The sequence below is a fragment of the Pseudopodoces humilis genome, chromosome 2 (genome assembly GCF_049639895.1).
Source record: "Pseudopodoces humilis isolate 2021_Gansu_Grassland_sample_001 chromosome 2, ASM4963989v1, whole genome shotgun sequence".
Lineage (NCBI taxonomy): Eukaryota > Metazoa > Chordata > Aves > Passeriformes > Paridae > Pseudopodoces > Pseudopodoces humilis.
In genome coordinates, this window is record NC_142201.1 from 87,235,513 (window position 1) to 87,297,135 (window position 61,623).

Below are 61,623 nucleotides of genomic sequence, written 5' to 3' on the forward strand. Positions count from 1 at the left end.
TCCAAATGGAGTGAAGAGTGACACTGCCTGAGAGAGGAGGAGGAAACGTTACCTCCTGTTAATTTACTGAGCTGTCCCATTGCCAGCCCAGCAGAGAGAGATTAAAGCAGGGAAGCAGACAGAACAGGAGGGGGCAGGGAGTCTCTGGTTACACTCTCCCTCTGTGTCTTTCCCTCACCAGTAACCTTCTCTCTCAGGGTGCTCTGAGGGATTTTAGCTGAAGCCTTGTGCCTGTTTCACTCCATGATTTTGCTGGGGAGGGCAGACAGGAAGACATTGCCCTGAATAACCCCTGCTCCACAGGACATTGTCTCTGGGGATATGACTGGGGATGCCTCTCCAACGAAAGCGTTCCGATACCAAGAAACTCTGGTGAGTAGGATACCTGCAGCAGCACAGAATGTTTCCTACATGAGAGCTGGCTTCCCTCCTCTGCTTAAGGGGCTGAATGCTTTATTTGCCTACAAATATCCTTCCCTGTTTGCATTAGACAAACTCCGTGAGACCTCTGCCCGAGCAAATGCTCCAATAGTGGCTTCCTTCAAGAGAGAACATGGCCATGTTCTTGAATTCCTAATCCCCATGGGTGAAAAATTTACATCACCAGGCAGGTTAAAAAATGCTGGCATGAATCAGAGCTGAGTCTGCAGAGCTACACAGAAATGCAACTGCAGGTTGTGAATGGGTTTCTCTTTCCAAGACAACAACAGATAAGGCACTGAAACCATTCCCTGTCCTTTGTTACAGCTCCCACAGGAAGTGGTTAGGATTCTGCCATAGTGGTGGCTACAGGTGCTGTGAGAACGTGGAGCATGTTGCTCTATGGCATCCTTTGGGAACATCCCAGTGGGATCTTGCACTGTTTTGTTTTATAGGTATTTGGATGCAGACTCTTGAGCCTCCTTCTGCTTTAGCTACTTTAAGGAGTTCCTGCCAACTAGCAGAAATGAGATTCATTGCATGTCTGTGAGTCCTCACACTTTACTGGACAAGTGGAGGTAGCAGTTTGTCCTGTGCCTAAAAAGCCTCTTGCTTTGGTCCCTGAAGTGTGAATTAGCCTCATACAGTCCAGATTGCCTAAGGAACAGCATGAATGAAATCCCAGCCTTTAAAAATGAATAGTGGCCTGTTTGTACCTGAGCATGCAAAATTTTGGTAGCAGTGTTTAGAAAGAAGCAAGACTCTGTTGGGGCTAAGAAAAAATGAAATCTCATTTTCTTAGAGCTACTGCAAAGAAAGATGGGCTTTTTTACATGTTGCTCCCTGGCCTCTTTTGAGCACATCTGAGTAGGGTCTTGGCACTGCTTCGTTTTATAGGTCTTTGGATGCAGGCTGTTGCCACACTTTCTGGTTTCTGTTTCTAGAGCACCTGGTTTAGTAAGGAGAAGGTATGATTGTCTTTGGGAGCAGGAGGCTGAGGTGAAGAACTGGAGAGTGGCTTTCAGTCAAAAATATTCTGGTGCTGAACACTGCTCATGTGTATGAAGAGCACTTTACAGATGAATGAAAACTCCATTATCTTCAGTGTGACCATATAGCCCTTTATGACTGAAATCTTCATTTCAAATCCAGACTTACAGAATTAATATAAGTTTCTTAGTGATCCATGCAGGCACATCACAAGCACACACTCTCGACAGAGGTTTATTAAAAATGCTATTTATCATATATGAAGTATTAACATTGCCAAAGGAGCCAATCAGTACAGTGGAAGAATGAGGATGAATTTCATTTCTTGGCCTGACTATCTGCATTCAAATATAAAAAAGAAGCATCCTCAGTATCAGAATTGAGTAGCATCAACAGTAAAGCATCGAGACTGAGCCTAATATAGGACACAAATGGATTGTCATGACCTGTTTGAACTATAAACAAACAAGTAATGATTGCATGAGGTACTGAACTGTAAGGAAATACTACAAACCCAAATAAAAGCAGTGGTAAGAAAGAGAGCATGAACCAGAACAAGATGCAGTAGTGAGTATACTACTTGGATAAAATGGCTATATTTCTTCTTCAGCTATAACAAACACGTGGATTGCTACAATTTTCAGTTTTAGCTTCTTAGTGTAGAACTAGACTAGTCAGAGAAAATAGACTAATAAGAGTTTTCTTGAATGCTTGTGGGAAGACACAGCTAGCATCAGATTTCTTGAGTTCAAAGAGCATGATTTGTATAACTTGAGCTACGGCAAATCTTTGACAAAATATTTGTCCATTACTAAATAGCTATTTATGAGAGAAAGAAATACAATGTATTGCATTATATTAATTTATTCATAAATTTAACCTGAATATTTGCCACTGAGAGCTCTTCTAGGCTTCTGGGCAGAACAGGATTGTGTAATAAATTTTATCTGTTTGATTCCTTGAGTACCTGCATAGGTAAACACCAAATGACTAGTTCTTTGTTGAATTCAAGTCATCCCCATCCCTGATAAGCTTTATGATAAGGTGGCAGCCATGCTATGACCCATTTCATTAGAGATGACTCAAAAGTTAGGAATTCTTCGAGAATGACCATATATACTTATGTCCTTAGGGATCACAGGCAGAGTAGCAGCTAGTTACTGGAGCAGGTATTTGCTAGCTCTAATCCAGGAATTAGTGCTAAGAAGGCACTGAATCACTAATCTCAACTGAAGATAAATTATTTCTCAAAACAAGCAAAATTAAGAACATTTATAAGGATAATGCAGCAAGTGAAAAAAGGACTGTAATTCTGGATGTTGTTGCCTCAAGTGTTGTTGCCAGACGCTCTCAGGACTTGAGAATCTTAGCAATTTACACCTTAAAATGCTATCTTTAGGAGCAGGCTCCTCTCAAGTATCAGCACTACATCTGTTCACTCCATGTACCCAGTCATGTTAGTTCCTTCTTGTTTAGTGAGCGAACAGAAGCAGAGAGCACTTCTGAACTAATGCTGCACACATCAGTTTTCAGACATAAAGCCACCACTGCTCTCTGGGCATGCTGGTTGGTCACAAAAGACATACAGTAGGTCATTGCTTGGTTCCAAAGACTGTAGGAATGGCTGCTATTTCCTTCTGATTCAGAAAACCTATTGCAGTGTCACAATCCGTGGGCAAAGTCACTTAAGAAGCCTGTGTATCTTGAGATGAAAAGCTGCTGGTTAGCCTTCAAGGTCACAAACCATCTACATGAGACTGCTGATGTGTCAACTGGCCATTTCTTGTCCTTAAGTCCCTTCTATGACTGAAGTATCTGTGTGTGTTTATATACTGTGGCCACTTTATTAATTTTTTCTGCTCCTGGCTCTTCTTTTTTTCTTTCTTTTTTTTTTCCTTTTTTGCCATTTGCAATAATCTCTTTTAGCTATTTGTTTCCCAGGTGTTCATTGCCTGTTTGTCACTTGCTCTTTTACCCTTCCCTTGTTACCCTCACATACCTTCTTCTCACTCTTGTGTTCTGCTGCATCTCCTCGATTTGTTTCTCTGCTGCTCTTGCTCTCAGTATATGAGGCCAAGTGTTAGGTTTCACAGCTGTGTTTTTCTCTGTGCCTTCCTCACATCACTGCCATTGGATTCTGTTCTAAAAATATCCCATGTGACCCTTTCCCTGTGCTGTCCCAAGGCAGAGAGGGGATTCTCCCCAGCTCCCCTCTCCTCTTTTTATTTTTGAAAGTGTTGTCAATCATACAGAAAGGAATGTTAAAAGGCAGAAGAGACCTGGGGAACTGAGGTCATGAGAAAGATCACTTGTGCAGATTTGTATGGCCAATTCCAAAGCTGGAGAGGACAAAAGATGCAGATGAACATGGGGCCAAGTTGTTCATGGCAAGATGTAGGCTTCTGACAATGACAATGGAAAAAATAAAAAGGAATTATTTCTTCAGTCCATCTCTGCATGGGAGAGATGTTCACGGCTACCCTATGTGTTTAAGAGACGGGGATAGGAATTTTTGCTATATTTTGCTGTGATCTTAAGCTCTGCTGTTAGAGCTAGCAGCTTCTCGAGGAAATTTTCTCATTGCCAGTTTGTATTGCTAGCATGCCTGGTCTCCATCGTTCTATTAATAATTGACATTTGCCTGCCAGTATTTTGGTTTTGTCACCATCAAAGCAAAAAACCAAGAATCACAGAAGGATCTAGAATGGAAGAGAACATTGGCAGTATCCAGCCCCCTGCTTGGTTATGAATTTCCCTTGTTCCAAGTCATGGCTGCTGCCTCTTGCATCTTCCTCGTGCCTCTCTGAGGAGAGCCTGGTGCTGTCTTGTCTATACCCTCCCTCTGGGTGTATTTGTGTTTGCTGTTGGCAAATCAGTCTCTTCTCTGGGGTGAATAATCCCTGCTCCTTCAGCTTCTCCAGTCAACCATCCAGGCCGGACTTCCTGAGGTGACACCCACAGCTGCACACCCATTCTGTATATTCCTGACTTAAAGACCTTTCCCATGGAGAAAGTCTGGTTTTACAGCAGCACGTGCAACAGAAATGACACCAAAGGCTTTGCCTTGCCTGGCTGTTGCCCACGTTGTCCTTGTATTGAGCTATGGGAGCAGTTACAACCCCGCAAGAGCAGGCTGCCTGCAGACACCATACCCTGGATACCATCATCCCATCATCTGCTACTTGCAGAAAAGTATTTTTTTTGATCCATTTCCCACATCATTCAGCTATTGGGCCCTGTTGTGAAGGTGTCCATAATTACATTTCCATGAATTGTACAGGCCTCCTGCCCAAAGAAATAAATTCCAAGGGCTGGCAGCATGCCAATCAGTCTAAATGTTACCTCTGATCTTGTGTTATAAAAGGTACAAAAATTTGCTCATGTGTAAATGGCATATGGGGGTATCCCACATTTGTATGAAACCTAATAGGGTAGCTGCATGCTATAAGCTTTTTTTTTATATGGACAAAGAAAATACATTATTGCTTTGACATCTGGTGTGTGCTACTTTGGCAATACAGCAAGTTAAATTTTTTCAGGCAAGTTTGGGGTAGGGGGTATATGTGGAGAAGAACCATATACTAGTTCTTCACGAACCACAATTCCTGACATTAGAAAAAGACAACTTGTTGCTAGTATAATTCTCAACAATGGCAGTAGAGGTGCAACTGGAATACAGAGATTACTGCCCCAGCTGTACAGCAGGTGGCATACAAAGTATGGTAGATGAGAAATAATTCATCAATACATGCTCATGTACAGAAATGTATGGTAAATAAAAATCCTCAGGGTAAAGTCAACTATCTTCAGTTGTGAATCTCCACAAAAACACAGCAGAGAACCTGGACACGCAGAAGAGAAGCTGGCAGTAAACACGACATAAAAATAAGTTATTTTGTTAATGTTTACTTTAGAAAAGTAGGAGGACGTTGCTGTTGTCAGTATTGGTGGAACAGCTTCCACGTACCTGTATGATACAATGATCATTGTTAACTTGTTAATACAGAGGCAGGACAGACAAAAGTTTAATAAAGCTGGACATTAGAACCTGCTTATTTTAAATGTTCATATTTACTATGAAGTGACACAGAACTTCTTGGCAGAACCAGATTTCATTGCTGTTTCTTTGCATGGGAAGACATAATGATTTTGTATTCGTTAATCACACGATTCTCAACACAGAACAAAGAGGCAGCAGAGAGATCCTCCACATGTGACTGCAACAAACACTTTGGTCTTTGGACCTTGGTAAGGACATAGTCAAGGTTAAAGGATTTGCTCAGGTTTTTAAAACTCAGCCATTTATCTCTGCAACAAATTCCTGTCTCTTGGTGAAGAAATTGATTCTTACTTGTTCTTAAGGGAGCCAAGTGGCTGTTGGGATTGACAGTCATCCATTTCCACAACATATTTGTAAAAGGTCATGGATCAGGAATGTTTGCCTATCATCTATCAGCACTGAGAGTGGATTCCAGAAGCACAGAAAAACACAAAGCACCTTCATCTATTGCACAGTGCTATTGCGAGTGTGCCACGTACAGTTTTTCAAAGGAAGTAAAATACCTGTAGCTTTAAAAACCGACAAAATACATGCAGTATGTAGTTTTCTGTTTTGGTGCTGTGAGGAAACATTACTTTGCGCCACCCCAAGTTTGTTTCAGATGGCAGTTTGTCCAACTAGTCTTACCTGTGCATAGTCTAGCATACTCATTCTTTGATTACGTGTAAACTACTACAGTGACTATGGATGTCTATATCCTGAGACTTGGTGTTACCCGTATCTCTATTGGGACACTGAAGAGAAGAGAATTTGCCTGAAGACCAGTCACAGAGGTTGACAAAGTATTTAACTGTGAGGAGGAACAAGCTGCTTTTAGCAGGTGTAAAAAAATAACTATCTATTTTTGAGTATGTGGTCAGCCCAGGACTGACCACAGTCCTGCAAGCAGATTTCAGAATTAGATGATGCTTTCTTCAGACCATTGGAAGTGGTCATGTTCATAGTCCCTGGAAGCAACATGCTGCAGCAGCAAGAGCAGGGCACAAGCAATCCAGGAGGTTTCTGGAGTGCATTGCCAACAAGTTCATAACAAGATAATAAAAGAGACAGCAAGAGGAGGTGCTCTGCTGGACCAGAAGAGAAAGGATGGGTTAGGGATGTGAATATCCAGGACAGCTTCTGGATTTGAGGAGGGAGAAGGGCTGTAAATAAGGTCTCAATCCTTGAGTTCAGGAGAGAAGTCTTTGACTCTTCAGTGATCTTCTTGGAAGAATCACATGGGAAATGGCCCTGCAGGGAAGAGGGGTCCAAGAGAGCTGTTTTTTTTTACAGGGATCATCTCCTCCAAGCTCAGGAATGATCCATCCTTATGAGCAGGCAATCAAGCAAAGGCAGCAGGAGGCCTGCATGAATTAGGAAGGAGGTCCTGACTAAACTCTGGCAGGTGACCTGGTAGGAATCTAGGGACACCAGCCACGTGTTAAAGGATGAGGTTAAGAAAACCAAAACTCATCTGGAGTTGAATCTGGTGAGGGACATGAAGGACAACAAGAAAGGCTTCTACAGGTGTCTCAGCAGCAAAATTAAGGCAATGGAAAACGTGGGCCCTCTTCTAGAGAATCAAGGCAAATTGATTCTAAAGAAGATAATGAAGAACAAGGACCCTCGTTGGAAGAGAATGAAGTCAGAGAACATTTAAACAAACTGGGCATGCACAAATCCATGGAACCTGATGGGATGCACCCACCAGCGTGAGGGAATTGGTCAATCTCCTTGCAAGGCCACTTTCTATTTAATCTTTCAAAGGTCACAGGGATTCAGAGTGGTAACTGAGGACAGGAAGAAAACAAATGCCACTCCTATCTTCAAAAGGAGTAAGAAGTCCAGCAAACCACAGGCTGACCCACTTCAACTCAATCCCCATAAAGGTGGTAGAGCAACTCAATTTGGGAACCATTTCCAGACCCATGAAGGACAGAAAGATGATTGGGAGTGGCCAGTATGGAACTGTGAAGGGAAAATCACACTTAACCAGCACAGTTCAGTGATCAGATGAGACAGCTCAGAGAACAGATGAAGGAAGAGCAGTGGATTATGTTTATCTTTACTTTAGCAATGCTTTTGTCTCCCACCATATCCTCACAGTAAGCTGATTAAGTACAGGCTGGACAAGTGGACCTCGGAGTGGATTGAAAACTGGCTGAACTGCAGGGCGCCAAAGGTTATGATCAGCAGCACCTCCTTCTGTTTAGCTGCGATGAGGCTAAACCTGGACTCGTGTCCAGGTCTGGGCTCCCCAGCTCATAAAACCTGTGAAGCTACTGGAGAGGGTTCTGCAAAAGGCCACAAAGATGATGAAAGGACAGGAGCATCTCACATCTGAGGAAAGGTTGAAATAACTGGGATTGTTATTTCAATCATGATTGTTATTTCAGCAAAGGCTCAGGGGAGGTCTTATTATCTGATGGAAAACTGAAGATGGTGGAGCCATTCTCTTCTCAGTAGAGCCCAGTCACAGGACAAGATGGAATGGGCACAAATTGAAACACAGGAATTTCTGTCTGAACATAAAGAAAGAGGCTTTTGCATCACTGAGCACTGCCACAGGTTTACCCCGAGCGATTGTTGCATCCTCAGAGACATCCAAAAGCTGTCCAGACACAGCCCAAGGCAACCTTCTCCTGCTGACACTGCTTGAACATGGTATTGGACAAGACAGCAGGTGTCCCATCCAAAGCTCAAATATTCTGTAATTCAGTAATTAACTAAAGTACTCAGAGGAACAGCAGTGCAAATTACCTACTAGTCTACAAGATTATTGTCTCCTAAATATGGCACAGAATGTATTTTTAATTCCTTGTCTGTAATGAACTCTCTTATCTACCCTTTTTTTTAAATGACTCACACAAACCTGTCATTTCCTTCTATTACAGAAAAGCAAATTAAAACTCTTTCCCTGCATCTAAATTCCAAGGAGTTGTGACTTCAATAGAAGACCTTACCTCCTGAGATACAGCCAAATTAACTTTCTCAGTTAATTTTCTTCATACTGCTCAATATTTTCCAGACCTCATTGTCCTTTCCAGCCTGGGAGGTTCCAGTCCACTTAAGTGTTCCTCACATGGCAGCTATTCCATAATTTGACCATCCTCGGAAACCTCTCCCAGTTCTACTATATTTTTTTTGAGACTAGGGGAAACAGAAAGCAAACATCACTCAGACGTACTTGCACATTGTATTTAATTAGGTATTATTTTCCTACTTCTTAACCACAGTTCTAGATAAATGCTAAAGAGGTCATTATGATCATTCTGTGTAACCCCAAGATCTCATTCTTACATATCAAGAGCTTACACAGTTGAACAGTTCCTGTGTATGCAAAGATAGAATGTCTGTTTCTCCTTAATCACTTCAGATTTATTGTGACTTTTCATCTGTAATTTTATTGCTCAATCATCCTGTTAAATCCTGTACAATTCTTCAGTCAGACAGTTTTTATTCCTCTGAATAACTTACTAGCAGCCTCTGAGTCCTTATCCAGACCAGAGAGGTATTTGATATTAATTCTGCTTGGCATCAAGTTTGTTATCAACCGCAGGGGACATGGTACTGAGGGCAGGCTGCTTTTAGTTCCAATTCCATATAGAAACAGGGCATGTTGGAAACCTCATTTCAATTTGTTTGAAGTCCATAATGCTCCAGGCTCAAAGGGCAAAGGAGCTGCAGGTTCACCTAAGCTTTCCAGGAATGGTAAAGGCAAAAGCAGGATTAAACGCATGGCAGCTGTGCAACAGGGTAGTGACAGAACAAACAGGATGGTGTAGGCACTTTATTCCAGACATGGAAATCATGGAAATTTTACTTGTGGGAAGATGAAGCAAGGGCTAAGCAAAGTTCTCTTGCCTACACGTGTTCTAGTGCTGCATGTGAGCATGTACATGGTGGCTGACATGATCTATTGATGGCCACAAGAACAGCTTTGTTCTTAAATGCTGCTTCCCTGACCTGCGGTGAACTCACCCAGAGCACGACTCTGAGAAATTAATTGCATGAAGACGTGAGTGTTTTCCATCAGTTTACCTTTCACAGTGCTCAGGCAGACATACCAGAGCCGGTGCAAGGAAGGGAATATGACCATCCTTTCTTTATGCCACTCACTATTTTGGGACTATTTTGTAACAGTTCAGGCCAATGCTGAAAAATCTTAACTTTCTGTGTGCTCTCTCTTCTTTTACGCAGCTATATTTCAAAAGCAGTACCAACTACTCTTATGCCATGACCCCAGAAAAGTTCTTTTTTTTTTTCCTTATAACTGCCTCATACCAAAAGATAAAAGACTAGACTTGACACTTTGTCTGGAAATGTGGAACAAGGGAGACTAAGAAGGTCAGGGCCTGATGCATCACTGGCTTTTGATTAGACAGGTGCACAGTGTGACAGGCAGCCTTTTCTGTGGAGAGCTCAGGTACAGCACCCTGACTAGTAGCCCCTCAATGCAAGCCCTCAGAAAGACTCAGAATATCTACAAGAAGTAGTCCTTCCCCATGGGACTTCTCACTCCCCATTAGTTCCAGCCCTGCCATATTCTTTATGCTGCCTTTATTCTCTTTTATTATCTTTTACTGTTCCATCACTGGGGGAAACCACTTGAATGCTATGTAGCAAATAATAGTGTAATAATAGTCTGGTGGATTAACAGAATATGCTAAAATACTCTGGAACACCCTTTCCAAATCCCTTTGCAAAGATTTTTCACTCTCAGAACCTCTAGTAGTTTCCGCTTCCAACCCAACGCTTTTTTTATATGTGTAGGCTTCTCTCTTCTTCTTTCCACTTTTCCAGATCAATGTGTTTGGTTCTGTAGTACGTGGATCTTCTCTAAAGAGAATGAACAGTCATCAGCTGATGATGTTTTGCTACTGAATATGGAGGACTGACAGAACTGATTCCATAACAGTATTTCAGCTGAACCTGATATGCCACACTAAATAATTCAGCTTCTGAGCTGAAATCACTACTTCATGGTGACCACAATGAACTTGGAGTCAATAACCCTGTGGGAACCACAAGGGTCAAAACATTATGGATCAAATGGAAAACCACATAAAAACAAAGAAGCTTTTTAATCTGTTAAGATAAGTGTTCAAAAAAGTGAAACATTTCCTGAAGACATGAAGATTACTGAAAGACACCAGACTGGAATCTAAAGAGAACAGGTCCACCCAAAAAGGTCTCAGTCCTTCTTTAGTCTGCTTCAGATCCTTAACATGAGTGCTGTCCCCTGCCAGGATGCAGGTGATATGCCTATTATTTGGTTGGAGGGTGTACTAGGAATCCTTTAGTGAGTGCTGACCTCCTGCCTTCTCAGTGGTATCTGCCTCTTATTTCCAATGCAGCTCTGTAAGAAAAAGCTGGGTCCAGACCCTCCTGTGGATGGACTGTGCACTGCAGAGGAAGGCATCTTGATAAAAATGACATTTCAGAGCTGGTATCAGAACACAGATATTGAAGACATTAATGCATTCCTGAGCAGATCTGAATGCTCAGCAGCTGATTCAGGGCAATGATCATGTTCCCCAGCATACAAGACTATAGGTCAAGAGAGGACAGGACTGTAATGATCAGTGTACCAAAACTCAATATGAAATTGTATAGGCAGACTCGTCTGTTCAAGTGGTCCTACCACAGTTAGATTGGTGATGATCTCCTGCAGGAAGACTATAGACAACCCTCCTGCCCAAAGCAAGGAGAATACCCTGCCCCTACAGAGACCTCACCTCCATCCCATGGGACTTAATGATGGCATTTGGAGCAGTTTTATTTGGAGGGAGAAGGAAGGGGGTAAGGAAGCTCTTGGCTAGCAGTGGTGGTACCACTGGTATCAGCTGTGCTTTTTATCAGCAAGTTCTGTAGCCAGAACTGTGGTCCCTGTGGTAGAGGGAAGCACCACAGCAATATCCTCTGCATCCCTTTCCTCTTTGATGAAGATGAGGTTGAAAGCTGCCATGGCAAGGATCAGCTCTTCCCAGAGCAATGCATCTTCAGCAAGTGGCATAGCTTGACTGTCAGCATGATGGGTCTGAGGAGCCTGCAGACTTGTGTGAGCTCGTGGTCCTCACGGTGCCCAAAACCCAGTGGTCTGGGGATTTCTGTCCTTCTCCTCCTAAGCAGATGTCCCCAGCCCTGCCAGTGCACCTGCCAGAGAGTAACAACTCTCTTCCTAATGCAAGCAAACCCAACAGAGCAAGTGGGATTTGAAACATTTCACAAAGTTCATCTCTACTTTTTGTTTTTTGCTTACTGACTAATTCCTTTAAAGATATGCTATAGACATACTGTGGAATAGAATCTGGCTCTGATTAGACAAAAGAGAGTTGATATACACCCCAGAACAAGGACAGTGCTTGAACAAGATACCACACATACTCTTAGGCATTGTTGCTGACTCTGAACACCTAATAATGCAAGAGCCGGATTTTAAGCAATGGTCTTGAACAAACACAACATCCAAACATCCAAATACCTGTAATTTCTCATAAACAGTTTGAGTTTAGCAGCTCACAGAACTAATTTCAGCTCCCAACATAAGTGAAACTCAGAATAGTTTCCAATGTTCCAATATTCTCAGCACCTTCTTCTTCATTGGCCCACGATGTCTCTACCATTCCTGACCTTGGTCAATAGTTTCCAGCACCAGCCTACAGCCCCTTCCTGGACTCCTGTTCCAGGTTTAATATTTTTATTGGATGGCATGGACACTAAACACCAGCCCTGGGACACAATGCCATTTATGGGGAACTTGCTGCAAATTCTTCTGCTCATGTATCTTGTCCTGGGCTTAACATACTAAGCTACCTGTCTCTTTGACATCTGGAGATTGTACCCCCTCTTGGCCCTGGTGTACTTCTTGCATCGTTTCTCCCCTTGTGACAACCTAAATTGGCTCTTGCTAATAGGTGTGCAGCAGCTCTCATTTAAAAAGCTTGACTTTTCTGAGAAAAGACTTTTTGCAGCCTTCATGCTGAAGAGTGCCCCAGTTCTTCAACCTGGATGCACATGCATGATGCAGTTCTTCTTGCCTTCCCCCAGCACCTTCCTACAAGTCAAAGCAAGGGTCTGACAGAAGAGGGAGAGAGTCCAGTGAATGTCATGCTGACTCTCACTATCATCCCTGTATCAGCAGCCAGTGATAACAGCAAAGGTTATTGCTGCAGGGGAATTTCTTTGCCCTCATTTGTGATGGATTTATTATTCAGGCTGCCAAGAGAAATACGATCTTCCCTCTGTTTACCTTAGTCTTTATCTCATATTACCACCAGGGATTGTTTTATGGAAAACAGGCATGACCCCTGCTATGCTGGAGGGTTAGGTGTTTTTGTATGGGTATCTGAATTTAGATGGGAAAAAGAGGAGGAAAACAGTAAGCTTAGTCAAAACTTTGCAGGATTTACAACTGTCCTAGAAAATAAGGTATATAAAAAAAATCTTCAGTGGCAGTGGTAACACATCTGTGCTACAACCCTTCTGTTGACATCCTGTATCTCAGTTATCTGAGATGGGACAGGACAATCAGTGCTGCCAACAACTCGTACTTAGCAACCATGGTTCATGCAAGTAGTTCATAGCATTTGCTCTAACCATGTCAAGAGTCTGAAATATAAGCAAGAGCCAAGCGTTACTGAGAAAATTTTTATGGTGGATTACGGCTCTGTTGCAATCAGAAAAGACAGTTCCTTTCCTCATTTCTAGGTGTTCCTGATCCCTTCTTTACTGACATTCACATTTATCAGCATGAATGGAGAGCTGAGTTGGCTGAAAATCAATTTTTTTTCCTTGCACCAAGCTTTTTCATCACTAGGTCCAATACACAAAAAAAAATTAGGACTGTCCTTTTCAACCAATCTGCTCCTCAAGTGCCCTCAGTTAGGCAATGTGATCACTCTTATAGAGATCTATAGATCATAGAGCTTCAGCAAAATTACTTTTCAGGTATTTGAAAGTGGAACATATATCAGAAAAATGAAACAATCTTTCTTGCATACCTCTAGTCCTAGCCTTGGCCTCCTGGAGATACTCTGTTCATACTCATGGTTCCTTCTTGACCAACCCCAGCTCATGCACACCACAAACATGTCCTTGAAACTTTCCCAAATTTTTTCCCTTCACAAGCCAGTTCCTCCTCCTAAACCTTTCAACTATGGCCACACATCTTCATAGCTGGCCACATTTTACGTAAGAATCATTGTTCTCCCCTTGAAATTAGACAAATCCAATTCAAACCCAGGAGCCTGTGGCAGGCCAGCTCTGCACAGCTCATCACTGCACTTTCTTTCCACCCTCGTGGTGTCAGTCAGGCTGTGTGTCATGGCATGATTGGCAGATCTAATGGGCAATTATTCATTTCACCTGTGCAACAAGAAATCTACAGGGAGAAGGGGAAGAAAGACGCAAGCTGCAGATTCTCTGTGCTGGAATAATAACAAATTCACTAGCTTAGAGGTATCTTTAATAAGTTTTGATCATTAGAGACAAGTCTGTATTTTCTAGATGTTCCCTGGTCCTTTCTGCTAAAAAATGTCTTCAAGATGACTACATCAGAGAATGTTTGTGATGAAAAATTGCTCTCCTAGAAAATAAGAAAGCCACTGAATCTCCTTCAATCAGTTAACTGAGTGTTTGCTAGTTCTCACTGACTTTAGCTGCTTTTGGATGCACAATCCAGTTAGAAAGTTTTCTCCTTTTCAGCAGCCTAATATTACTTTTTCGTTATTACTTTTTTTCTTATTTTGGTACTAATGTACACACTGTGCCTATTTGATTTGTTCTTGGTTTATCCTAAGACAAGACATTCACTTTTCTACGCCCCCAGTAATACACCTCTTCATTTGGAAAGCCTTTTGGCAGATGAAAAGAAGAAATTATTTAATAGAAGCTACGGGGTGCTGTAGGGTAGAGAATCACCAAGGGAATTGAGGCCTGCAATTTAAGAAGGGGGCAGCTGTAAGGGAGGAGGCATCCAAGCTGTGGAGATATGGAAACAATCTCCTAGGCAATAGAGTGTAAGCATAAAATTTTAGCAGCTCAGAAGGTCATCAACTTAATTGCAACCAAGGTCACAGTGGGGGAGGGACAGTTGTGTATAGACTATATATTTATTTCCTTGCTTCCTGACTTCCATGCTTGAAGTTTTCTATTTAAAACAATCAAATAATTTTTATTCTACTAAAGGCTGTTCTGTTTTGAGTTTTGAAGCCTTATGGTCTTTACCTGAGAGCTCACCAGGACAGTCAGATTCACTTTAAAGTTCTGAATGAGTTCAGATCCATTTATAAAAGCTAATTTTGCTGTCTTCTCTTTCATTTAATTTTCTGTTTCTTCCTCTTGTTGCTGGGTTTGTTTAAGTCTCTCTGCTTGTTATTTTTGCTCTCAGTTCCAACCTGTGACCACACTGTGATGTAGGACAAGACAACCTCGAGTTAACAAGTAATTTATCTTAGATGGCATCACTGACATGGACATGATGCTCTGTGCAGACTGTCAGTCACAGTTGGGTTGTTTCTGGAACTGGGACATAACCCTGCCCCTTTAAAGCTCATTTGGTTTTTGCCAAGTCATGGCATATCATATTGTCATATCATGTCATACTGCACTGCCATCCTGCCCTATCCTGATCTGTTCAAGTTTCCTTCCAAAATCTTCTATTACAACATCTGCTTCAATGGCTGCTTCATGTCCTTGTGTTCCTGTAATTATTTATCTGATGCCAGTTTTGAGATTTCTTTCCCCCATTCTGCCTCTTTCTTCTTGAGTTATCAAAAGGTGATGATTCTCAAAATCTGCCCTGTTTCTGTCAATTCTGCTCTACTCAGTCTAGTATTAGTCAGTACATGTCCACTTGAATATCATCATATTATCTTGTTATTTCTCTATGATGAAAGCCCTTAAAATTTCTGGTCTTTTTACTTTTTGCTGTGAACTCAACCCTCCTTTCAAGTGTCCTCTGAGAGTTCTCTGTCATTGTCTCTCCATATTCAGCCTGGCTTACTATGTGCCCCTGCACAGCTTAAATTTCTATCTTTTGCTGCTGTTCAAGCCTTGGTCCATGATCTGTTTCTTTCTTTTACTATAAAAGCTGTCTTTTCTTCCAGTCTCCCTCCCTCATTCTAGCCCTTTTCACAGCATTCTTTCTCTCCCAAAGCTCTAATTGCCTCCTGTAGTTCTTTGAAGCCTCCATGGGTATCTTGTCTAATAAAATGTCCCAGTCAAGAGCTTTGTTCTCATCTAGAAGCTGTTGCCTTATCTGACACCTACTGAAGTATTTTTCCTGCCTTTTCATTCTTTTTTGCTCCATCTAAAGGTATTGCTTGAAGCAAAATATGCTTGCTGTATCTTCTTCCTGTCCAGATTCTCATTCCCTCATGCCCTTCGGTGCTTTGTCTCTTATTGCCTCCATGTTTCTCTCTTAGAGACTGTGTTAGTGTTAAGTAGTCACCTTTCTCCTCTGCCTCCTTTAAAATTCTGCTTTTCACCTTTACAGTTTCTTTTGTCCTGTAGACTATCCTTTATATTACCTTCTTTAGAGACTTGTGGACCTCTTGGGCTGGGCTTTCTCAAGCACAGAGTGTTATTTTTGCTTTGTTCTTAAACGACTGTTTCTCTATTCTGAATGCAGGGTTCTAAGCAACAATAACTCTGCCTCAGCAAATTCCAGTCCTGTCAGTCTGGGGTGGCAGAGGGCTCTACATCACCATCTGCTATAATGTCTGTGTATGCAGTGTTGTTGGCAGCTGAAAAATAGACGTGGTGTTTTGCTCCAGAGAAGGCTGCAGTCTGCTGGTGGGCCGTAAGGCTTGTGTACAGTGAGGTCATGAAGTGGTCTAGATCTTTCCGGATGAACCTGCTACAGAACAAAACCAAAACAAAAGCCCAAACAACTCTAGCATAAGCAGAAGTCTCAGAAATCACTATGATGTCTGATAATTGTGTGGGCAGGGCACAGGGAACATGAGGATTGATACTGTTGATAAATAGCACTTGGATTATTTCAGGATATAAATCTCCTGGGACCAGACCATGGGGGAAATGTGTCTTCAGTCATCCTTACCCCCCTCCCCCCCAGGTTCTCATAGCTTTCTCGATCCAGGCAGTAGGATGGGAAGACTTGGAATTGTATTTCTGCATCCTGAAAAGCATTCAGGGGAAATAAATAAACACAGAGAAAGGGAGACCTGAGAGAAAACTGAGAAGGGAGAAAAATAGAAACCTGACTGTACAAAAGATCCATCTTGGTTGACAGTTCTTCCAACTTCTATTCTTTCCTTTATTGTCACTTAATACCCTAATTTGGAGTGTAGCTGTATTTTCATCTATCACAAACCTGTCCTTCTTGAAACACACTTTGGAGTCCCACTAGGGCCTGTAATATGCAAAGGGGAGTGAAAAAAAAAGGTATATGAGCAGGTTGTGTAATTTTTCTCCTGCATGCCATGGGGAAGTCTAGAAACTTTTATGAGCCTTTTCAAGAGGCTTTGGTGTACCTGAGGAGTCAAGCCATGTGTATGGGTCATCTGTGTTTGTGGCTGGTGGAAGATGGTTTTGACACCTTCCTCTTATTTTTATGTCTTGCTCCAGCTATGTGCTAATCTCCTGTGTCTGCTGGTAACCTCTGAAGAACAGCAATTGAGTTGGTGAGTCCTGGTGGAAATGCAGAGCAAGGCCTGGGAAATAGAAAGCAAGACAGAGAGGCAATAAAGAAAATAGAGAAAGAAGAGCCGTGGCAGGAGATTACAGGAAGAGTGATGGGGAGATTTGACAGCAGTTGCTGGGCAGCAGCAGTTTGCAGAAAGGCAGATTCTTTCTTTTCTTCTCTGTATCCTGTGCTTATGTTTATATCTGTAGATCTGAAAACATAGAAAAGATGATGAGTAAAGCCGGAAATTTACTTTTCATTAGGTCAGCTGTGCCAGCTGGAAAAAATGGACAAGCTGTTGGGTCTACAAGTTCTTCTGAGAGTGTGAAATAGAAGCAGCAGACCTCAGAGCAAATACAAGTTGAGAGTAGCTGCTTTGAATTTAACTAGGGTAGTGTCGGCGAGGCTGGAGGCTGTGACAGAGATTGCTGGTACCTTGTGAAATAGCAAGGATGGTTAATAATTTCCAGAGAGCTGACAAAGCACTTTCACCTCCTAGGGGAAAGAGGGAGATGGTTGATTTATAAGCTCAGTAGCATGGTAAGATTAGTGTTCAGGACACAGGAAATATTGTGACATAAATCCAGTATCTCTACAGATTGAATATATTTTGTGATGCACTGAAATGATGCATTTCAGTTCTCAGTTGTTTCCTTGTTAGAAAATATCTGGGTACAGAGATTAGAGGCAGAGATACTGTTTGATGAGAAGTGGGAATTTGTTGAATACGAGGTCCTTAGCTACAGATGAGCTAGGTCTTTCTTATTGCACAGGTGATTTCCATGCATACAGGGATTGTTCAGGATCAGCTGCATCGTTGCAGCACTGCCATGCGCTGGCTGAGGACTGTGCTGTGGGAAGAACAGGTGAGGGCTTAGGGGGTTTGCAGGATGTCTTCCTAATGAGGATAGTAAAGGTTTCCTGTTCAAGTAGCATCTGGAGTCACTTGGTTGGCTTTGGGGTCCTTCATGCTTTTATTGGTAAGGTGAGTGAGGCTGGGGCTAGTCTGGAAGCTGAGAGGAACAGTTTTTGGAAAACACCTTTCAGGGTACAATTGTCTTGTTTTAGGCTATTATTATATCATTATTTCCTGTGGAAATTTTGTGGAACAGTATCATGCAAGACAGACAGCAGAGTTTGATAAGCTGGCAGTAGAGGGTTCATTTTTATACTGCAGCAATTTCTAATGTGCCATTCTTGTGCCTCTTGAAAAACAAGAGCTAGAAGAGTGCACTTTTCAGCTAAAGGTTCTCATTAGTTTTCTGCAGTGGCTCTGATGAGTGCTCTTCCCCAGTACATATAATAGTGACTGAAGATCCAGTGCTGTATTACAGCTTTGATGTTTGCTGGGATGTTGTGTGTTCATTTTTTAGGCTTCCTATACATGATGTACCTTATATTTTAGACAGTTTTTTTATATTTTGTACATGATATTGTATACTCTATGCATCATTTTTATATAAGCCATTATGACAATGATCTTCCAAAAGCATCTCGATAGGTTGGGAGCAATTAATGCCTTTCTGATGGTAACCCGTGAGGGTAACCAAATTATTTTCTCTGATTTCCCAGATACAGTCACTTAGAAACTCTTCTTTAAGGTGATTCATTTCAAGTTTTATCCTACCTATGGGGCTGAATCTTCCTCCAGAAAATAGTGCTTGTTTACAGTACAGTGAGTGCTGGTGAGAATGAAACAGGTGAGCCTGTAAATTTTGGGGCAGCACTGATACTGTTTTTGTAAATATTCAGCCTGATACCAGTTGTAGATTGTACACACTAACCTTATCCACACAGATATTAAGCTAATGGATATCCATTTCTTAGCAGGAACATGGCAAAGGTGATTTGTGCAAGAAATTAAGTGTGTCTTTCTCTTGGAGGCTTTCTTTCCACCTTACTCTCAAGGACAATTCAGACTAAAAAAAAAGCAAAAGGAATGTTTTACAGGAGTCTTCAAAATTAAATAATGAGACCACTGTTCTGGACCCAAAAAGGGTGTTTTAGTCTTCCCTTCACCCCATCATGCTTGCAAATCTCTTACTCACTATGAGTAGCTTGGCATGTGAGGTCTTTTTTTCTTGTATACAGTTTCTGGGATCTTGAACTCTCTGCTCCTCCTTAATTATTAGCCCTCAGAAGAAATATGGTTACAGGCAGCACACTGACAGTACTGGGAGGTGTCTCTAGGCCAAGTTGCTGTAACATGCTTCTCATTCCTGTTGCTGGATGGTAGCTCACTGGTGTTGGCTGAGCTCGTTGCTTCTCTCCCTGGCTGAGAAACAAGTGGCAGAGTGAAGAGGAGAAGCTGTTGAATGCTGTAGTCTGTGAAAAAGTGAGCATCAAGAAGAATTAAATTTCTGCATAAACCTATAATTGAGTACTCACAGAGCAGTTCGGTGACGTGCTTTGAAGTGCAAAGTATTCCCCATATGAACACCTGGGAAGGCTGAGGTTAGGCTGTAATGTTCAGCAGTTTACAGGGATGCCTGACTTCTCCGTTAGTGCTTGCTGCTGTGAACTGCGGGCTTAGAAAAATTGTCTTGGGACACCGAGTGAACACCCATCTCATTCCATTCCACCAGAGTTGCTGACATCCTTATGATTGTTGCCCAGTCTTTAGGACACCTGGTATATGGGGAGAAAATGAGGAAACCCACTGACCTTTGTTCTCATTTCAAACAGGGAGTGCGTGGGATGGGGAGCTGTGAAAGAAGAGATATCCTGGATAATAATTTCTGCTTCCTCCTGTCTGCTTTCAGTCTCTGTGCTTTGTGGGTCTGTCTGTCACACCACCTCCTCCCTTCTCCCTCTCCTTCAGGAGTTCCCCTCTTGCTCACACCTGATATTTAATCCCAGCAGAGTTATTGCCTTTTGCTGAGATCAGACACGGCACTGGGGAATCACATGGCAGAGGAAGGTTGCTCTAAATATAGTTGAACCCTTTGGGCAGGAAGGGAAGAAAGTGAGAGAGGCACAAGGAGGAGGAGGAGGAGGAGGGGCAGAGAGAAAGAGAGTGTAGGAGCAGGACATGTTGGAGTGGTCTGAGGAGAGAGAGAGAAAGGAAGGATCAGCAGAGAATGCGGAGGCCATGCTCTCTGCCAGAACACCAGGTGGTTCTAGGTAAGGCCCAGAGCAGCAACTCAGTCAGGGATGAGCGTGAGGAGCAGTATGGAGAGCTCGGAGCGCAGGACGCAGGAGCCCAGCTCGAAGCCAGCTTTGTGGGGGGGCACACCTCAGTACGACTATGTCTGCTTTGAGAAATGCACCCGTTACGGGATACCTGTGGAGGCAGGACACGAGGCCGGGGCGACCGGGGACGACCTGCGCTCCCCGGAGAACTCCCTCAGCTACCCACAGGTAGGGCTGGACAACGGGACGTTTGTGGCAGCACAGGTCTCCCTGGGACCACGCAGGCTCTGGGGCTCTCAGAAGGGCGCTGGCAGAGCAAACATCCCTGTCCATCCCCACTCCCGCCAGCTCTCCCCTTCGCTTGCTGACTCCAGGTCAGGCTTTGACATTCATGGCTGTGCTTACACCAAGGATCCTACCAGTAATTCAAGTCAGAGCTTATTGTCACCTGCCATGGGTGCAACGAGACTTGGGATGGGCAAGCTGGGATGGGGGAATTAACCAGAGTATTAATGTGTTTGTAACTGCAAAGAGAAGCTGCAGTTGCCTTCAGCTGCATAGTGATATTAAGTAAAGCACGAGTGAGTAAAACCAAAGAGAACAGTGGTGTATATAGATGGGTATCTGTCTGCACAGCTGTGTAGATGAAGTAAAGCTCTCTTGTGACTTTTCTCATAAAGCCCTCTATGGTCATAGACCCATACATGTATATTGGTATTTTTGATAACTCTCAGTGGAGCTGTTGAGAGATTTTCTAACCCTTAATCTTGACCTGACTCTTGCTCTGGTTTGTACAAGCACTGGTTCAGAAGAATGCCTGGGATATAGGTGTACTCTGGTTGTGGCTTTTTGTTCCATTATGCTCTGTATCTCCCTTACCTCTTCTTTTGGAACAGCCTCCTGCAAAGGGGAGGGTTTACAGCAGAGTCCTGGTGTCTTATTTCCTACCACTCTGTTCTGATTAAGCTGATCTAAGAGAGCTTCAGTGTAATGAAGGATCCAGTCAAATTATGAGGAAGAGAGCGTGTGAATGTGACATTCGTAAAGTGGATGCTTCTCCTTAAATGTATACAAATCCTCTTACACGATGGTGAATAATTGGAGATTGCATTGTCTTCTAAAGACTTACATGATTTAGTGATAGGAAAACAGGCATATTTGCAACCAAGAAAATCTCTTCCAGTAGATAAGCATCCCAATGAGCATAGTTACATGTCACATTGCCAAAGATCAGAGAATCGGTTCCATGGCCATATTCAGGGATTTCTCTTCTGAAACTGCCTGCAGCATCTGAGAGTTTGCATGTGTCCTGCGCTAAAGTCTTCCAAAACCACCCCACTGGTTTATTTGAGAGCAGCATCCCAGATGGACGGAGGTCTGTCAGGAGCAGTTTAGGCTTTATCTGCACTAAGGCAAGGCAGTGCTTTGGCTGCAGCAGCCACGCTGAAAGGGTGAGCACAGGGGGTGGGATGGGGAGGAGAAGTGCATGTGCCCACCTGGGGCTGAGCTCCACTGGGGTCATGCCTGCACCATGGGCTGCAAATAGGGCTGGGGAGCTGAGGTGGGTGAAGGAAACACACATTTGTGAGTGTGCCATGGACCAATAGGGAGTCCATTATTGGGGTGTGGGGAGCTGTGAGGTGCAAACCCTTTCTCCAGTAAAGCACATCCATGCACAGAAACATCGCAGTTCACACATATCCAGCAGATATGCCAGTCCCACACACCTAAAACCACAGTTTTAGTTTTTGCCTCTCCAGTAGGCACAGATGAGGCAACACCACCAGCTCTGTGCTCTTGCTCCCTGACACCAGCGTGTCTCTGTGCTCAGTTCCAGAGGTAGTCAGTGCATGTAGATAGATGATCTCGCGTACAAACAAGAAGGCCATCAAACCCGTTCCCATGCATATCTTCAGGCAGAAACATCCCCCAGGAAGCATGCATTTGTGAAGGCAATTTGCAATCTGAAAACCAGACAGTTGTTTTTATAGCTTTCTGAAAAATGTGTCCTAGAAATATTTTATATAAGCAGTCATGTACACGTGTGCATGTACATTCATCATGGGACTTTGCATGCAAACATATTCTGGCTAAGCCAGGCTTTCTGTGGATGTGTATATTTTCCTGGTGGTTCCTGCACATGCAGATAAATTATAAATATGCATGTGTACTTTGTACAAACATGCACACTTATTATCATGTAATTAGAATGAAAAACAACCAGTTGCACATGTTTTCATCCATTTCCACACAGAGTAACCATTAAGATTTCTTTCCCCACTGTCATGTGAAAAAATATTTGACAGAGATTTTGATTCTGTTGTACTCTTTTTTTGCTAGCTGTTGCCTTCTGTGATTTGGTTTGGTTTACACATGCCCCAGAAGAGTGAAATCTTGATCTTTTGCCTTGGACCTTCAGATAATTGATAGTCAAAAAATATGTAGTGGTTAATAGATAATAACGTAATAATAGTAGAATAATAATAATAATATACCTACATTTTTTTACAATTAATATAACAGATAGTAGATATATGACAGATGATGTAATATACCTTGATAGAAATATACATTATCCTACACTGTAGGGTTTGTATTGTTTTATTTCTGCATGAAAAAGCAGTTAGAGCTGGTGAAGTATTTAAAAACTGTGCTATTTGTGACTACAGAAAGGGTGCTCCTGGCAGGGAGCTCACTCAGCAATACACAGATGGCTGTAGTGGGAGGGATGTGCAATAAGAAATCAGGCAATGCAGTAATACAGAATAACAGGCTCACAGAGAGAGGTAGGTGGGAGGGCCTCTGGAGCTCTCCAGCCCAAGCCCCTACTCACAGCAGGGCTGACTCCAAAGGTAGTTCACACTGTCCAGAGCCTTTTCCAGGCAAACTCTGAACATCTGCAAGACTGAAGATTCCCCAGCCCCACTGGGCACCTGCTCCTGTGCTGAACTACCCTCAAGAGGGGCTGGATGGGGACACATGTTCCTTTGCATGGGCTTTCCTTTTCTTCAAGCTGTGCTTTTTCCCTTTTGTCCATCACTGTGCCCTTCTGAGATATCTTGCTTTGATGTTTCCCTCCAACCCCTCTCTCCCTTTAGATAGTGGCATTGCTGTTAGATTTCCCCTATGCCACCTTTTCTTCAGGAACAGCTATTATTTTGTTCCTGTCCCCTGTCCCTTACTTGTGCCTCATTGGCTCTATGTCTAAGCAGTTGACTGAGATGTTTTACTGACATTTAAATTAATGTATGTGGTGCATCTGGGGAGGTTTCACCTGTGAGGTCAGCTATGGCTTCTTTTTGGTGATGCATCAGGAAAAAAAAAATCACCTGAGGAAGATAATTTTAGGAATAGCAGGATGGCTACAAGGACTGAGAGGGAAAGGAAGTACAGGCTAAGGCTGCCTCAGTGGCTGGGAGCAGCAGATCATAAACAGGATGCACTGGCAGAGCTGGGGAAAGGGATTTCAGGACTGGAGTATTCTGTGGGGAATGTATTGTTCAGTCTGAATGGCATGAGAAACAGCCAAAGGGCTTTGGACTGTGGGAGGAGGGCAGCTTCATACAGCTGCTGACGCCTCAGAGAACAGCTCCCAGAAAAGTCTTGGGACTGTGACGTATTTTTCCCCCTGAGATTCTGTGCAGCTTTTCCTCTGTTATTCAAACAATGAAATTTCCCCAGGTTTTGGAAAGACAAAAGATCATTTGCATAGATAAATGCTTCATCTCTGAAAATAAACTTTACCTGGTTGTGCTTTCTCCCTGGATGGTTTGGTTGGGTTTTTTGGGGTTGGTTTTTTTTTTGGGTTTTTTGGGGGACTTTTTTGGGGGGGGAGAAGGCTGGTTTACATTCCTCCCATCTATCCTGAGTGGTATTTTATACCTTCAGCTGATTTTGCACCATTTTAGTGCTCTCTCTCAGCATTTAGCCAAGTAGGCATGATAATACGATTGCTGGTTCAACACTTAGGTGGTAACTGAGAACTTATAAAATTGTCTTCATTTTTTCTGTGCTCAGAAACCCTGTGTTCCTTGTGTTAGAGAGAGAGCAACAGAAGAAGGAACAGTCAGAGTCGTACTGTGTTATATTTTTAGTTTTACATCTTCTAGTGGAGTGGATATTTCTTGCCTAACCCAATTTTGCTGTAAGGTCATCCTCTGATTTCTGGATTCTTTCTCTGTCCTACAATCTTCTACCATTTTAGATACTTCCAGAATCCTGGAGAAGCAAAGCACATGTGTGAAGCATTCTTTAAATGTATTGAGACTACCTGGTTTGCCTGGACAGCAACTTCTTTTTTATGTCTGTGGACTAACTGCCTTTTTTTCCCCTACCCTGAGTGCACCATTTTACAGCCAGGCAGAAGCAGTGAACTAGGATACCATATGAGGACTTTCAACATTCATACTATTATACTGTCACGCTGTTCTATCTGGCAGATGGAAGATTCTAATTTGAATCTCATACTTGACATGGGTTTAAGCTGCATTTGACATAAACCCATCTCTCATGACCATTTAACAGCAATGAAACACTGGCTGAGGTGATGTGAAGATGCATTTGTCTAAAATCTGCTAGTATGTGGCATTTCTGACTGAAAGACACAGTAAAAGAAAAAAGGAGCCGTTTGCTAGGCAGGACTGCATTGTAGATCAAATACTTCAGCCTGATGTTTCGCTGTCCTGTCTGTTTTAAGGGGGTCAGAGCATGGCCATTATTCCCTGCAAAGAGTCTGCTTAATCTGCTTAGAATGTGTTGGTAATCATGTGGGTAATAATTGCATTAAATTTGTGTAGCTTCCAATACGGTGGTGAATGGAAGAGTACTTTCAGCTTTTCAGATGAAGGTGAGCCATCTTTAGAGCAGGATGATCTAAAAAAGTATAGATCTGGGTTCTGTGAAGAAAAAAAAATCCACTAGGATTTCCAAAGGGAGCTATGGCACATGGTTCAAGTGTCTCTTGAGGAATATGTGCAAACAAATAAAATACTTAGGACCTTTAGTCCTATTTGTTATGTTGAAATACTAATTGGTAGAGCACTGAAACAGGTGCTCAGAGAAGCTGGGTAATTCCTACTCCTGGAGATGTGTAGGAGTTGCCTGGATAAGGTCTTGAACAGCCTACTCTGGCTTACCTGGCTTTGGAGTTTGCAGGCTGTGGGCAGAGGCTTGGACTAGAAATCTCCAGAGGTGCCTTCCAGTGTAAATCTTCCTGTGAGTCTCTGTATCTATTTTATCTCAAGGGAACAGGAACATCTCTTTTGTTACTTTGAAAGGGGGAGGCAGGAACTGTCAAATAGAAATGTCTCCTAAGTGTGTGGTAGTGCTTTATCTCTGCCATACGTCCTGTCATTCTCCCGCTTAAGTGTCTGATTTTGCTGATGAAAACATGGCTCATTCTCCTCCTGCCACTCAGAAAATCTCAGAGAAGCAGATGTTGTGCTGGGGAGGGAGTAAAGGGGTCACTTTGTCGCAGGTGGGAAGCACATCAGGTGGTAACCTGGTCTGCAGTAAAGCCAAACCTGGTTCAGTGAAGGACATGCAAGGAGAAGAGGTTTATTCTCTGCTTCTCAAATGCACACCTTCCCCACCTATGCTCTGAAAGAGTGAGGTGGGATAGCTGCTCTGCAGGGAATCTGGTAAACAAACACAGGGCACAGGGTCAGGGTTCTTCCAACCTTCTTAAGATGTTGAGGAGACAGCAAAACTTCCCAGTTTACTGTAGACCCCTGTAAGAAACGTCCTTGGTAAGCACATGTAGCTGCTTGTGAATCGCATATAACCAACTGCACTTCAAGATTAGTATCTGAAGAAAAAGACTAGATTAAGCAATTAGGAATTTCAGAGGGATTGGAGATACAGGAGGACTTAAAATGCTGTTTTGGGTAAATAATGATTGGAGCAGCCTGTGATATTTTTGTGATGATGCTGCTTCTTTTCCTCCACGAGCACTATCAGTGGCTGTGCGCCCTGTTAAGCATTCCTTGGCAGCAGGAGGAACAGATGCAGGACATTCCTGCAGCCTGTTTCAGAGTGCAATGCCTCTCAAAATCTTCGGAGATGTTTTACAGTGCTGCTGGAAATCTATGAGACAGCCCTGAGGATTTGCGGCCTCATGTGAACTACTTTGACCTTCTTTTGTACCTCCAGAAAAATGTTTCTTAATGCTCAAATGCTGTCTCTTAATGTTCAATCTCTCAGCCATTTTTTCCCCAGGACATTAGAAAATAATGAATATTCTGTGATCATGTCTTGTACTCCCAAAAAGGAGGTGAAAAGGTTTTGGAGAGATTGGAAAGAGGAAACTAGAAAGAAAAAAAAACAAATAATAAATGAGCTGCATCTGTCTGAGAGTTTCTGTGTCTCCGTCTCTCTGCTTGGTACATTTGGGTCTATTGGTAGATCTGCCTTGTCATCCTTAATGCTGCTTGTGCAGGAGCATTTGCCTTACCTTTCCTTGTGATCCCTCTTGTTTTCTGCTCCTCTAGCTTTATGGCCGATACACAGACCAGATAACAGATAACATTTCAGACAAGGAAGCAGCAAAACTCCTGAAGAAACAGGCCCAAAGGAACCATGGAAGACCCCTGAAACGTGACAGTCAAGTACAGATCAAAGAAGAGCACTATTCCAAATGTCAAGGTAGGGACAATTCATGTTACATTACCCTCCTAGCAGACACTGGGGTAGGCCAGCAAGAGAGATGGGATTTAAGAAGTTGTGACTGGGGAGAAGCAAAGAGGGAAGGAAAAGGAGTCGAACTTCATTGGGCTGAAAAACCTTTTCTATATGAGCTTTCATCCTAGAAAGAGAAAAGATATGTTTGGAATAAAAAAACAGTCCCAAGTAAATATTTTTTTTCCACAACAGAGTTCTGTAATGGGAGGAAAAGAACCTCCTTGTATCAGACTTTAGCTGCTAGTGTACAAGATGGTAAATTCCATCCTGAGTGTCCTGTACACCCCCACCCCCCTTTTTTAAATGTCTTTTAAACTACATAAAATGTTACAGAACTGTGTGAGAAAGGGATGGGTATCAGTCCTTCAACACGAAGCCCATGATTCCTCCAAATAAATCCTTGTTTTAGTAAGCTCTCAGCACAGGAGAGACAGACAAGCTTCATCTATGTTCACTCAGTTTTTCTGGTTCACTCTTCCCTCCACAGACTGTGCTAAACGCATCCAGAAATATGTTACCAAGAAGCTTGGAGAGGACTGGATTTTCTTGGTTCTCTTGGGTCTGGTCATGGCGTTGGTGAGCTGGGGAGTGGATTATGCCAGTGCAAAGACCGTACAGGGTGGGTCCCATTCAGGTGTTGCAAAAAGCAGACAGTAAATGATAGGAATGTTTTACAAAACCCAGTGACCAGTGTTGCTCCTCCTTTAACATCAGTCCCATCCTCAACCCTCGCTCCTTGGGAAGTCTGAAGTTCTGGAAACATAGTAAAGGTTAGCTAGGGAGAGGTTCTTTAAATGGATGGCAGGGGGGAAATTTGGAAGTAAGTGGGCAGAAACAAGGAATATGTTTATGATGAGTCAAAGACAATTATTTTGAATCCCTTTTCTTTCTGCTGCCTTGAATATGCAGGAGCACAGGGATGTGTTGCTGTGGCCTTTCCTGTTATACTGCTTCCCTTTCTTCCCAGGAATATTAAGAACATGGGCAATGGGAGGGAAGGGATTCTTAGATGCCCTCCTGACACTGTTTCTGCTTTTTGCCTCATTTCTGTTCTTTCCATTTTTTACTTACACAGTGCCCTGAATTTTTCTACCGTCTGGGCCTATAGTGCCCTCTCTTTTTGCCATTTTCACAAAGATCTCCCCTTATATCCCTTCCCTGCATTTTTCCTGTGGTCTGCCTCCCTTTGCCAGCTACAAAGTCACAAGATCTTTCAGCCCCCATCTCAGTGTGGACACACACACACTGCCCACTGCCACGTCCTGCTAACTGCACTGTTCCTTGGCCCTTATCCTCTGTGTCCCAACCCTGAGTGGCACACACAGACACCAGCCTTTTTTCCTCTGGGCTGCTGCAATTCCTCAAAGCTCTCAGCACTCCTTCCAGCACAGTGTTCCTCCCTCCAGAGCTTCCCCATTTACCAGGTGACTGGTATAATCTGCTCTGGGGGTTCCTGTCCTTTATACTCCCTGCAGCTTTGGGGTTCTTTTTCCTTTTCCCCTGCCAAGTCTCAGCCTCTGCTGAGGCTGTGTGGGGAGCCAGCCCAGGCAGGGAAGTTGGAGTTGCAGAGGAGCTGCAGTCCAGTTTGGATTCTCAGCAGCTCATGTTGTTGTACCTGGCTGAGTACTACTGCTGTTTTACTAGCTGCTGGCACAGTTTCCATTCTGCTGCTCTCGAAGGGAAATCACAATCAGAGCTCTTAAACTAATCTTTTATGAAGGAATGATTGGTGGACCACTTTATTGTCCTTCAGAACCTACACAAGACCCTCACACTGCCAAATGAAGACACTGCACAGTGATTTGTCCTCACACCTGCATGTAATACACCTTTTTATGACACACTTGTACACAGGTACTAATAGTGTCCTCCATCCATTCCTGCAGAATGCCTTCTTTATTGAGAAACTCACACTCATAATGAGGCTTGTCTTAGAAAAGGAGCATTAGGGTACCATTTCTGAAGGAGATTTAGCATGGGCACATGTAGCTAGTGTATGATTCTCTGATGTCCTCCAGCCTGTTTGGAGCAGCAGTGGTTACTGACAAGTTCTCTGTTTGTGTGTCTACAGCCTACAAGTGGACATACAGAGCGCTGCACCCGAATGTCCCTCTGCAGTACGTGGTGTGGGTTGCCTTCCCACTCGGCCTTATTCTGTTTGCGGCCAGTTTCTGCCACTTCGTCTCTCCACAGGCTGTTGGTGAGGGCAGAAGGCATGGAAAGACCTGTTTCTGTCTGTCTCATTTTTCTTGTTCCATTTGCCAGTGGGTTTTGTTCATCCCCGGCTCTGCTGCTGTTTTCAGGGTCTGGGATCCCAGAGCTCAAGACCATTATGAGGGGAGTGGTCCTCAAGGAGTATCTCACTCTCAAAGCTTTTGTGGCCAAAGTTGTGGCCCTCACAGCTGGGCTTGGAAGTGGCATGCCTGTGGGGAAAGAGGTAAATATTGCTGATTCTGTGTGCAGTAGTGACCAGGGTCTGGAAGGTGGGAGTTGTCTGTGAAAGAAGAATCTATGAATGTTTTCTTTCACCACCATTTCCTCTTCTCAAAGCTCTGCTCTTTCCAGCAACACCTATCTTTCACTGGCCATTTTCCTTCCACTTTCAGAGACAGGATATAGGAAACATCAAAGAACTCAAGTCAGGCAGTCTTTGAGAGGGAAAAAAATTAAATGGAGATGGGAGAACAGAGGAAGATTGGAGGGTCTAGAGCACAAATCTTTTGAGGAGCGGCTGAGGGAAATGAGGTTGCTTTGTCTGGAGGGAAAGAGGCTCAGGGGAGACCTCCTCACTCTCTACAACTCCCTGACAGGAGGTTGTAGCCAGGTGGGAATCAGTCAGTTCTCCCAGGTAAACAGTGACAAGACAAGAGGAAATGGTTTCAAGTTGCACCAGGCAGGGTTTAGATTGGATATTAGGAAAAATTTCTTCAATGAGATGGTAGTCAGGCATTGAAACAGGCAAGTGGTGGAATCAATATCCCTGGAAGGGTTCAAATGGTGTTAAGGGTTCAAAAGGTGGTTACGGCACCTGGGGACATGGTTTAGTGGTGAACAGAGTGATGCCACATAAAAGGTTTGATTCAATGACCTCAGAGTCTTTTCCAACCTTAATGGCTCTATTACCGGCAGAGATGGCCAAAGAGAAGTTATGAGGCCTGCAGTAGCTAAATGGTTGTCAGTGAGCAGAGGGAAGCCCTCACTGATTTTCTCCCCCTCTTCTCTTGCAGGGTCCTTTTGTGCACATTGCCAGTATCTGTGCTGTGGTACTCAGCAAGTTCATGTCGATCTTCTGTGGGGTGTATGAGGTAAGGCACATATCTCTGCACACAGTTCTTCCACTGGCTGAGCTCCCAGGATAGTATGGGTAGGCCAGGGAACACGGAGGAAACACATAGATTGATGTTTACTGTACTGCTGTAGAGCAGTAAAACACAAGCTGAACAAAAGTATTGCAAGGCCAGACATACAGTCCAAATAGCTGTGCAGTACCACCAGTGTTACCCAGAAAATACACACAGACTGGTTAGGAGTATGTGTTTGACAAGTTTTCAATCTTGTGATTGATGCCTTTGCACTGTGATCATTGACTGTATAAAAAAGTAGCTGCAGACAAAGCTCAATTTGTCTTTAAGCCAAATTTATACAGCATTGCTAATTATAGACACTGACACCGTCTCTATGCTTTTGCTATCGCAGAACAGCCTCTGCGGGCTGATCGCTGTATTGACTGGTTGTATAAAAAAATCTGTTAACTGCACAAGTAGATAAATGTAGGAGCTCCTTTACATGCAGGCTCTTAGCAGAACATGAGTGTGCAATACAACTGGAGGTGCTGTTTGACTTGAGTAGATCCTGTCTGTGCACAAGGACCAGATGTCTCTGCTGGAGACCAGCTGCCAGTACTGAAGACTGCACTAAAGTGTGTAGAGCCTGCCATTTGTAATAGCAATGGCTGACTGTGCTGCTGGCTGTTGCTTATTTTCACTGTTCTGGGTCCTAACCCCGTGGCTTTGCTCCCTCTAACCCCAGCATGCCCGTCTCTGGCTGCACTCCCTGTTCCAGAATGCGCATCGGCAGCTCGACCTCCTGGTGCTGGCTTGCACAGTTGGAGTCGGATGTTGCTTCAAGGCTCCTCTTGGAGGCAAGTGTCTTCCTATACGTGACGTTTAATGTACAGTTCCTCTTGCTGTCAGACTTCCTGCTCTCATGAAATTTTCTCCACAGATCCCTCTCCGCTTCAGCAACATGAGTTATTTCTTTTCACGTGTAGCTGGTGGCAGTGAAAGGAAGGGAAAAGTTTAAGTCCTGATTTCTAATGATGCAGCTTGTTCAGTCCCTGCCAGCCATGAACACAGTACCAAGGGCTGTCCAGAAACTCAATAAAGATCAAATAGACAACAGAAGCAAAAAAAATATCTTGCAAGAGGCAACGGGCACAACTTGCAACGAGGGAAATTTTGACTCTGTTAAAGGAAATTATGTTCTTCTCTCCCAAGGGTGGTCCAGCACTGGCATAGGTGCTCAGAGTGTCCAGGGAATTTCCACCCTTGGAAATGTGCAAGACTCACCTGGGCAAGAACCTGATCTAGCTTTGGAATTAACAGAACTAACAGCTCTCTGAGCAGGGAAACAACTCCAGTGGTCCCTTCACAACTTTCCATGATCCCACTTGGAGGAAAAATTTGGAAATTTATGTCTCCCCCATGCATTTGTAGTAGTCTTCTGATTTATTGAATTTCTTTAAACAGAGGCATGTGATAACTTTTTCCTAAAGCATTGGAAATATATTCATAAATAATTTGTCTTTCCTTTCACTTCCCTCTCTCCCCATGTGCTTCTCTGAACCTCTTTGCAGGACCAGAAGTGCCCAGAAGCGTAAGGAGTTTTTAAATGCTTGGGATTTTTCTAAGTTGGCTTTAGTTCTTCCATGTACTACTTTAGTTTTAGTCTTCAAATGGATGAGTTAGCTGACAACTGCAACATGGTCTTGTATCAACAGTAATATTGATCTTTACTCTGGTTAGCTATTAAAAAAAAAAATAAAAAATCAAGGAAGGAACATAATTTGTCAGCTACAGATTAGAGGTTGTTCAGTTGATAACTTGAGAAAAGATGCCAGAAAGAAAATCAGGCTAAGCAAGAGAGAGACTGAGAACTGTGCATATGTGGGCAGTCTAGCAAGATGCAGACAGCCTGAGCTGAAGCCTGAGGCTTCAAGGCAAAATTTGTCAGTCTGCCAAAAGCCTTGAGAGAAAGCAGTTTCAGAACCAAGGATCAGACCACAGGTGGAACCATTGGAAGTATACAGAAGAATAATATCTGTGCTAATGGTAAAAAAATAAAGCAAAAACCCCCAACCAAACAAAAAAATTCTCTGTAGAAGTCTACGCTTCTTGTTTCTTTCTCCATACCTGGAATTAACATAGTCTTGGAGACTCCAGGATGCATCATACATAGATGAGTGGGAGATGCTAGAGAAGAAAACAAGGCTGAAGAGGGACTGATTTAATTGCTGCCTTTGGTAGCTAAAGTAGATGTCAGAAAAAATATCCAAAATCTTCGCAGAGGAGGACAGTGAAAGGACAAAGAGCCTACAGGCACAACTTGCAACAAGGGAAATTCCATCTATGCATGAAAACAATTTCTCCCTGGTCCCAAAGGTGGTTCAGGGTGGCACAGGTGTCAAGAGATGCTGGGGAATTGGTGCCCTTGAAGGTGTTCAGGGCTGCCCTAGCAGCCTGATCCTGAGCACCCTGATCCTATTACCTTTGATCTAACCTTGCAGTTAGCCCAGCTCTGAACAGAGAGACAGAGAAGCATTCAGAAACACAGGACTAAAACTTGCTGTGAGTCCCTGATAACACTCTAGTGTGGGAACAAACAGAAAGTTGTCATAGTTTCTGTAGCCCTAGTTCCTCTTTTGGACTTATGCCAAATTGCCTAATGTGATTTCCATTACCTGTAATGTAATGGAATGTAATCATGTAATCTTCAGCTGACCTTGGTCCAGGATATAACTTGCAGTTTCACTTCATATTGCCCTGGTGTGTAACTTCTTGGTGTTGTTGCAGGTAAATACCCCCCTGTGTATTAAGGAGGATGGATTTGAAAAGCCAGGTTAGCCCGTGACAAGCAAATGGTATCCAGTCTCTTAGAAAGACTTTCCCTTTTATACCTTCCAATTACATTTTTTATTATTATGAGCATTTTCTCCAGGACAGCACCATGCTTTTCTAGGTAATCTGTCACACACTCACCCACCCAGCATGGAAAAACCTTCAGCATCAGTCCAGACCCTGCTCTGGACATGCATGTGCCTTGTGCACACTGAGTCACAGGGTATGTTTTTTGAGGCATTCTGTGGGACATGTGCATCTTGAGATTCCCTGCCAAAGTAAAAGAGATGGAGCAAAACCTACTTATGCTCCTTCCACCCTCTGCAGGATTTTCCATGAGACATTTCTTCCACAGTGACAGAAATGTGTATGCTTCAAAGGAAACAAGATGCTGCCTTCTTCACATTTCTTGAATGTGTGATTCCAGGTACATGCCTGTCCTGTGCCAGGTGTTGCCATCATTATTTCATTATTATTATATGCCTTCATTATTTTGAAGCCATCCAGAAGGGAGAAGTAAGATAAACATAGCTATAACTCTTGGACTGGCAACAGAGCTGGGTGACACCATGCAGTCGTACCTGCCAATTTTGTTACTCACTCTCTGTTTTCTTTCCTTCTTTCTTCTGTTTGTCTGTCTCTCTTTGTCTCTTTCACCAGTAGCAGCCCTATTATTACACAGATGTCCTGACTGTGGGGTGTGCTGTGGGTGTTGGCTGCTGCTTTGGGACACCACTTGGAGGCAAGTGGCTGTTCTGTTTCCTTTTCTTCAGGTACCTAAATCCTCTCCTGCCTAGTCCTCTTCTCCTCTCCCCTCTCCTGCACCACATTTTTGATGTGACATTTTCTCTGGACAAAGACACTTACCTTTAGCGTTTTCAACCTCCCCAGCATCTCTTACCGTCTTTTTCCCACATGTTGTCCACTTTCTGGAGGTAGGAGGAGAAGGCTGTCTAGAGCAGTGGTCTCCAGACTGGGGTGTGTGTACCTCAGGGGATGCACAAGGTGATCCGTTGGGTGTGGGAAGCAAATAGCAGAATTTCCTTTTTTTAATATAAAAAAGTAAATAGATTAAACTTCACTGATATTAGGTATTTGGTGCCCTAATATGTCAGATGGCCACTTGTCTGATACAGTGCATGAGGTGTAGAGATGCTCCCAGCCTGGAGGGTTGGCTGTGGTGCCCTCAATCATTTACTCTCTTTCAGCATATTGCAACAAATTGCAATCGATGTGTGCCCACACCAGATTAAGTGGATTTATGGATTATATTATCTTGTGTTCACCAAACTAATCCTCACAAATTGGAAAAGTGGCTTTAAAGGGTTCCTGCAAATGGATTGAAGATAATACTAATAATGTGAGAATAGAGAAATGACAGGAAAGTGGCAGAACTGACATTTCCAATACAGGCCCTTACTCAGTCCCATTATGAGGTACAAACAATGGACAGCTAATCAGATCTGAGAGGAAGTCAGACAAAAAAAAAGATTAAAATTATCAAAGGTTATTTTAAATATGAATTTACTTCTGCTGTTGTTAACAATGAAGCTTACCCTACATGTGTATTGTGCTTTGAGAAGTTAACTAATGAGGGTATGAAGCCATCAGAATTAGCAAGACACTTAAGATCTAAGCATCCAGAACATGAAGACAAACCTCTACAATTGTTTCAGTGATGTTTCAAGCCTAGTGACATTCAATCCAATACTTGACAAAATTTCACTGAACCTAATGACAAATGTGTAGAGAAGCCTCCTTTGAGGTTTCTTGCTTCACAGCAGAAAGAGAAAATACCACATACCACAGGGGAAACACTTGTTCTTGCTGCCATAAAAGGTAGAAATGGCTGTGATAATACACAGAAAACAATAGAGCAGCAAAGTAGAATATGTGTCTTCATCAGTAAACACTGCTGGGAGATGCATAGCAGATATTGCTTAAGGTTTGAAGAAGCAAGAGTCTACAAATTACACAGTGGGAGAGGTTTCCTGTGCAGCTGGATTAGAGTGCAGATGTTTCTAAAATGCCTCAGATGATGGTATTTTCCAGATTCTGTTTCAATAGTGAAATGCAGGACGTCTTTCTGTGAGACACTGAAAGGAGTATTTACCACAGAAGCTGTATTCTCAACAGTAAATTACTTCCTTAATAAAAAATGTTTTATGGAAGAGCTCTGCAAGCATGAACAACTGGTGGAGCAGCGTAAGAGAAGAACTGGGGGGTAAGGTTACATAGACACCATTACACCTGGAATTCAGGCACTGCAGTGTTCACAGATGAGCTATTGCAGCAAAGAAATGGGAGCCAGACATGCACAAAGTGCTACAGGATGTTGTTGATGTGGTTCATTTCATAAAAACAAGACCCTGAAAGAGTAGAATCTTTACAATACTTCATAACGAGATGGGACATGACCACAAAAGTCCTACAGGCATTTGCTGGTTATCTGACAGCTACTTTAAAGAAGAATAGAATTTAAAGTCCAGTTGCTCCTTTTCCTTTTACAAAAAGACAAGTATTCTGAATTTGGTGATCTTTTCTGTGATGACAAGTGTCTGTCAGTAGATTGCTACCTAGCAGTTATTTTTGTAAAAGTAAACATATTTGATGTACTTCAAGGTGAAAGTGATGTTCTAACAGTGGGTGAGAAACTGCTTTTCAAAAGAAACTGTGGAGGTTTTGTGAATCTGTTGCCAAATACAATGTAAGTGTCTTAGCTACAAAAACTCTCATTATGTACTCAAAAAACTTGAAAAAAGAAATACCTACCTTTTAAAAAATCTTCAAGATTATGATTTTCAGTGGATTTTGAGCACACTTGTTAAAAATATAAAAATTCAACTTCTGATAATTTTGCAAGAACAACTGATTGACATCAGGGAGGATGAAAATTTACTATCCAAATTTTAACAAAAATCTTTGCATAGGTGATGCGTGGGATTGAAAAAATTAGTATCATGATTTAGCCAGCACAACCAATGATACATTTCTTGCATTTGGATCTATGTGTCTTTGTGAGATATTCTTCTCAGACCAAGTATCAAAATAATTGGACATAGAACCAGTCCTTTGAATCCCTGTGTCACGAAGCATAAAACTCAGATTTTAAAAAGTAAAGAGTATTACTATTTTAGTGAGAACAATTTTTTTGTTCCTTTAATAAATAAAACAGATTCTTTTTAAAAGTATATTTATTTCATCTTTATCTCATCCTTGTTTAATATCCATTTTTTTTGCATGTTGGATAGTGTACACAATGTTTAGATACAGTAGTACATGCGTATTATTTTTAAGTAAATACACATATGGGGGCAGGGTACATGCTCAGAAACCTTTTATTGGTTGGAGTGCATGAGCGAAAAAGTGTGGAGACCACTGCTCTAGAAAGCTATTTAGAATCCTCTCTCATGTTTCCAACGTGACACTTGTTACTTTAACTTTGCTCCCTTTCCAACTCTTTCCAGGGGTTCTTTTCAGCATTGAGGTCACCTCCACTTACTTTGCTGTGCGCAATTATTGGAGAGGCTTCTTTGCGGCTACCTTTAGCGCCTTCGTCTTCCGAGTCCTTGCCGTCTGGAACAAGGATGCAGGTAAGCTAAGAGCCACTCCTGCTCTCTTTGTACCAAAGTTGCTCTGTTAGTGCATTATTTTCCATCTTTCTCAAAACTGCGAGGTTTTTATGATGTTTGGGAGTTCTGCCACACCACGCGACTTCCAGCAGCACGGAGGGAAGGAGAAAGGGAAGTGTCTTGTCGTCCTGTCAGTTGTCTAGCTCAACCTATTCCTAGGAGAGCCAGGGTGTATCTAACTGATAAATGACAGAATATGAGTCCTCAGCAAGCAAAAGTCCCCCCTGAGGTGGGATTCTTTTGCCTCTACTCAGAACAGCAACCAGGCTGCAATCACAGAGATATCCCATCACAGAGGATGTATGTAATCCTTGCTGGAAAACTCATGGCCTGCTTTGGTCATCTCTTGACTAAAAACAGACAGGTGAGAAAATTGAGATGACTAAATGATTAGGAGAGTGCAGGATTGGTAGGATCTGACTGAAGGACCTGAAAAAATAAAGTGTCTCAAGTAACTGAAAAGCATGAGAGTGACATTTGTTGCAGACAGAAATTGCACAAGTCAAGCTTGTTCAGGAGAGCATCTCAGCAACTGCAGGAATAGAGTTTTGGAACAGAAGGCTGCCATTTCTATGTAAACTTCTTCCTTATAATGCCTTTATCTTTTATTCTTACAATTACATCTATTTTACTGAGCTCCATGTGGGCAGTTTACTTACTTAAAACTGATATAACATGTCTCTCTTGACTTCAGAGGGCTGGATTTTTTGGGGGGGGTTGAATATTCCCTGGAATATAGAAAATGACTACACTTTCTACTTGAATGTAGAAAGTGACTCAATCTTCCTTTGTGTAGCACTGCCTAAAAGTGAGGAGTATTTAATCATTGGGTCTATCACAAAAAATCCCAAAGCCCAAATCTTTCTGTTCTTTCCAGAAAAGAAATATAAGAAACTCAAAGACAGATAACAGGAGATAATTTCCTATCCTTCACTTTGTCTTTTCTGTCTCCTTTGTTGGTCTCTCAAATCACTAGAAATGACTAGAAATTAGTTTAAATTCAAATCACTAGAAATTAGCTTAATCCTGAAACATCTTGAATCCTATCCCTTCTTGAAAATCATCCAGACAGCTTTAATACCCATATTAATAGCTCCTTAAGTTCTTCTTCATTGGCTGTCTAGGTTAAAAAGTTCCATGATTCAACTGGCTAGGAAAAATCATTCATTTTCACAGTTCTGTATTTTCTTTGTGTCGTCAGTCTCCTTGTCCTTGTATTAAGGAACTAGGAACTTCTCTCTAGCTAAAGTCATTCATTATTTTATGATCTCTTATCATGTCTGCTCTAACTTGTCTTTCATGTCTTTTCTTGCTCATTTATTTCCCTTCAAAAATTACATACCCAGTCTTTTCAGTCTCTGTTCATGCAAGGTTTTTCTATTATGCCTGCTACCAGGAAGAAGCAGGTACGGAAGTGATCACATCAGAATGACAGATGCAAAAAAGTTGTGTAGCATCTCATGAAAATTATTTTATTTCTTAGACCCACAGAATCTTTGCTGGCTTCTTGATACTCTTGGCTGGCTTTACACTGTCACCTGTACTTTCCAAATAACATCTGGTTATTTGCCAACCACGCTGGTAGGCTGCTGCAGCTTGAGCCCCTCTTTGCCAGTCAAGGAAGGCTGGAATTCTGCAATTTTCAGCACTTCTGTTTTACCACGTCGCAGACTTTTCATCTTATTTGCCATAGGATTTTGTGCCTTGCTTTCCTCCTGCTCCTTCTGGTTCCTTCTACACATGTCTCAGTGTTCCCCTAAAGTTCAAATCTATTTTTAAGTAGACTTTCACATTAGCTACTTTCCCATTCCTTTTTACTTCTAACTTTGTAAGAATTGGGCAAATACTTGAAACTAGTACAGTTTGTAGCCAATGCAGAGAAAAGGGCTTAGACATTCAGTTTCAGGATGACTTAGTTGCTCAGGAAAGAGGATGTAGACAGGTGGGATGAGTCTCTTTGTGGAAATCTCTTTCTGTCCTGTGGGAGTAGAGGCGGAACCAAGAGAGACCCAGACTAAATGCTGTGACTGTTTCCCTTTCCTCTGGTCATTTTTGCCACCCTGTATCAAAACTCTTTGAAAATTAATTCAATGTACTTTTTAATGTTCTGCCATTTAGTGTCTTGGACTATCTGTTTCCTAAAACTGAATTGCGATGATCCCTTTTTTGGGCTGATCTAACAAAAACGAGGACACCCTGCTTTTCACCATCTTCCATCCCTGACTGCTCTTCTAATCCTCCCTGGTGCCATCTCTGTGTTTGCCGTTCCCCTCAATTCAACTCGCCTCCCCAGCAGAGGAGTGATCCAGGGAAAGAGCAGATAGGTTTTCTGGCAGGTTCTAATGAGGCAAAGGAACTCAGAGGAGGCTGTGATGTGTCAGAGCGGGCCCGACGGGAGAGGAGAACAATAGTGCAGCTGGGAGGGAGGGAACAGGGGGAAGAGACAGGGAGGAAGATCTTCTCAATTTGGATAGCAGAATGCAGTTTTAAGCTTAGCTATCTTAGGTAATGTAACCCACTGAGACCTCATTAAATTATTACCCTAAACCTAGTTCTGTCTGACCAAATAACAAGTATTTAATGCTTCCTGCTATTATCATATGCTAGATTTTCACTGCTTCTTTTATCTCCTCATTGAACAGATAATCCCTTCATCCAGGGCAAATTGGGATTTATATCCATCCTCATTCAGCTGAACTTCCACTCTGTATTAAATTCCTAATTTATCCTTCACCTTCTGTATGTTGGCATACAGATGTTTACTGTTTCCACACAATAACACACCTCCAGACAAAAGCAGCTCAAGTTTCAACATTTCATTGAGCAGCACTACCAGGAGGGGTGAGCTGGAGAAGATGGGGGTTAGCTGATCTTTTCCATCTCTGATTCCAAAGCCTGTTTTGGTACCCATCGAACATTTTGAAGGTGTAACTTCAGTGAGGATCTGAGTTTTGTTTCTGGAAGGCAATCCAGAAGTGACGCAGCTTCTTCAGATATGCAGGCACTGCCTGCCTCAGCAAACAGACCTCTCGGTCAGTAAGGATACCAGGAAGAGCTTTTTTTTATAGTTAATGGGTGGTAGAAGACAAGAAAGAAAAGAAAAGAAAAGAAAACCCTTTAAATAATCAGGAATTGTAGCTAAAAATAATGCATACATTCTCTGAAAGCAAACCTAGACCATCTAGATTGCTAGGGTTGCAAGTGCTCAAAAATAGAACCTACTAAATCAGAGCTGTCTGCCAATCTGCAATAATGTATATAATAAATGTAAACATATAAATACAGAAATATATAAATGTCAAACTACACAGGAGCATGTATTAACCAGCTTCCTTGTCCCTATCCCTAGCTTTTATTGCATCTAATTTCTCACCTCACTATTTTCTTTCCTCCTCTACCTTTTGTCTCTCACAGTTACCATCACAGCCCTGTTCAGAACAAACTTCCGTATGGATTTCCCCTTTGATCTGCAAGAGCTGCCAGCATTTGCTATAATAGGGTAAGTTCCCAGGAAACTGATACCTTGCTCTACAAAGGTTATAACGTGATCTGTGTTAGGAATTCTTCTGCCAAAAAGTTACATACATCACTTTTAGTCACTTTGGTTGTTGCAAAAAAGGCTTCTATTTGCTGGAATTCTTCCTTCGAAATGGTGCCCACGTATCACAATGGCTAAGGAAAGAAATATGGGTATTATTAAGGTGTTTGTTACCTCCTTTCCATATATCTTTTTCAGAAATTAAGCTTGGAGTTACTTGGTCAAAGCTCTGGGAATAGATTTACTGAATGGCCCTTTAACTGTTTTGACATTGTCCCCAAATTAACTGATCTAGCAAGTATGGCCTTTTCACATGACAAAGATGGAACAAAAGGTTTAACCTGAATTTTCCTTTTCAAAAGCTCAGAATGATTATCCTTTTTTGAGAGAGGTTGGTGTACTCAACATGGTGAGAAGGGTAACCAACCATAATTGGATTCAGTGAGAATAATAGTTAACTTGGAGGAAATGAAAGAATGAACTTGAGAAAAATGAAAATTGGGAAATACTAGAGAAAAGATGAGTTTGGAATTACTGTGGGGAAACATCTCTGGTTAGAGCTTGAGGGAGTCTCCAGGGAAATCACGGCAGAGCAGTAACAAAAGGAATACACTGTAGGAACACCAGTGCTGGTGTTGTGAATATACTCTGTTGCAAGATCTCCATACAAGACCAGAAATATATTTGAGGGTTTCCAGCCTATTTCAGTTGGCTGCCTTCCTACTAATTTACTTGAATATGAAATCAAGTGGGGCCTTTTAAGACCTCAGATATATTGAAAAATCTGTGAATACTTTTTGCTAGTAACAAGTATTCACTTTGTTCTTCCCCTTAAACAAACTTGCCTAATGAACTTGGAGGAATCTATTGGTTTAGATTGGCAAGGGAAAATGTAATCCTTTTGATTTTACAGCTAGCTGTTAGAATGCAAAACTTCTTGTCACTATGTTTTGGACAGAGTTGACAGAGCTGGCTTTTTTCAGCATTGCACGTAGGCTAGGAAAGGAATATATGACAACTGCAAAGTGCTTTCAAATGCCTGTGGGTGTCCAATGTGGTCTTTAAAATAAAAAAAAAAAACAAACAACCCCAAAGGCTTGGATAGTCTTGGATAAAGTCCTGATGCCAGCTTGGAATGCTCCAAATTCTCTTAACATTAAGTCTCAAAGTTGAACTTTCTTTCTACCCAATATTTTTCTTCACTTTCATGTAGGACAAGCAGTATCAATGGGTAGATCTTGCTTTTCTGAGTCAGCAAATGTTAGTTTGCATAATCTATACAAAAGGAGCACTTCCAGTTTATTGATAAATTGATAGACATGAATGGAGAGCTCTATATTCTAAAATAAAGTATTATAGAGCAATTCAGTTGACTGTGCAGTCTTTAGGTTTATATTGCCTAAGGGACTGGTCTATTTTAAACACTGTTCTAATCAGTGCTGGCCTAAAATATTTAAGAGTAATTCATTGAACATGTTTGTCTGTGAAAAGCTTTATACTCAGTTTAAACGTGTTTCTGCAATTTTTAAATGATAAAGCAGTATTACTTTCAATGTACATATTTTATATTAAGTATATTTAGTATACTTTAAGCATACTAAATTAATCATTGACTGAGATTTGGCAAAAGCATGCATAACATATAGCAAAGCAAAAGTCCATTAATTTTAGAAATGAATAGGATGAAAATATTAAGTGTTTCTCCTCGGTATCATATGGGTTAATTACTTGCCACATAAAATAAGGCTTCCCCTTACCAATTCTAAATGCAGTCTTTTTCCACTCTTCCTTTTCTTTTTCATGTTCAAGTATTAGGCTATATTTATCCAAGTCTCATTAAGCTACAGAGCCTAAGGATCACACCAATTCTTAGACAACTCCACTTTTTTTCTTACTTTATTAAGGTCAGGAGCATAAGCCTAAGTGATTAGGATCATAGAGATGATATACTTTGCTTTAGGCACAAGAGTTCCTATTACTATTAGTAATTCTTGTAGGCACATAATTTTACTGGATCAGACTTAAAACTCCCTTCATTTTTTACTATTTTCTGTTCCAACCTGATGTTTAAGCTCTGACAATACTGGTCTTTGACTGGTTGCTCTTCATGAGCCCTCGCTGAGAACTGTCAGCCTCTTTTTATAGATTATTTTATAGATTTTTCCCTCTCAGCAAGACAAAATTGGTAAAATGGTAGTGTGAATGACAGAGGTCCAAGATAATTTCTCCCCTTTCATCAGGGAGTCAATATCTTCAAATGAGCTGCTATAGGAGTCACCCTCTTGGTGACACTCCAAAGACTTCACAAGCAGCTCAAGATTAAACCACTTAAACTCATTTCCTTGTTTGATGCTTTGTGTATTATCTGTTGTTTGGCATTATTTTATTTATTTTTCTCCATTTTAGCATATGTTCTGGATTCCTTGGAGCCTTTTTTGTTTATCTCAATCGCCAAGTGGTCCTGGGCATCCGACGTCATAAAGCTCTGAGCCAGTTTCTCACCAAATAGTGAGTGCTTGTCAAGATACTCTCTTTAGGGACCAGACTCTTACACCCTCCTGGTATTGGATAACAACAAATTCTTTCTGGAAGACAGTAGACCTATTTCATGTGTAAAATAGTGAAAATGTGAGAAACTGCTCCTATATGAGAGTAAGATCTCTGCAACCATCAAGAGAATTTTTCCTGCACTGGATTTTCTTTTTGATCAGCCTCCATAGTTTCAAATAGCTTCTTGATTTGAAAGGGAGACTCTGCAATATTTGTTAAGAGGATAAAGCAAACTATTCATTGGACAGAAAATATTTTTAATTAGAAAGTCAATTATCATGCTTCTTAAAATCAGGCTGTTTCTGGTTTGTTTGGGTTTTTTAGGATCTGTGAAAAATTCAACATTATTTATACTTCAGGAAAATTAAATGCAGCTGAAATCTAACTATGTTTTTAAAATATGTATTTGTTTTTTAATCATAGTATTGGCAAAAATGTGAGGAATGTGCTCCATTCTTATGAACCAAAAGCTGAAACTGATAGTAACCAAATGGTGTGAAATGCAGCATGGAAGAGAAATACAAAATAAAAGTCTTGACAACAGAGTTTTTACAGGACACTTGAAGATACTGTTTTCCCCTCTCTAATAAAGTTCTAGCCTCCAAAGTTTATAACTTGAACAAGAAATTCTGGCTAGCTGTAAATGTCTTCAGCCTCTTTGCAGAGAAAGATGTGATACTATGAGAATTTTTGAAGTTGAGAGGCACGGAGGACTTTATTTCTTATCAAGTTGCAGGCCTGGCCAGAAAAAAAACCACTAGATAAACAGAAGTTCAAATTAACTTACTTTCTTATGTGGAAGAAAAATTGTCTTTCTTCATCGTGTAGCCTTACCCATAAGCAGCAGCAGGGCTACCAAGTCAATAGAGGAGTAGAGCAAAGCCTGAAAAGTGGGAATTCACTTTTCACTGATTTCTCAGAATTTTTTAGGTCCTTAGACTGAAACAAATTAAAGGTTATATTTTGTCTTCCTAAATCTCAGCCAACACTTCCTGTAGAAAACAGTAACTTGCCAAGGGCCACATGAGAGGATTAGTCCAGCATGTGGAAGCAGTTTGGGTTCATTCTGTCTCAGTGCTTGTGAAGTGTCACAGTTTTACCCAGACACCCACCCTGGTTCTGGACACAGCAGCAGGAAAACACAGATGGCTTCAGCCTCTGTCCCACTGTGTCCCACTGGCCTGGCACTGCTAGACCCACTGGCTGCCAAGGACACCTTCCACAAAATTGTGACAGTCAGCAGTTCAGTGGAAAGAGAAGCAGTTTTCCCCATAAGAAAACTTATGCAGAGGTGCCTGCAGAAATGTTTGAAAACTCCCTACACTTAAATCCACTAGGACAGGATACATTGCGTGGGGGGTGAAGAAGCAAGGCTGTCATCATCAGGGCAAATGAGAATAGTGGCTTTTGACAATATGTCAACACATCACTGCAAACACTCATTCCTCCTACATGTTCAAGTTTGTGCATGTTGTACACCCCTCTCTTCTTCCATCCTTCCTATTTCACTAATTCTGATGGGAAAAAGGGTTTTGCTGACAGGTAAATTCCATGAGTTATGATGATCAGTGGACCCAGGCATTAAACTGCCAGTAACAGCACTCCAAAGCAATGCATACAAATACAGAGAGGCTTCACAGAAAAGGGATTCCTAGTCCTGAAGTGATGGTGCTACAAGAACAAAATGAGGCCATGTTGTGATAAGTTTTTTTCTTTACAGCCGACTGATATACCCCGCGGTTATAACCTTCTGTATAGCGTCTGTGACATTTCCTCATGGATTTGGGCAGTTCATGGCAGGAGAGGTGAGACTGGAAAGTATATTACCAGTTCTGTGCACTTCTTTGGTATGTAATCTCCTTGTCCTCTGCCCCACTAACCTTGTGCCAGGGAAAAGGGAAGAATGATAGAGAAGGAGTTTGGACTGAGGAGGCACTATATGATCTCTGCTATCTCCTTCATAGAAAACTTGAAAAAGGTCCACTCTTCTAAGCAAATAATAAGGAAGATGTCACCCCATGTGTAAAAGTAGTTATCTTTTCACCTATTTGAGTAAAGTTCTGTCTCTCTTCCTGAAGATTAAAAATGTGAATTAAGTCTCATAGTCATGAATTACCACAGTAAAAATCTCCTCTGCTTCTTTGTAACAGAGATAGAACATTTACTCCATCTAATCTCATGATTCATACCTGGTTTTTTTGCTGTTTAGTTGATGCCACGGGAAGCCATCAGCACTCTTTTTGATAACTATACCTGGATCAAACACTCTGGAGACACACAGATCTTAGGGAAGTCTGCTGCCTGGATCCATCCAAAAGTCAGCGTCTTCGTCATCATCCTGCTCTTCTTCCTCGTGAAGGTAGGAAGCCCAGCTCACCATAACCCTTCTCCACTCAGACTGAATGTTCTTCCCTTTTGTAAAGCTGTTTGTGAAGTGCCAGTGAGGAGTTGCTGGGTACTGAACGAAGCACTACAGCTGCAGTGGATTCCTACATCGTCTGATGCGATGTTTGTCCACCTTGAATGACCAAAATTATTAGGGAATAGTTTCCTTAATTTTGTGGCCTTTTCTGCTCCCCAGGTCATCCTCCTCATGCATCCTGCTGAATGACCTTTGGTATCCACTATAGTAGCTGGTAGCTGGAGGACTAAACCAGAAAAGATTTCTCAAGTTCCACAAAAATAAATATTTGCCTAAAAAGTTCTCAGATAATTTATGTTTGATCTAAATGAAGTCTGATACAGCCTATTTGATATTCCTGACTTCAGATAGGAGACAAATAGGAATATGCAAGCACAATCTATGGCTGTGTGAGGCTCAAGGATTTGTTAGCAGTCCATCAAAATTTGATGGAGAAATGCAGCTAGAAACAGTTTTGCTCGCTTCCCTGAAAGCAACAGCGGATTAAAAATTCTGATATGGTCTGTGGAAGCTGCAACTGTTCAGCCTCTGAAAGGATCAGCTTGACATAGGACAGAACAAAAAAAACCAAAAAAATCAAACACATTTGAAAGAAGAAAACATCATATGTTCAATGTTCCAATCTTCAAAATAAAAGTAGCAATAAGGAGGTTTTTCCTAAAATGAAATATATATATATATATATATATTTATACATATATACATATATATATGAAAGGATAAAAAAATTATAGAATAAGTGCTAATTCTTTTAGTATTTACTTATTCCAAAGGGACAGAAGAGCTGAGGGCACCTTGCAATGTCAGTTGAAAATTTCAGTAGATCAAGAACAGCTATCAATGACTGATCGACACAACTGTTTCCACCTAAAGTAAAACACTCTATCAAATTTCTGACAGGTAGTTAAGGGTTCTCCTTCTGTGATAATTCTTACTACAGTGTACCAAGCAGAAAAGGTCTTGTTTACTTGAGGAAAGGAGGAGTGGACTACAGGGTGTGTCTGTCCTGAGTCTATCTGCTTGCCTTTGGAAGAGCTGTAGCCTCAGTCACTGGATTCATTGGCACTGTCCTACTAACTAAAGACTTTCTCTATTCACTAGATAACTCCTCTTGATTTTCTTCTGGGTGTATTCAGCCTTGGGATAGACCACATTAACAAGAAACAGCTATTTTGACTCTGGGCAAAGGCCTGGCCTGATTCTCCATTGCAGTATAGTCAGATTTCAGCTGTATTTGGCCAGATTTGGTACTGCAAAGACAAAGCTCAGTTAGCAGTATGACACCTCAGCAGCTTTCTGGTCTCTGTAGCCAGGCTGGGCACAGAGTGGGGCAGCAGGAAATGCTACTGCTGCTCAGTAACAACTGCACCCTCTGCCTCTGTTGCAGTTCTGCATGGCTGTTATTGCCACCACGATGCCAATCCCCTGTGGAGGCTTCATGCCTGTTTTCGTATTAGGTGAGTTTCAATTTTGTTTTGCAGCATATTCATCTGACAGGTGGAGAGAGTAGGAGAGGCACTGCCTACACACCCAGCAGGGTGCATCTAGTGTAAGAGCAGTCATCACTTGATGTCTGTGACAACCTGATTAGCAGTCCATAGACTGGGTCTCTGCTTTTGACTTTCCCTCACCCGCCCGAAACTAAATTCCAAGTAGGTAATCCCTACCCTTTTACATAAGGAAAGCCACACCTGGGGAGACATGCTGAGCCATGGCCTTCTAATCTCTGTGCCTCTTCACTTACAGAGTAACCTCCATCCTACAATTAATAGTAGTTGTTCCTTTCACCCCTGAAAGCCAGACAGAAGAGGTAACCTCAACACTGGTACCCACAATGTAATCTACCACTTATTCCTTTCTTCTGACTGAAATGTGATAACATAAAAAGTTTATTGACTTTTAACTCGTTTTAATTCCAATAAAAAAAAAATAAAAAGACTATATGATGCTAATGTTAAGAAAGAGGCTGTGTTAGACTGAACTATACAAGCTCATGATGTTCAGCATTAAGTACCCACAACTCTCAAATGAAATAGGGTGCTTTAAGGATCTCTGACTTCTGGCAGGCAGCAACTGAACATGAGGCAGTACCATGCCCTTGCAGTGATGAAGGCTAACCAACATCAAGGCTGTATTAGGAAAAGACTTAGACAGCAATGCAAGAAATTGGGTGTTTTTATGCATTCAGCATAAAAAGTTTTGGATACAATTCTGGAACATTGTGCCATTTTGTGTCCACCAATCCAAGAGATCCTTGCAGACTTGTAAAACCTGTCTGAACAAGACTTGGGTGACTCCACCTCACTTTGAAATTAGCCCGTTTCTGAGCAGGGGTCAGAACAAGACCTCCAGAAGTCTCTTCCCACAAAAACTTCTCTGTAAGCTGTGATTCCAATGTTTAGACACACAGAATGAGCGTCTAAAGGGCCTCAAGTCTGATCTGGATTGAGATTTTACACAGTCTGAAAATATGTCCTCCAGCCTGGGAATCACAGCTACTGCCTGGTGTGCCCAAGTGAATGAATGAGGGATCAACTGTATTTACCAGTCTTAGTGCCCTTTTTTCCTCTTGGAGTCTAACTTCTGTATTTTGTAACTTAGAACTACTCTTCAGTTACCAGTGTCATTTTAATGTCAGTTTTGGCTTCGTTCCTGTTAGAAAATATCCAAGAGATTGCCCAGCAAAGCAGCACAGCACAGATTGGATGTTCCTTATATGTTAATTACATAACTGTCAGTGTTATTTTTCAGGTGCTGCATTTGGACGTCTCATTGGGGAAATCATGGCATCACTTTTTCCCAACGGGATCCTCTTTGATGACATTCTTTATCAAATCTTACCTGGAGGGTATGCTGTCATTGGTGAGCCTCCATGCCTTCCTTTTCCCTCACCTGGTCCCACTGCTGTAATTTTCCTGGTTGACATGACATGCTATTTCTATATGACAGTCTTCTTCTCTCCCTATTCCTTCTCCTACCTGGGAAAGGTGCAGCAGCTTTGACAGGAGCGGTGAGCCACACCGTCTCCACCGCTGTCATCTGCTTCGAGCTGACGGGTCAGATCTCTCACATCCTGCCCATGATGGTGGCTGTCATTCTTGCCAACATGGTGGCCCAGAGTTTGCAGCCCAGCCTCTATGACAGCATCATCCAGGTGAAGAAGTTGCCCTACCTGCCAGACCTGGGCTGGAATCACATAAGGTATAGTAGCAAAACAGGTGGGCAAAGAAATAAGGCAGGAGAGGGTTAAGACCACAGGGAAATAAAAAGTTATGAAAAGGGTTCAGTTCTACAAAGGAATTAAGAAGGCAGAATAGGCCCGCAGTAAGAAAAAACAAGTGTTGAAGTTGAAGAATTAGGTTTCATACACAAAAATGGAGAAAAGTCCTCTTCTTCTTTTCACTGAAAGCACAAGTTTGAATGATCTGCAATGTTACTGAATGTGTATTAATATTTCCAAATCGCTTCAGCTTAACAATTTAAAAACCAGGAGTCTTATTTATCTAAATTCAGTGGGGCTTGGATATTTTTCCCCGGAAAATGTTTGAAATGCTTTATTTGGATATTTTACTTGAAGCAAAACTCAGTTATTCCTATAAATGTCTTCCTCTCTCTAGTATGTATCATACACATATGTATGTATATAAAAACCATCTAAACATATATGTATACATGTGTGTATTTTATGGTGAGGGGTAGCACAGTGGAATACAACTGTAATGGAAATCCAGTTAATCTGTGCTTATCCTCTTGGAAAGTCCTCTGGTTACAGTCACAGACAATCATTTGGCAGCTGCATTTTGAGCACATTTTAAAAAGTGGTCATTTAGGTATTTCTTTAGGGAATTTATGTACTTGACATTTTTAATATGCTAACTCTTCCTCTTATCATCCATAAATTCACAGCAAATACAATATCTTTGTTGAGGACATTATGGTCCAAGATGTGAAATTTGTTTCCTCCAACTGTAAATACCGAGACTTGCAAGCGGTACTCCAAAGCACCACAGTGAAATCTTTGCCTTTGGTGGACTCTCCAGGTAAGCAATGTGGAGAAACTGGTCCTTCCTGAAGACTGTCTCAGCTTGGAGAAAATAGCTTTCAAATTACAGGGTGTGAAGCAGGCAGTGTGACCTACCACACAAAAAAATAAATCCTGAAAATCTCCCACTGTGGATGATGTATGGCAGACAGGTAAGCTGGAGTGTGGGCAGTAAAGCAGATCCAGCACCTAAGGGAGGTGTGTGGGACGTCTGTAGACTGAACTGTGACAACAGGGCCTTCCTGGGATCCTGCATGAGCCAAGAGCATGGATGGGGTGGCACAGCTCAGGACAGGGAGGTCCCGCCCCACAGCCTAGGAGCTGCCACAGGGCTGGTCAATGACTCTTGTACAGCTCTAGATAGTACGAGCCTGAGCACCTGGAAGAGGCTGGTAGGAGGAAGGGGTGATATGTGGAAGGGGACCTTCAAAACCTTGAGGTGGCTTAATGGCTCCCCTGCTCTGTGCTGTGCAGAGTCCATGATCCTCCTGGGGTCTGTGGAGCGATCAGAACTGCAGGCTCTCCTCCAGACACACCTCAGCCCGGAGCGGCGACGGCTCCTCAACAGAGAAATGCAGCAGAAGCTGAATGAGACACCCTACGATGGACCCTGGGCAAACCTGCCAAAGCTGAAGCACGAATCTTTTGCTTATGTTGATGAGGATGAGGATACAGAGAAGGGAGAGGTGAGGGAGAGAAGTGGACAGACTGCAGCATACAGAATGCTTAGAAGCAGTCAGGCATTTGAGGAGGCTGAGAAATAAATGGCACAAGGTGGACTTTATTTTCTCTCCTTTCTGTAACAGCTGCCTCGGCCTCCAAGTCCCACTCCCAGCTACCCAGAGGAGCCAAATGGCCCAACAAGTGCTCTTAAACAAATGCCTGAAACCTTGGAGTCCCAGCAACACTCAGGTATGGTAACTTCTTTCATGGCTCAACCACATCCTGAAACAATCCCCCACAAGCCTGGGGAAGCTTTCATGCTAACTGTGTGTACCTGCCTGTGTGAGCTGCTGGTTTCCCAGAGACTGAGAGAAGGAGCTTTCTCTGCTGCTCCTGAATCAAAGACACTTTGTTAGTGCATCTCAACATCAGTGTAATGTACCTGGAAATACCTTCTGTTATGACCCCTCAGAGAGCATGGCATAGGTAGTCCCACTGAGGATGGACTCTCTTGGTCTCCCCACTCCATTCTTTGCAATAACAATTCTTTGGACGTTTTCTGTAGAGTCTAGATGGAAGAGTCCCCATCTCTTGGCTCCTTCACCATGTGAATGAATCTCCCTGGGGAAAGCAGCCTGAGAGCTGAACATCTGCACAAAGTTTTTGAGTAGCTTAGGCTGTTGCTCAGCCATCTCCAAAATTGAAAGAATCCTCCCTTGGACACGCATCTCTTTGATTCGGCTGCATTAATGTGAGGGACAACACTGATGTATTGTGTTCTTTTGTGTCACACCCCAGCCTGTATTAGCTGTGCTTTCAAGACTGTACTCATAGCTCATTTCTGATTCATTTATCATGTATATTTGATGCAGGATGGTGGGTTGTTTTTTTATCCTTTATGCATCCTGAAATATGCAGACAGTGAGTAAGCACAGCGATGTAGCCCAGTCTTGAGAATGAGTACAGAGGACAGGGCTTTAGCTCGTGCTTTTAGGTACCCAAAGGTTACATGTAATAGAGCATATAGCACATTCTGGTTCATTAACACCCCTCATGTATGACTAAAACTTTAAGACATAGAAAAATCCACTTTATGTTTCCAGAGCAGTGGAGTGGTGGGACAGCCATCCACCTATCTTACCAAAGCAGAAAAAGAACCACATATAAAACAAGGACTGTGTGTGAAACATTTTATGTGAAGCTAGAACTGAGTGACCCAGGAATGACAAGAGGAAGTGGAACAGGAGTGAATTAATAAGACCTTCTTTTTCTTTTTTTAGTTTGGCTCACTGGTATCTTTGCTTCTGACCAAACTTCCTCCACAGCCTTGTTCAGAACAGCACCAGGCCCCATCTCCTCCTCTTTGCTAACTCCTCTGCCTGGGAGTATAATTCTGGTCTTTCCTATTCCCATCATTCCACTGCTGGCAGAACCCATGGACTCCTCACCCCTTGGCACCTGTCACATCCAGTTTGATGATACGTTTTGTTGCATGGGAATATTCATTCTGGAATGTCCCAGACACCATCTTAGAAACTGAATGCCAGATTGTGGCTGGCTCAGCTCTATCATGTCCCTCGTAGTTATTTCCCAGCCTGCCTTGGCTAAGAGGATGTGATAGGTGTGGGGTTTTGTATTTTTGTCTCTCACTTGTTCTTCTGTCTTATCCACATGTTTGTTCTCATCCTTCAGGCAGTTTCAGGAGTCTGAGGCAACTGATCCAGCAGCTCTTGTGCCACTGCAGCCGTCCACATGAAACAGAGAGCACCATCCAGGTTAGGGCTACAGAGGGCCTGATAGTACCCAGAAGAAGGAAGGGAATGCAATGGAACTAGAGACTACTACTTGACATTCAGCATTTGGCTAAAGCATGGACACAATTATGGTCCTGAACTCTGACAGCATCAGTGGGGAACTCCCTCCAAGGAGAAAGGGTGTGATTACTGTAAAGGAGTGTGCATCTTCCTAAAGAGTCACCTGTGCTCAGGTGTCAGGCTACCATTGTGATTGAGTTTGGGCATCTTTTCTCAGTGAAAAAAAAATTAATGATATTTTGGCTAACCTGCCATAAAGAGCAGTTCTATTCCATTTGGCAAACAGTTCTGGACAGATGGAGAAAAATGAAAAAAATGCTTTAGGCTCTTGCCATGTTAAACGCCCTTGGTTATTTGACACCTCTGCACAGGATTTGGGGATAACAGACAGAGCTTATGGGACCACTCCAGGGCAGTGGTTGGACCCCATGTGGGATGTCCTGAGAGCATCTAAATCAGTATTAGATGGCCACGTTTAGGCACCTGAATTGCTCCACCAGAACTCCATGGTGAATTGTCATTGGCAAGGGAAGCACAGCAAGGGCAGAGCACACTGTATAATGGATGAGTATAAAGAAAATCTGAGCACTTGGTAAGACACTATTTGGAACAAAAAGGGGACCACATGGGGTGAGGAGGCTGTGCAGATTTTCCCTTTCTGTACTCTGTGAAACGGTGGGTTCTTTGTCTGTCCTGAACAGTGTTTTCTCCTACAGGAGTCAGTGGAAGTCATTGAGACAATGACGCCAGAAGAGGTAAGACCAGGTGCAAAAACGGAGTGAGGTCATGTGAGTGCTTCTTTTACCCATTTCCTATCACTTGCAATGCTCCAGGAACCTCAGTGATTGCCACATAAAGCCATAGCCAAAGTCACTTTCTTGTTGGAGTGGCACAGTGGGCAAGTCTCACCCATAAGAGAAGAGATTGGTTAGATGTGTTGTAAGACTCTGACTAATCTGATCTAGCTTTGAAGTCAGCCCTGCTGCAGCAGGGTTTTGGACTAGAGGCCTCCACGGGTGTCCCCTCATCTAAATCTTTCTGTGGCCCCACGTTGTTCCATCATTTCTTACATAGTGGATCGATTATCTTGCAACAACAAGGGGAAGATGCACTCAGAAAGAAAAGCTAAAGATTTTCACTCCCTCTTTAAGAAGGGAAAAAACAAAATCCCAACTTCTGAAAAAAATCTCTGAATTGCTCTGTTTCCACAGGGACTTGACATCTGGCAAGAAAGGGGTGGGAAGCCTGAGGGGTGAGATATAATGGACAAGATGAATGATGGACGTAGGAAGGAAGAAGCATTAACAGGAGGAGGGGGCTAGCTTGGGTACACAAGACAGCAATGCTGCAGGTAGCTGTAAGAGTGACTCCTCTTCTTTCCTGTGTCAGATAGATGCTTGGGAACAGGAGGAGCTGAACAAGAACGTGTGCTTTGACAGCTGCCGCGTAGATCCTTCCCCTTTCCAACTGGTGGAGAGAACTTCCCTGCACAAGGTGAGTGCAGATGTCTTCTTGAGGCATACATCATTTTTCTCCACTCACTCCAAGTCCAGTCTATCACTTATTTATTCCCCCTGTCTTCACCTACAACTACTATCACCAGCCACTTTCAAATCAAGCAACATCGAGCTTGTTCCTGTAATCTTCTGTATACACCTCCAATCTCCTGCAAAATGAAAGGCTTTGTGATAAGAAGTCTGAGTCCATTTATTAAAAAAGCTTTTGGACAAAAACAAACAAACAAACAAAAATCTGCTACATGAACAGTAGCATTGTGTGCCTTGCTGCTGGGGCATTGCACTGAGATTTAGACTCTGCCCTGTCAGTGTGCAGCACTGGAATGAGCACTCCTGGATTTCTCAGGGTGTTTCTGTCAGGTTGTAAAGTCTGCCTGTGTCATAGGCCCTTCACTGAAATGAAGCACAAGGAAAGAGGAAGCTGGATCATGCAACACCTAGAGTCAGCATAGGATGACTGAGGATTAAAGCAGTCATTGGATGCCAGGAGGAAGACAAGATGGGGCTTTTACTCAGTGGAAAGGGAAAGCAGTCTACTGAAGCAAAAGTGCACAGTGCATGCTTTTATCAATACTCATTTAATGTGAATGGTCAGCATAAACCTTGTGCTAAATTAATCAATTACTGTTAAGATGTCAGCCTTGAGCAAAACAAGAATATGCTAGCATATAGTTCAGATGAGCTTTATGAAGGGCTGGGTGACGTCATCTGAAAACCACTAGCATTTATCTTTGAGAATATAAGCTCACAAAAAATTATACCTGAAGGCTGTTCGTGGGGAAAGTGTCAATCAAAAGAGCAAGTGAGAAATTCTAAAATAACAGACAAATCAACTTAACTTGGATGAACAAAAAAACCCCAACAAAACAACAAAAACCAAACAGGAATAAATGATCAAAATATATGAAGTATCCACAGTTAGATCTAAATATGAGACTACTGACAATGAAAATAATACCACAGTTTATCGTGATCAAGCTATATTTAACCAGTGTAGTTTTCTTTTACATTAAAATGTCTTTTTCTTGAGAAATCAGATTTTTCCTAGTTTTCACTAGAACATGACATTCAGTATCTCATATGATGCTTAAAAAAAACCAAACAGTAAAACACTAGCTGTGACAGAATGATATAATGTAAGACCAGAGCTAAAGTCCAGCTAGAGCTCAGCTTCAAGAACCTGGAGGCTGGAAATATAACAGAGATGAGCACTGAGAATGTGGAAAGTTTTAGAAAGCCAGATCTGTGAATAATAGTAAAATAATGGGGTATATTTAGGCTGAAGAAAAGAAGACTGATAGCCGTGTGATATCTGTCCTTTCAAGGAGACTTTGTAAGAGAAAGGAAATAACTTGTTCTCAGTGTTCTCACTGCACTGGATAAGCAACAAGCTTAAGTTTTCACAGAAAACATTCTGGGACTGGAAAAAAATAAATCCTCTATTGTTAAGGAAAGCACTGGAATAAATAACCTAAGCAGTTTTTGACTCTACATATATGGTAGTTCATCTTCCAGCACCAAAATGAAACAGGATCTGCATAGGTCTCTAAATGCACAACACAGGGTGTTGTATGTGAATCTCCACCAGATGCAGGATGAGAATAACCTTGAGAATGTGCTCTCCATCATCAGCGCAGTCCCAACTACAGCTGCACAGCAGAAGGAGCAGGGAGTAGTATTTGGCAGATACAAAAGGGGAAGAAGGGAAGACATCGTTTCTCACTGGGATAACTGCACAATTTTGTCTCTTTGTGACTTCCATTTCTAAATCCTGAGTCCCAGCCCTAGCACCAAGTTCTGTGCTACCCATTTCCTAAGTCCCTGACATGGTCTTCTCGCGGTTTTGCTCCTAGACACACACCTTGTTCTCCCTGCTGGGTCTCAGCCACGCCTACGTAACCAGCATGGGGAAGCTGAGGGGAGTGTTGGCTTTGGAAGAGGTGAGTACAGATCCTCTGCCATCCTCTTAAATAACTGCAAGTGTCCTGTGGATCACTGCAGTAACTCACAGGTGCTGCAAGTTCCAGCTGGGAATATATATAACTGCAAGTGCTACATTTTCAACCCAGTGTTGAATTCTGAGTCAGCTCTTTGGAATCCATGTAAGGGAATGGATGACTGCATTTCGGTGGAGGCAGCAGGTGCTCTTTCCAGGGATGTTAGAAGGTTCATCTTTTTCATAAGTGTAGGGCTTTTCACTGAGGCTTAATAGCCACTCTTAACTGAGTGGCTATTACTGTTTCTGAAAGAGGCATGGAATTTGTTGTTTACCATGCAATTTTTCACTACACCACCAGTGTACAAGATCTCCACAAGCCCCAGAGGTAGAGCTGTGACTCTGTTTGTGATCCCCTTACCCTGGGGAGTAGATGAACTTCTGCTGGGTAGGGCTGGGCCAGCCTCCCTTTCATGTTTTCATCCTGAAATTTTTCTCTTTTTTTTCAGCTCCAGAAGGCAATAGAGGGTTCCACCCGCTCTGGGGTTCGTCTCCGACCACCCCTTGCCAGTTTCCGTGACATCAACCGGACTTCCACCAGCACTGAGGTCGGGCAGGGCGCTCAGGCGTGGAGCCGGGAAGACAACGGCATGGTGGCAGCACAGCAAGCAGCAAACCTGGGCACTGAGAGCCCTCCGCCTCCCTGCTCGCACTCTCCCCAGCCCTCACACTCACAGGAAGAGGGGGAAGTCCCCAGCTCCGCTTATGCCACGGATACTGAGCTGGAAGAGATGGAGCTGACAGGGCCAGTTGCTGAAAACATCTCAGACATCCTCAAGGACATAAACCTACGCACCACTGACCTGGATGAAGATGAAGATGAGAATGAGGATGTTGCCATATAGCTGGTGTGAGGGAAGCAGTCCATCACACTCTTCAGTGAGCCAGTCTTCTTGCGTTTGCTCCTCAAAGAGAAGCTTTTGGATGTCCCTTGCAATCCCCACAGAGGGGTGATTCAGCTGGGAGGAGGGACATCAGGCTGACCCTCTCTCCTGACGCTTCCCCTCTGTGCAGACTGTTAGGCTGCTGGACTATTCTGGCGCGTGCAGGTGTCAGATGTGGACCGCGAGGTGCCTGAGTGCAGGCTTACAATGCCCAGGCTCCTGCCACGGCAGAGCACACTGTTAACAGGACCTGGATACTGCTGGACACAGTCAGGATGCTCGGGGTCAATCTGCCACGTGGAAAGTGCAGGAGGATCAGTTCTCACTCGCCACCGGTGCCGTCCTTCCAGTGGCCCCAGGCCAGCACGCAGCAGAGTAACGCAGCCAAACCTCCAGCCTAGAAGCACACTGCTGCTTCTGACTGCCACCCTGTCCATGTTGCTGCAGCTCCTTTTCACTGGCTCTTATCTTGCACCCCTCCCCCAAACATTCCCACACAGAACGTTTTTATTCTTTCTCAATTTTTACTCTGGGATTTTCCTGGATGGGGATGCAGTTAGGAGCTTCTCCTCTATCCTATAACTGAGCCATGCCCTAAAAACAGATAGGAGGAAAATATTTGGTATATGTCTCATGTCTTGAATTCAGCCAAGGCTTTAGAAAACACTGGAAGGGAGAAAAGCTTCTTTGTTTTTCCATCATCTCTGGAATTTTAAAACAGAAATGGAAAATCTTAGTTGAGGGCATCCTCAGTGCTGGGGGAAGAAGAGTAAAACAGCATATATGTACCTGTATTTCAAATAGCTGTGTTTGTCTCTCTGAATCACTGTTCACAATTTTTCACAGTTATAGTCTTAAAATGTAAGAACTCAAGAAAAAAAAAATAATTACGGAGTGTTAGCAGGCTGCCAAGAAATACAGCAGAGGGAAGACACATTTTCTACACTTTGAAAACAGGTTTCTTTCTGAAAACTCCTGCTCTCGTTCTTGGTAATTCTACCCTGCCTACTTTCCACATATTTCTGCATACCTCAGATCCGAGAATTCCAGCTCTCACTTTTGCCAGCTTGTCTCTGTTGTGGCTAACAGCAAAGACCTCAACCCTTGTCTGCAGCATCCCTCTATTCCAGTTCTAAATCTGGAGCAGATCTGCATCTTGCAAAAAGATGTCTTGTCAGTTCGTGTCATGCATGCAAAACCTTGGCATCCAAAGATAAGATGCTGCTTCACCGCTCTTGTGAGGTTTTCTCAGTAAACAGGCAAAACCAAATTCTGTGTATTCTGCAGCTTCTTCTAACAGTCTACATCTCTTTCTACCATATTTTTGGTGTCTCATAGCACTTATATGTCCCAAGCAGCCTATTAGATGTGTTTCCACTAATCAGAATCCAGGGTCTGAAAATACGTTCTTGAGGGTATTCTCATTCCCCTTCCTGATAGCATTATCCCTTCCTGAAAACATTATCTAACTTAAGTCACCAATCCTCTTTAACATGTGATTTTCCATAAGCTGTCTCAGGAGCAAGTCAAAAAAATCATTACCTCTAACCCAGTCACCAAAGGAAAATTCCCTCCTGGCTTTAATTCCAAGTATTGACCTTGCACCAATTCCTCTCTGATAATGCTTATAGGTGGGAGAGTCTGTGACAAGCTTACAGTAGGAGGAAATCTGCCCTGCTAGTCTCTCAAAGAGAGAGAAATTTATTTTTGCTGTCTGGAATTCAGAGCCCACCAGGTCTGTTCTGGTTTTGGCACCAGATCACCATTTTTAAGCTAACTGGGGACAGCCTTTCCCTGCCTTAATGATTGTCTGTCCTCCAGGAGCCATCCAGTCCTGGTGAGGAGACAGTGGTGATCTGAGGGCAAGTCTCTTGCCCACAACAGCTGCTTGCCTCCACCAGAGGGGCACGTTTGTGTCTGCCAGGCATCAGCACAGCCTCCCCACTCCCCACTACCTCTGTGTCACCTTCTGCTGCCTGCGGGGAAAAGGCAAAACAACTGCTTCTTTTTTTTTTTTTTTTTCCTCAGGGAATTGCGGTAGTTCCTTATATAAGCAGAGGAGAAAGGACATTCCTTTTGCAAAAACATAAATATCCAGTGAGTGACAGCAGTGAGGCTAAATCTGGTCTGAGGGTCCAAGCACACTCAAAGAAGGATGAGTTTCTCCAAGTCATCCCCGGCCTTACTGTGCAGACTTGTATTTTACAGCTTAACCACATGCTTCCACTGAGACAGATGAGACAAGGAGAAACTTTGAGGCTGGAGTCAGTACACTTTCTCCTCCTCTCTCCTGAATACAGATATATGCTCTGCTCCAGTCCTACACTTCTCCTACAGTGTGTTACAGAAGAACTGGGATGTGACTGGCTGAGAAAGCAGATGGGAGTCTAAATCAAAGCCAGCGAGTGTGTGAGTCATGACAGACAGATTGTGAGCTGGGGGAGATGAAGCTGGAACAAAAATGATGCACATGGAGAGAGGCCTGGGGAGCTCAGAGTGAAGCACTGGCTAACCTGGAAAGCTTCTTGGGGCTCATCACTTGAGACTGCAAGAGAACACACATGTACACAGGGGCACCTCTCCATTCCTGTTGCCTTTAGCTGTCCCTGGGTTACTGTGAGCAGTGGGATTGCTCTCTGGGGGGCAGCTGAAAGGTGGGTGTTAACTGCTGCTCTTTGTAGACACTGCTCAAGATCCATTCCAGGTATTGTCTCCAGCCATGGAACAGAAGCAGCATTCATCTGCACCATTTTCTCGCCTTTATTCATATGTGGAAAAGCATAAGGAGCCAGGATGGGACAAAAAACACCCTGCAAATATGGTTTGCAAAGGTTGAAGTTGTTTCCACTTCCATCTTATCAATAAAATCTTCACTCAGCTGACACCAAGTACATCAATAGGTTTAAAATGTGCAGGAAAATAATACTAAACCTACCTTTGTCAAGGGAACTTTAAGGTTGTACCCTCTCAGGCTACCCCCTCAAAGTTCAGACTTGAAACCTTTCGCCAGCAAAGTCACACTAATCTGTCACTCTAAAACCTGCATCTCCCATCCTATCCAGATAGCACAGGCTTAATGAGATGTGGGAAAAATAATTTTTTCTCAACCCAAAATATCCCCAGAATTTGTATCAGCTGTGAGGCCTTCCCATCCAGATAGAAATTCACATCTAGCAAAAAAAGGAACTCTTCCTTTCACATGGCACTTAAAGGTGAAAGCAGAGTCTTGTTTTTAAATGCATCAATATAAAGAACTGAAAAAATAGGGAAGACTTAAGGTTGGCAAGGGGGACTTTAGGTAGGTATGACAAAGCTAAGAGACTTGGCAATAAGCTGAATAAAGGAGAAAACACATGGAGATGAACTACTGAACATCAAGAAAGATTTGCCTCAACAAAGTAACATTTTTGGTTGCAAAATTATTTGAGACTAAAAAAAATCTCATTTTCTAAGCCTATGGACAAAAACAATTAGTACAGGCAGAAACAGGGAGACAGGTAGCATCTATAAAAATAACATCCCCCTTCTGCCCAGTTTTGCAAATACTGTATAGAAGTGTCTGCTTTGTAGCCAAAGAGTATAAGACCAGCAATAACCAGCTGAGCAAGTGAAGATTCCCTCTTTGCCAATTTAGTCCAAACCCAGGAAGGGTGTAATTAAAAACACACTATTAAAAATACAGCTGCAGCAAGCACTAAGTTGTTCATGGCCACATAAGCAGATATCTGGGCACAGCTCTCATAAAAATTTAATCAACACTGGAAACCAATAATTAAAATTTACACATAAAAGCTGTGCCTGAGCATTAGGGTTAGGGTCTTAAGACACGATGCAAAACTTTTTAATGCTGTGTTTGTGGGAGACAAGCTTAAACTGCTCCTGACAGTGAGCCACAGGCTGTTCTTGTGTGTCCCCCTTGCCACTGGACAGACAACCCTGTGCACATGCACTCAGGCACACACACAAACATAACCTCTGTCAAATCATGGCTGTGCAGTAGCAGAAAACTCTCCAAATCAGCTTCCTGTGCCTTGAGCCACATCTCTCCTTCCCTCAGCTTGCTGGATGTCACCAAGTCCCAGTGCAGCCTCACCGTAAGACAAACGAGACACTGCTGGGGACACTGCTGGGATCACTGTGATGGCCAAATGAGGTAGTGTCTCACCCAAATCTATTAGTAGTTCAAGCACTGGACTTTGAAACAAGCATTTGCTCCCATCCCAGCCTTTTTAGTGTGCTGCTAATGTAAACGCCTTGTGCTGTGTAGTAAAACCAGTTACAGAAACACATCTAGCCAACCTGAAGAATTGCACCTGATACAGAGGACAATGTCCAACTGAGGAAAAGTCCAGTAGCAAATTCATAAAGGAAACAGAATGCAGAGAAATGAAAAGGTGAATTGCTTGCTTTAGAGGAAAAACCACTTAAGTACTACTAGTATCTGACTATTTACTGAATGGCTACTCAGTTTGAAGAACAGAAGGTAAAGCTACAAGGCATACTGAGATATATTCAGAATTAAAGTCACATAACGTCAAGTTAGAAGCTTTTCAATTTTTTTTTCCACACAGAAACAAATGCAGAAGACAATAATGGAAGGTTTATGAACATTTGAAAGAAAAAAAAGGCTGCTTTTCTCTCCCCCCTCAAACTTCTATAGCACACTTAAGCAAACAGGCTGTGAAAAGAAATGAGAGCTGAGATGGCTGGATTGTGACCAAACATGTCACAGAATCCTATGCTTAACTCAAATTCACAATTTCTCTGGCACAGAGGATAGGATCTGTCTGAGAAACTGTGTAGAAAGCACCCTTGCAGTTGGAAAAGTGCAGATCCAGTGAGGTGTGCAGCAAAAATGCTCTTAGGCCCTTTTTAGTTACCTTTTTAGTTTTCATTAATCACTTAGAAGTAACATATGAAGTATTGTAAAACAGCAACATGAGAGAAACATATGGCAGGTTTGCCATCTAGTCTAAACAGAGAGATAAGCAGAAAGTGGAGATGAGAGCCTCAGACAGATACCATAGAATGAGGGTCATGCTGAGGCTAAGCAGCTAAATCCAGAGAAGATGAACTTAACTGAGGGGTAAGACTAACTTAGTTTGATGACAAAAGAGTTCTTTCAGGTGAAGCATTCAGCAGCTGGACACCATCTTTGCAGCATAATTTGAAATTAAGAAAAAAAGACATTCTTCCTGTGCATAGGTATGACTTCCAGGATCAGAGACATTTTGTTTTCCCAGGGACTCAAGTCTTAAACATATGTGGAGTAACTGATTTAATTTGACACACTTAATTTCAAAAAGAAAGTAGTTTAGAGGCCATTTGGAAAAAAACAAACACATCAACAACAAAAAAATGAAAACAAACAAAAAAACCCAAACATAAAACCAACCAGCCAAATAAACCCCAAAAACCCAAAACAAAAAAAAAAAAAACAAAAAAAAACACACCAAAAAAGCCCAAACAAACAAAAACCATCAGATAACCAAGGACTGACAAAAATAAAATTTAAAAAAAAACTTCAAAAAACAATGAAC

At 42.4% G+C, this 61,623-nt stretch overlaps 1 protein-coding gene across 2 annotated transcripts; it reads left to right on the forward strand.

Moving 5' to 3' along the window:
* Positions 1 to 287: 287 nt before the first annotated feature.
* Positions 288 to 57,331, forward strand: CLCN1 (chloride voltage-gated channel 1). Of its 2 annotated transcripts, none has more exons than XM_088050943.1 (23): positions 288 to 372; positions 26,720 to 26,873; positions 27,397 to 27,528; positions 28,981 to 29,109; positions 29,213 to 29,346; positions 30,137 to 30,214; positions 33,689 to 33,767; positions 36,493 to 36,618; positions 40,072 to 40,156; positions 42,602 to 42,703; positions 44,466 to 44,550; positions 44,955 to 45,104; positions 46,555 to 46,624; positions 47,919 to 48,029; positions 48,155 to 48,368; positions 49,074 to 49,207; positions 49,684 to 49,895; positions 50,016 to 50,121; positions 51,565 to 51,647; positions 52,403 to 52,441; positions 53,076 to 53,180; positions 55,057 to 55,143; positions 55,649 to 57,331. In XM_088050943.1, the coding sequence occupies exons 1-23, from the start codon at positions 322 to 324 to the stop codon at positions 56,042 to 56,044; spliced, it is 2,862 nt and encodes a 953-aa protein (XP_087907069.1). In that variant the 5' UTR covers positions 288 to 321; the 3' UTR covers positions 56,045 to 57,331. The 2 variants fall into 2 exon arrangements, with proteins under 2 accessions (XP_087907069.1, XP_005524062.3); XM_005524005.3 differs by lacking the exon at positions 288 to 372 and adding an exon at positions 20,119 to 20,459.
* Positions 57,332 to 61,623: the final 4,292 nt, after the last annotated feature.

What these genes read in the sequence shown, in the direction of transcription:
- CLCN1 (XM_005524005.3), top strand. Translation starts at nt 20,253, where the DNA reads ATGAGCGTGAGGAGCAGTATGGAGAGCTCGGAGCGCAGGACGCAGGAG. An exon ending in GCACTATTCCAAATGTCAAG is followed by an intron (nt 26,874 to 27,396) that starts GTAGGGACAATT and finishes TTCCCTCCACAG; the next exon opens with ACTGTGCTAAACGCATCCAG. An exon ending in TGGAGGGTATGCTGTCATTG is followed by an intron (nt 48,030 to 48,154) that starts GTGAGCCTCCAT and finishes TACCTGGGAAAG; the next exon opens with GTGCAGCAGCTTTGACAGGA.